This window comes from Pleurodeles waltl, chromosome 9 (assembly GCF_031143425.1).
Source record: "Pleurodeles waltl isolate 20211129_DDA chromosome 9, aPleWal1.hap1.20221129, whole genome shotgun sequence".
NCBI classification, from domain to species: Eukaryota; Metazoa; Chordata; class Amphibia; order Caudata; family Salamandridae; genus Pleurodeles; species Pleurodeles waltl.
The window spans coordinates 900,672,615-900,744,703 of NC_090448.1; positions in this window are offsets into that span (position 1 = coordinate 900,672,615).

Sequence of the window (72,089 nt, forward strand, 5' to 3'; positions counted from 1 at the left end):
GAAATACCAACAAATGGTAGCACGCAATGAATATCAAAGTCAAATCATCATTAATCGAATCGCGCGTCTTGCTGATTCGTAAAACACAATGTAAATGTCAAGAAATAACAGCTCACAATAAATAACAAGATCAAAGTACAATGAAAGAAATTGCGCTTCTTTTGCCGATTCTTAAGCCACCATGTAAATGTCAAGAAATGGTAGCGCGCAATGAACAACAAAGTTACATCCTCATGAAACGAGTTGCGCGTCTTGCCAATTCATAAAACATCATGTAAATGTCAAGAAACAGTAGCGCGCAATGGACATCAATGTTTAAACACCATAAAACGAATCACGCGTCTTGCTGATTCTTAAGCCCCCATGCCAATGTCAAGAAATGGTAGCACGCAATGAAAAACAAAGTCAAACCTTTATGAAACAAATTGCGCGTCTTGCCTATTTGTAAACTACTATATAAATGTCAAGAAATGGTAGCGCGCAAGTAATCTGTTACTCATTTAAGAATTAAACCAAGAATATGAAAATTCTCAATAACGGTGTCGGGACAGTCCAACCACCGTCTTACCGCCTGGAACAATGATCACCAATGAAGGATGAAGGGCAGAAGACTGGAAGATCCAAATAGGCCGTCGGGACAGGAGCTTAGGAAGAAGCTGCTGCTCTGCACTGGGACCTCTGAATAGTGAGCACTGGGAGTTGGGCTGGCTCTCTTTTATAGAGTCTTGGCCCAGCCCAGAACCACGCCCAGGCATGTTGCAGGGAAAGTCTCTGGAAGGCCGTGGAAAGTGGCCACACCCTAACACACTCTGAAAACATGCAGCAATACATTGCAAAGGAACAGTATTTGTAAGCATATTAAAAATAAGTTTTCAGGATTGAACTCTGCAATGCAAAAGGTTAAACCACAACATATCAGCACAATGCATAAATTACGTTGTTTTGAGAGTGCTAGGTTTTTGCATTTTTGTCGCCAATAGAGCACGTACTGCTCTGGTGTTGACAGAAGCCGGCTTTGGTCACGGGGGCTGTGGGCCTCCCCCACAGCATCCAACATAAAGCTTGGTGGGTGCCACAGGTGGACACCCGCTTATAAACAATGGAGACCATTAGGCCAAAATAGGTTCTGGGAGGGGGGGCAACCCATGGCCCCCTCCACTTTTAAAAATACAGACAGCTCCAAGGGATGGGGTCCCCGGGGCCAAAATAGGCTAGAGGAGGGTGGACTTAAGTAAGGTATGGCCATGGGAGATGGGGTCCTTAGGGCCTATGAAGGATCAGGGAGGGGGCCATGCAGCCCCTCTGCTTTTAATAAAATAATGCCTTGGGGATGAGGTCCCCAGGGCATAATAAAGGTTGTGGAGGAAGGCCAGGTAGCCCCTCCCTTTTATATTGTAATGTGGCCCTGGGGGCATGGGGTCCCAAGGCTCTGGTGGGCCGCATGGCCCTCTCCTCTTTTAAAAAACAGATGCTCCTGGGATATAGGGTCTACAGGGCCAAAAGACGCATGTCCCCATTCCCTTCGATTTTGGCCCCAGGGATGGAGTTCCTGGGGCCCAAAGAAAGCTCGGAAAGGAAGGTTTACTCACCCTCCTTCTTATATTTTGCCCAGGAGAATGGGGTCGTTGAAGCCAAAGAATACTTGAGGAGGCGTTATGTATACTCCTCTCGTATTTAATTGCTTAATTGTTTTTATTGGAACTGGCCCAAGGGGATGCACCCACTGGGGCCAAATAATGCTCGGGGGGGGCTGCATGCCCCTCTTCTTTATATATTTATTTTTTGGTTTAGGGAAATGGGGTCCCAGGGTCCCAAAAGCCAACCCTAAGCCGCTCACACCAAAGGCTGTTGCGTGGGTGGGATTGGCAGGCTGCTAGGGTTGGACACAGGACCTGGTGGTAGGTCAAGCCCAGTGGCCAACCACCCGCTGTGCATAGCCAAAGGCTGTGTGTAGCATGGGGTTGGCAGCCTGCTGGACCTTTGGCCATAAGGCCTGGTGGCAGACCAAGCCTTGTGATTGATTCCCAAATGCACATGCCAAAGGCCATGCACAGCGTGGGGTTGGCTGCCTTATGGGGTTTGCCACTGGCCCTGGCTCTACATATGGTAATAAAAGTTTACTTTACGTTAAAAAAAGTGGAACTTCACTGAAAGAAACAAAGATTTAAGTAATGTTATAGTTAGGTGTGATAAAAAGATCTTTGTTTAAAAAAACTGAAAAATTAAAGGTTAAAGTGATGTTATAGTTAAGTGAATATGTCAATTACAACATTAACATTTTGAACTCAAAAAACACATAAATTGACTTAGAACTTGTGCCTTCATCTGGCACTGCTTATGACCCCACATTGTGCATCACTTATGACATGTTCTATGACATAACTTAAAGCATCTTAAATGACATCATTGTGGACATCACTGATGACATCTGTTAGACTTGGCATCTTTTGGTGTGTTTCCCCTGTCTTTTTGCCTTCTGACCTCCTGTTTTTATGGTATGCTGGACTCTGTTTTTGCTGATTTATTGTCTCTGCGCACTTTACCACTGCTAATCAGTGGTAAAGTGCTAGTGCTCCATATGTAAATTGTATTGATGATTTGTTTATCAATGATTGGCATATTTGATTTACTGGTAAGTCCCTAGTAAAGTGCACCAGAAGTGCCCAGGGCCTGTAAATCAAATGCTTCTAGTGGGCCTGCAGCACTGGTTGTGCCACCCACATGGGTAGCCCTGTGAACATGTCTCAGGCCTGCCACGGCAATGTCTGTGTGTGCAGTCTTGCACTGCCAATTCGACCTGGCAAGTGTACCCACTCACCAGGCCCAAACCTTCCCTTTTTGTACATGTAAGGCACCCATAAGGTAGGCCCTAGGTAGCCCCGAGGGCAGCATGCAGTGTATGTTAAAGGTGGGGCATGTCCTGATGTGTTTTACATGTTCTATCAGTGAAATACTGCTGAATTCAGTGTTCACTGTTGCAAAGCCTATCTGTCTCATAGAATAACCTGGGGGCTGCCTTTAATATCCGGAAAGTGCAGTTTCCTTTTGAGAGCAGATAGAAATCTGGGGTTTGGGGTCTCTGGACTCACAATTTAAAAATACATCTTTTACTGAAGTTGTTTTTTAGATTGTTAGTTTGAAAATGCCACTTTTAGAAAATTGGCATTTTCTGCCTTAAACCATTCTGTGCCTCTGCCTGCTTGTGTATTCCCTTTCTGGATCAGACTGACAGTTGGGCTGTTGTGAATTCCCTCTAGACAGTGACACAAAGGGAGCTGGGGTCTAGCCTGCATATCCTGATGAGCCATCTGGTCTAGAGTGGAGGTAGGAGTGGTCACTTACACCTGAAAGGGCTGTGCCTGCCCTCACACAATTCAGTCTTCCACCCCCTGGTGTGTGTCTGGGGCCAGGCCCGGGCAAGGCAGGATCCTGTGAACAACATAGACTTTCCTTTGAAGTATGCCTACTTCAAAGGCAGGAAGGGGTATAAGTAGTGTACCCAAAACCCAAGACTTTCAGAACACTTCTGGATCAAGAGGAACCTCTGTCAAGGAAAAGAGCTGAAGAGCTGGAGAAGGAGGACTGCCCCTTTGCTGTGTGTGCTTTGCTGAGTTGGCCTGCAGTTGCTGCTTCTGCCTTAAAGAAGGCAAAGACTGGACTTTGCTTTGTATTCTACTTGTGAGGTTTCTACAAGGGCTTGGAGTAGAGATTGTTTCCTGTTGGAAGTCTCAGGGATATCAAAGACTTCAGCTTCATCTGCCTACAGGACTGAGAACTGTGTGTTTTGTGCTGCAACAGAAGAAAAACCATTGCAATGCCATCAATGATGCATCTGACTGCACTGTGACCTTACGACGCCACACAGAGTCGGGCCCCACGTTGCACCGCAACCCTGGTCTCACCACCGTCTCCACCTGACGCCTTCACCGAGCCGCTGCTTACACTGTGACCTGTGGGTCCCACACTCCTCATGTCCTTGATCATGGGGCCTCTAGTTGACTGTAGGTTTGCACCCTGTCCAAGTAGGGACCCTCACTCTTGTCAGGATAAGGGGGATATCCAGCTCATTTAACCCCTGCTCACCCCCTTGGTAGCTTGGCACAAGCAGTCAGGCATATCTCAGAAGTAATGTGTAAAGCATTTGCTCATAACACACAGTAATACAGTGGAAATACTTCAAAAGGACACCACACCATTTTTAGAAAAATAGGCAAATATTATCTATGTAAAACAAGACCAAAAAGAGAAAAATCCAACATACAGTAATAAAGATATGAAATTTGCAGGAATTACTCAAAACTACAGTTCCTTGAATTCCATAGCTCCGCCTGGGACTATCACGAGTCATGAGCTACAAATCCGACTGCCAACTAGAGACCCCATTTCTAACAATATCATAGAAGATTATTTTGTACACATTGCTCTATGAACAGGTATGGCATTCGAGCTATGAAAGTAAGTTCAAAATGGCTCAGAATAATATGAAGCATCATTACCATACATATAACCCCCATAGGTGAAGCAACCTTGTGTAATGTGCAACATTGACCCTATACTATACATGTCACAAGTAGCCAAGTTCATGTTGACTATTAACCACAGATAAAAGGGAAACCTGTAATGCACAAAGTTTTCAATGTGTATACAACTGTTCAAGGAAAACCAAGTTCCTCCAGATACTCAAGCCCTGTTACATTATTAATGCCCTACTGTGGACAGTCTTTATCTGCGTGAAACCTCTCACAGTCCCTCAACCTACTCTGAGAAATGAAGTGGATATGAGTATAAAAGTGGGTGCTGTACATAGTGTTTACTCTAAAAGAATCAGAATAAGTTTATTCAATGTTTTCATAAAAAAGTATAAAAGCATACAGATTAAAAAAAATATAAGAACACCAGTTAAAATCAGCAAATACATATTCTCTAAAACAATGTGGTCTACCAACCAATATATTAGAAATATAGGCCCTCATTACAACATTGGCGGTAAAAGCCGCTTACTGCCATGCAGAGGACCGCCAAGACACCACTGCGGCCGCGGAAATCCGCCACAGCTCCTATGACCCACAGCACGGAATCCGCCAAAATACAAACACCCACACAAGTCCGCCACACCAAAGGTCAGTGATAAACTGGCGAAAACAAATCCTCCACCGTCACGGCAACAGAAATTCGCCCACACGATCACGACACACGAATCCACACGGCGGTCTTTCAACCGCAGTATTTCATTGGCGGTACACACCGCTGCGCTCAAAATACACATTGGACAATTCCAAATACACACACCTGATACACATACACACACCACTCCCACACACCCAATACAATATAAAACACACACCCACATCACCCACAAACCCCTACGACCACAATTGCGACAGAAGGCCAGATAGAGACACTACAAACTACTACCAAGCATCCACAGGCACACAATACCATCACCCACAGAATTTCCACGCACCTCACACAACACACCACTACATATCAGCACACTTATCACCACACACACCACCCCACACATCACCCACACCACCCCATGGCACGGCAAAGACACCCCAGGTTCTCTGAGGAGGAGCTCAGGGTCATGGTGGAGGAAATCGTCCGGGTAGAGCCAGAGCTATTCGGATCACAGTTGCAGCCCACCTCCATAGCTAGGAAGATGGAGCTATGGCGAAGAATAGTGGACAGGGTCAACACAGTGGGACAGCCCCCAAGAAATAGGGATGACATCAGGAAGAGGTGGAACGACCTACGGGGAAGGTGCGATCCGTGGTCTAAAGACACCACCTTGTGGTTCAGTGGACTGGCGGCAGACCCCCACCTCCTCCCCCACAACTAACAACATGGGAGGAGCAGGTCTTGGCGATTCTGCATCCTGAGGGCCTCGCAGGAGTAGATGGAGGAATGGACTCTGGTAAGTCAAATCTTTACTATTACATCCCCCACCCTACCTGCATGCCATCACATACCCCACCCTCACCCCCATCACTCCAACTCCTCACAAATGTCCCAACATCACAAACCACACATCCCAACACCACGCCCTGCATGCAACAACAAAGCATGGACACCCATCACCAAAGCATGGCCACTGCACATACCTATACACCCCCCTAAACCATCATCACACAAGGTCCCACACAGGAATGCAGGCACTGGGGTACACGGTCACCCACCCATTGCACACCATGGCACACACAGATGTAATAAACATCCTTTTATACCCCTGCAGGACCCCTACCCAACGTCACCGGACAGGAGGGTCCACACATGTCCACACCACCAACAGAAGAGGCCCACAGTGATGACAGCACCTCTGTCCAACTGGATCTAGATGACCAGCCCGGCCCATTGGGGACCTCTGGACAGTCAGTTCCCCTCACACAGTCACAGGCCACTACAGAGCTTCCTCCCTCTAGAAACACCAGCACAGCACCCACCCAGCGGGCCCATACCTCTGTCCCCAGGACACGTCAAGCAGCAGTATGTCCACCACTACAGGGAACCCAGGCTAACCCACCACCCCAACAACAACAGGGACCTGGGGGCAGTGGTAGTGAGCACACGGTCCAGGGGACGGAGGCCCAGGAACACAGGGGAACTGGGAGGGCTGCTGTGCGACAGGGGGAGGGCTGGCCAAGGGAGCCCACTCTCCACGAGGCCCTCTCCTCCATCATGGGAGCCTACCACCACTCCCAGGAGACGATGGCAACGGTACTGGCCAAGTTTCAGGAGACCCAGCGCCTGCAGGAGGAACAGTATTTGGGCTTCAGGGAGGAACTCAGAACCATCAATTCCACCCTGGGCACCATCATAGGGGTGCTGAAGGAAGTACTCAACACCAGGAGGGACACTGTGGCACAACAAGGGGCCCCTGACACTAGCCTGGACGATGAACTGCCCACCACCTCCGCCGGCACTAGTGGACAGGACGGCCCGCCACAGGACCACCACACCAGCACCCCACCCCCTGCAGAGGGAGAACCACCCCGCAAACGGTCCCTGAGATCCAGGACAAAGACAGGGAACGATGCCAAGACCCCCACCAAGAAATGAGACCACCTTGAATGTCATCTTTCTGTCCCACTTTGTCACCCTGTCCATCCTCAAACTGCCCCAGCTCCACTTCCTATGCCCATTTGGGCAATGCACCTGTGAGACTAATAGACTGGACTCTGCCATGGACATTCCTCCACCATCACCCCTCACCATTTTACAACACCCTCCAATATTTAGCACTTAAATAAACACCCTTGAAGCACAAAACAATCTGGAGTCAGTCTGTGATTTCGAAATTGTGTATTAGCAATTACAGTGGCAAAATGCTCTTTCAATTGTAATGTCAACATACCTATGTCACACAGCTCTAGTCCATGAGGAAACAAAGCAGATGTCACACAGTGGGACCCACATCTGTGAAATCGTAAGGGAAAGAGACAACTCAGTGACCATACACTGGGTGAAAACAACAGACAGTTGAGAGGTAGTAGTATTAAAGTACATGTAGTAGGCAGGTCTGTACTCTTACCTGTGTCTCACTGGAAATATTGCAGGATCACCGAGTTCCTGTTGTCCATGTCCTCTTCTTCTGCTTCCTCATCTTCACTGTCCACAGGCTCCACAGCTGCAACAACACAGCCATCTGGACCATCCTCCTGCAGAAAAGGCACCTGTCCTTGCAAAGCTAAGTTGTGAAGCATACAGCAGGCCACGATGATCTGGCACACCTTCTTTGGTGAGTAGAATAGGGATCCCCCTGTCATATGGAGGCACCTGAACCTGGCCTTCAGGAGGCCGAAGGTCCTCTCTATAATCCACCAAGTTCGCCCATGGGCCTCATTGGAGCGTTCCTCTGCCCTTGTCCTGGGATTCCTCACTGGGGTCAGTAGCCATGACAGGTTGGGGTAACCAGAGTCACCTGAAAATGGCGAGGGACAACTGTTAAAAACACACTAACCTGTAGGGATATCCCCAGACCCAGACAACCATTCCCACTGTCTTGCTTCCAGGTGCTCACCTAATAGCCACACTCGGTGCCTCTGGAGTTGACCCATCACATAAGGGATACTTCAATTCCGCAGGATGTAGGCGTCATGCACTGAGCCAGGGAACTTGGCATTCACATGGGAGATGTACTGGTCTGCCAACACACCATCTGCACATTCATGGAATGATAAATCTTCCAGTTTCTGTACACCTGTTCACTCCTGCGGGGGGGACCAAAGCCACATGTGTCCCATCAATTGCACCTATGATGTTGGGGATATGTCCCAGGGCATAGAAATCACCTTTCACTGTTGGCAAATCCTCCACCTGAGGGAAAACGATGTAGCTCCGCATGTGTTTCAGCAGGGCAGACAACACTCTGGACAACACGCTGGAAAACATAGGCTGGGACATCCCTGATGCTATGGCCACTGTTGTTTGAAATGACCCACTTGCAAGGAAATGGAGTACTGACAACACCTGCACTTGAGGGGGGATTCTTGTGGGATGGCGGATAGCTGACATCAGGTCTGGCTCCAGCTGGGTACACAGTTCATGGATTGTGGCACGGTCAAGCCTGTAGGTGATGATCACATGTCTTTCCTCCATTGTCGACAGGTCCACCAGCGATCTGTACACCAGAGGATGTCGCCATCTCCTCACATGTCCCAGCGGACGGTGCCTATGAAGGACAACAGCGAGCACATAGTCAACCAACTCAGAGGAACGTACCCACAGCTTACACAGGACACGAATCTTAAACCGAAAAGTGACACGTGTGTGTTGAGTCTAGGCCTAGGTATGTGTGACGCGGTTAAAAATTAAGCCATGTGGGCTCCTGAAATGGTGGCTACCTGACCTCTAAAGTGGGACAATGGGATGTGAGGTAACTGCGCTGGCGTTGTACACCGTGGCAGTAGGCGGTCAAAGACCGCGGCGCAATGCTGCATTGGTTAACATCGTACCCCATGGGTCCCAGGAGCCAATGACGATGTACGCCGGCGGTGACTGGGGAAAGGGACCCTGCCTTCACATCGGAGGAGTTGAAGAAACTCGTGGATGGGGTCCTCCCCCAGTACACGCTACTCTACGGTCCTCCAGACAAACAGGTAAGTACACTGGGAGCATGCTGTATGGGCCATGCCTGTGTGGAGTGCGGTGGATGAAAGATGGGGGGGGGAGATTGAGGCGTGCATGAAACAACGATGAATGCATGTGCCACATGGCAAGGGTAGGGATGGGGGCCAATGACTGTGACGGTGCAGTTGGTCATAAAATTTCTCTTCCCCCTGTACAATTCATGTGGGTCAGTGCCCACCAGAAAAAAGATATTTGGTGTGCCATCGCCAAGGACGTCCGGTCCCTGGGGGTCTATCACAGACGGAGCACCCACTGCCGGAAAAGATGGGAGGACATTCGCCGCTGGAGCAAGAAGACGGCAGAGGCTCAGCTGGGGATGGCCTCCCAACGTGGGAGGGGTGCCCGTCGCACCATGACCCCCCTGATGTTCAGGATCCTGGCAGTGGCGTACCCGGAGTTGGAGGGGCGCTTGAGGGCATCACAGCAGCCACAAGGGGGTGAGTACACTCTCATCCTGCAGATTTTGCGCGCAGTGGAGGTGTCTGGGTGGTGGAGGTGGGCTGTTGGTTTCCCTAGGCCAGGGCAAGTTTAGTAGGCAAGGTCCCTCTGTAAGGCAGGCCATGTGGCACCCCACCCCACCTCTGTAGAGTGCCAAGTACAACTAGTGATGCCCCTGTGTCAACCATATGTGCAGATGTCGTCCATAGCCTTCTAGGCCATGTCCCAGGGATTGAACAGTGAAGCCCAAGAGTGCAGCGTAGTGCAGGGGGCTTCTGTGTCTGTTGTGTCCGCCAACGGTAGCGGTAATGCATGCACTCAACATGTCTTTCTTCTGTCGTCCCCCCCCCCCTTTTGTGGTCTCCCTGTTCTTGTGTGCATTAGCATCATCAGGCGGAGGAGCAGTGGCACCGGAGCAGGAGGGAGCTGCATCCCACATGGCCCTGGAGGTCGACACTACGGACTCGGAGTTCACCAATGGGACGGAGGCCGAGGGGAGCTCCACAGCGGGGACAGGAGCTGACACCAGTGACACGGACTCGTCTTCTGATGGGAGCTCCCTTGTAGTGGCGGCAACATCTGCACCCTCTGCATCTACAGGTACAGCCGCCACCCCCCATACCAGCACCGCCCTCCCAGCAGCCCCTCAGCCTTTGCCCCGTGCCCGCTCAACCAGGAGGGTGGGCATCACCTCCGCCCCAGGCCCTGCCCCAGTCACCCCTGCTGCCCTCAGTGAGGAGGCCATTGACCTCCTCAGGTCCCTCACTGTTGGGCAGTCTACCATTTTTAATGCCAGGGTGTAGAAAGGCAGTTGCAACAAACAAATGCATTCCTGGAGGGCATTCATTCTGGTCAGGCGACCCTTCAGCGAGCTTTTCAGACTCTGGCCTCAGCACTGATGGCAGCCATTGTCCCCGTCTCTAGCCTCCCCCCTCCAACTTCCTCCACCCAGACCCAATCCCCTGTACCCCAGCCTATCCCAAGCACACCTTCTGACCAGCATGCACACACATCAACACACAAGGGAAGCTCAGGCAAACATAAGCAACACACATCCCACAGGCACTCACGCAAGCATCACACACATGCAGACACACCAACATCCACTGCCTCCACTGTGTCCCCCTCCTCCTTGTCTCCCTTCTCCCTCCCAGTCTCGTCTACACTCACACCTGCATGCACTACATCTACAGCCACTACTTCCATCACCAGCACACACACCACCACACCCCGCTCACGTGCAGTCACCACCCCCACTACCATTCACACGTCCCCTGTGTCCTCTCCCAGTGTGTCTGTGACACGACCTCCGAAGATACACAAACGCAGGCACACACCCACCCAACAGCCATCCACCTCACGACAGCCTCCAGCCCATGCACCTTCACCCAAAGTCACCAAATGAACACCTCCTACAACCACAACCTCTTCCTCCACTCCCAAACCCCCTCCAGCTACCCGTCCCAGTGTCTCCCAAAAACTTTTCCTGTACAACCTTGATCTCTTTCCCACACCTCCCCCACCCCGTCTGTCTCCTAGGGCCCGACTCTCCAGGTCCCAAACTAGCACGTCAGCCACAACATCTCCGGGACCAGTGGTGCCTGTAGTCACCGGAATCTGGAGTGCACCGGTCACCAGGGCAGCCAGTGTGGCACGGAGCCACAGCACGGACAGTCCCCCACCTGTCAAGCATCAGTTCCCGGCAAGAGAGGGGGAAGCCTCCAGCCACCAAAGCCGCTCCCAGGGGTCCCGGTGGGAGTGTGGAGTCAGCTGCGACACCTTCCAAGGTGGGGAAGGGCCACAAGAAACCCGGCAAGTCTGGGAAGAGCAGCACATCATCCCCGCTGCCCAGGAGGCCACCGCCATCATCCCCGCTGCCCAGGAGGCCACCGCCAGCACCTGCCCTGCTGCCCAGGAGGCCACCGCCATCATCCCCGCTGCCCAGGAGGCCACCCCCATCATCCCCGCTGCCCAGGAGACCACCGCCATCATCCCGCTGCCCAGGAGGCCACCGCCATCATCCCCGCTGCCCAGGAGGCCACCCCCATCATCCCCGCTGCCCAGGAGGCCACTGCCAGCACCTGCCCTGCTGCCCAGGAGGCCACAGCCATCATCCCCGCTGCCCAGGAGGCCACCGCCAGCACCTGCCCTGCTGCCCAAGAGGCCACCGCCATCATCCCCGCTGCCCAGTAGGCCACTGCCAGCACAAGCCCCGCTGGGCTAGAGAGGACCGCCAGCACAAGCCCCGCTGGCCTAGAGAGGAAAGCCAGCACAAGCCCCGCTGGCCTAGAGAGGACCGCCAGCACAAGCCCCGCTGGCCTAGAGAGGACCGCCAGCACAAGCCCCGCTGAGCTAGAGAGGACCACCAGCAGCTCAATCTTATTTTCTTATTTCAGGAAATAAGAAAATAAGATTGGAAATGAAACGTACTGTTTGATAAAAGGATACAGAGAATGCTGCTTAAACATGATGGAATAAAATGCTATGCAGCACTGGAGTTGGGCTTCATAATCTCTGTTCTTTTGTTCTTGGATTTATGGGTTGCTCCGTACCCATATGATGAGGCGGCCCTGCAGAGTTGGGGGCTCCCTTTTTCGGAGGTTATTTTTGGAATATATATATATGTATATATATATATATATATATATATATATATAGAGAGAGAGAGAGAGAGAGAGAGAGAGAGAGAGAGAGAAAGAGAGAGAACTCTTAAAGGCAATATATTCTGTAGAAATGTTTTCATTTTTTTTTGACAAAACGGGTGAAAAAATGGCACAACACCTTCCACTGGGAACAATGTTGTTTGAGCTGTCATCAATGATGTCATCTATGGTGTTACATAACATGTCATGAGTGATATAATTTGTGAGGTGATAGGCAGTGCTTTACAAGGCTGCAAGTTATAGTTAGTTCACCACAATGTAACTGGTGAATTTCAGTGTTTTTTGTTTTTTAAACATTGTTTTTATTTTTTTGTGTTGTTTTAACACTGACCATAACATCAGGTTAACATGCAGCTTTTTTTATTTGCTTTTCTAGGGATTTATAATGTAAGCCAAGACCTTATCCTGCATAACTATAATGTCACTTTAACCTTTTTTTATTTTCAGTGAAATGCTGGGATTTTTTGATTATGTTAAGCCAACTTCCTTGCTGAGCACAGTTTTCACCTTTACCTCCATTATTTTTTATGGAAGAGTGTTATAGTACCAGTGCTTGCTCATATGTGGCACTGGACTTACTCTAGCTCTGAATGGAGTACCTTTACTACTGTTTTGTGTTCTTTTTGGCTGTAGTAACTTTAGATGTGCAGTTTGTGAATAGCAATGGGCATACTCTTTGGTGAGTGGGGGCATGCCCCTCCCTAAATCCTCCTTACTCACCCAAACACCCTCCTATTTAGAAGTAATCCCCCTTTTTTCACTCACTGCCCCAGTCACTCCTATATTTACTACTATGTAGTAAACTTACATGTGTGAGGCTCTTCCATAGAAAAGACAGGAGAGGTAGAAGTGGAGATTTACACTTGCAGGTTTCTGAATTGCATTTAGTAATAACTAGTAATACTCTAGTGCTATTTTAGATATTACAAAATGCAGTTTATGAATCAGGACGTCTGTGTTTATTATTGGGAGTCTATTTAATTGTCAATTTAACATAACAGAGTAAAGGGCCTGTCTTGTTATTTTATACAGACACCAAACACTAGAGTGCAGCTCACAGAGAACTCTGTGTTGCCAGATTTTAAATCTGCTTTGCAAAAGTTATCGAACAACAGGGCACTGTAGATATAGAAATTGTTCCAATGTACAGGAAAATGTGCGTCTCTAAAAAAGACTTACTGGAACAAACCTTTCTTTAAAAAAATCCACGTAACACAAATCAGCTGTTGTTGTTGAAAGAAGGTGACATGTATTGTAAGGAGTGAAATGCACAGATTGAAAGAGAGAAAAGCGCTTGGCAAACATATGTTTCCTGAAAGAAAGTTAGGCCTAAGTGCAAATTTGGTAAACATTGTCACCTTCCTAATTGGACATTTTTTCTTAAAGTATTAGTCAGAGGGACAAACCGGTGCAGTGCGTAGATAAGTGTCAGTCCCTCCTCCCCTTAGCAAAACCGTCATAATGTCCAGAGCCAGCCTTACGTATGGCCCATGGCACCTAGATTTAGAAGGGCACACTGAACTTACCTAGCAAACTGCTATCAATCATTTTGTTCTATATTCCAGGCCTCCAGCTCCTGCCTATTCTTTCTATTCTCTTTATAAATCTTTTTAGCCTCCCTCCATTTCCCCTCTCCCTTCCTTCTTGCCACTTCCCAATCTCCAACAGTGAGAATGGATACGGGCATGACAAACCAAGATGATGGTCACTCTTGGCTAGAGCTCTGTGCCACAGTCCAAACCCTATACTGGGGCTCAACATCAACAGGCACCCTGCTGCACACGTCCCCTTAAGGACGGGGCACCCTACAGCTGCCTTGCTGGCTGAGCCACTGGGCCCCTCATGGTCTAGTGGGAGCTGAAGCAGCCTGCACCCAGGACTCCGGGCCCGGTGTGTTTTACTTGCTATCAACTGGGCCTGCTCGGGAGATCAGAGAGCCCAGAGCGGGCTAGCAGGTTAGCGTGCAGCAGCCATCACTACTAAAAGAGTATCCCTCCAGGTCTCATAACACCCACCAAAGTTAGAAAGGTGCCTGCCTCACCTAGACATCACCCCTACAGGAGTGAGAAAGGACAAGTTCCTTTTTCATATATAACCCTCACACACTCTATTAGTGTCATGCTTCATCATCAGGCTCACCCTCACCACTATGGTCTCGGCCATATTCCACAGAGCTCTTAAAAGAAACCAGACTATGGGGCATAAACTAAAACATACAAATATCTCATCCACTCCAAGATATCCCTTTATTTGAGGAGTGGATGGGAACAATTAAAACGGAACTATGGAAGGGTGGTAATGGATTTGCTGGTCTTATGACCCTTACTCAACCAACATGTTTCAGCCCTACTCTCACAGGCCAAAAAAGGTCCAGGGCTTTCGTCAGGGTGAGTTAATCTGTGAAACACTCCCCCAGTGAAGTTGCTACTTGTGCGATTATGTGTGTGCAAGCAATATCCCTTGCAGCAAGCACTGGCAATGTAAGGCTTGCCACTTTTTTTGTCCGACCTGTAATAGAAATAATTGAACTTTCTGACCATATGTTATATTGTGGTTTTGGCCTTATTGTTGGGCACCATGTGGCTGCTCATAGTGTGACATGCACCAATCTCATGCCCAAGTCTTCTGTCAAGTAATTTATGCATTCAGTGCCTGTGTCATGTTTTAATCATGCAACTCGTAGTAGGCATTCAAAGATCTTGCAATGTCTGCCATATTGGTGCATCCTGTGTCACACCTCACCACAATCAGGAGTAGACTTCATTCATAATTGCATATTATGCTGTTAATGATTGTGCCCAGGGATATAAAACTGTTGAACATTATTATCCAAACGAGATATCAGGATCTTACTAACATACATTCATACACAGAAATGGCCTTCTTCTATAATTTTAATAAACAAGTAGAGAAGGCTTCCCAAATTATTAGGACAGTCTGACCGCACGGGGAGCAAGGGGTATGGGGGTTGGCCCTGTAGTCAAACCCTGTAACGTTTGAATAGAAAAACACAGGTATCCATTGGTATCCTGTAATGTTTTAATAGGAAAACTCTTGTCAAATTAACATTCTCTCTTTTGCGATGTACACAATCCAGTTGCTAAAAGTGTGGTTACTTACTTCATCCAGGATCCCTACCCTGTACTACACTTAGTTGGCTTTGCTCTCCCTGGACCGTGGCAATATCTTCGTACAGAGAGCGAGTTTAAATCCCCTGTTACTGGCAGGTGCTCATTATGAGCCTCTGATTCTCCTCGGTTTTGTCAGCTACATCGGTTTTGTCAGCCAAATTGACCCCGGTCAGACGCCGTACTCATTGCTATGTGGTTTTGTAGCTGGTTGTAGCTGACCTAATCCCCACCAGTGAAAATGACCCGGAGTGGCACCTTAGTCAGTGATACACATGTAATACAGCTCAATTATTTTGACTGGCTACTCCTTTTCCTTGAGTTTCTTTGAGAGCCAGACTGACTCCTCCTTGAAATCACAAAGGTATGAGTAGTTCTTTCTGATTCTTAGTAATGGAACTACTGGTAGGTTCTCTCTGAGGGCTCGGGATGGGCACTACTGAAGTGAAGCAGGCTGTTTTGGTCTGTTGGTTTAGTATACAAGGAGATTACAAGCTTTCCATCTTTTGCTGTGATGTTAACATCGAGGAAAGAAATACTGCTCCTATTTGTAGTCACAGTAAAGCACAGGAAAGGATTCTTTTTGTTCAGCCATACCCTGAAGAGTTCTGTGGTATTCTCGTCCCCTTGTCAGATGACCAGAATATTGTCAATATATCGTCGCCATAGCCGTATGTGGTCTTGGAAAGGGCTATTGGTCCAGAATTTCTCTTCCTCTGACCAGCTCGTATAGAGGCATGTAGAGACAGGCTATGCCTGGCACAAAGGGACTCCCTTATAGAGGTACAATGGCATTGTATGTAAATCTTATCCTCAAAAGTTAAAGAAAATTCTGTTAGGGCCAATTTTGTTTGTTCCATCATCCATCTGACAGGGGCAGCCCAAAGCCATTCTTGGCTCTGTAACAGGTTGGTGTTCACCAGCAGGCTCTCTTCCTGTGGAATTATGGTATATAATGCCTTTCATGTCGAGACATACAAGGGTTTCTGTACAAGGGTGGTATTCCATTTCTTTCAGAAGGTTCAACAGATGTTTAGTGACTTTTATGTATGAACTGATGCGTGTAACAAGAGGGCACAGGAACCAATCTGTATATTGTGATAGTGGTACAAGTATTGATCCAATTCCTGATATGATTGGTCTTCCCGGAGGGAGCAATTTCCCCTTGTGGATCTTCAGGATTGTGTAGAATTAAGGCATCTTTGGTTCCACAATAGTTAGGAAATCCTGTTCTTTCTGGGTGATCAATTTCTTGCCTACAGTGCCCTCCACTAGTTTATTTATAGTGTCTTGTAATTGGGAGGTGGTATCAGTTTGTAATAGCACAAGGTGTCTCTCGTCTGGTAGGAGGCTCAGGCAAGCCTCTCTGTACTCTGCTATTCCTTGTATGGCGAGTGGCACCCCCTTTGTCTGCCGGTTTAGTAATCAGGTGATTTTTCTTGCTCAGAATTTCCAGAGAGATACTGTTCATTTTAGACAGGTTATGATAGGTCTTTCTTAAGGAACTTAGGGCCACATGTACGTACGTTCTGCGACTCACAAATCGGTCGCAGCACTATTTGCGACCTTGCAAAATGCGAAATGGCATGTACAAATGCCATTTCGGAGTCCCAAATAGCGATGCGACCATTTACTTAATCGCAAACATTTGTGACTCAAGTTTGCGAGTCGCAATTAGGAAATCGCAATTTGTGAGTGTACAGAAATGTACAAGGCAGTCGCAAATTGCGAATAGTCGCAAATAGGCAGTTTTGCACACCAAGGATTAGCACTGATTCCAAACAGGTGGTAACCAGAACCAAGGTATAAAAGCAGACCCAGAAGGCAGCTGGGTTTTTCAAAACGGCTGCAAGCTACGTGATTGCATGGAGGAGGTGAGTCCAGGCTGCCCAGCAGAGAAGGAGGAGGCCGAGACAGGAGAGGATATACCGGACCAGGCAGACCATATTTCAACAGACTGAGGAGGAAATATATGACAAATATAGACTGAGCTGCGCAGTCTTCTTAGAGATTATAGAACTGCTGAAACCTCAGCTAGAACGCCAAACCCTGCGCAGCTGCTCCATCCCCACACATGTGCAAATGCTGTGCTCACTGCACCTCCTGGCCTCGGGTAGCTACCAGGGGGTGATTGCAGTTGCTGGTGGGGTGTCCCAAAGTGCCCTGTCATGATTCTTTAGAAGGTTCCTAGATGCCATACTCACACACATGTCCAGATACATATACCTTCCCAGGAATGCAGAGGAAATACACAGCACCAAATTGAACTTCTACAAAATTGCTAACTTTCCCCATGTAATAGGGTCTGTGGACGGGACACATATACCCACATGTCCTCCTGCAAATCTGGAATATGTGTTCCGCAATAGGAAATGTACTCACTCACTCAGCATCCAGGTGTTATGTGATGCCCATAATGTCATAACTGATATAGTGGCAAAGTTTCCAGGGAGCACACATGATGCGTACATATTCAGGCAGGGTGGGATACACCAACGCCTGGAACGTGGGGAGTTTGGTGAAGGATATTTATTAGGTACTGTGTAGTACATACCAATGTCAGAAATACATTTCAATGCATACCCAGGTGAAGCCATGCTCAGATATGCTGTTTTGTTACACAGGTGACAGTGCATATGCTCTGAGGCCATGGATACTCACCCCATACCTAACACCTGTCAATCAGAATGACAGACGCTACAACAATGGACATCGGCGAACCAGAACCGTCATTGAGAGGGCCTTTGGCATGTTGAAGTCACGTTAGATGCCTGCACAAAAGTGGAGGTGCACTCCAGTATGCCCCAGAGACTGCATGCAAGATTGTGGCGACATGTGCCATCCTACACAACATAGCAACCAGACGTGGGCTACATCTCACCCTAGATGACACAGATTCGGAGGATGAGGAGCAGGAGCCATCACAACAACAGCCTGGGGATTGTAGCATCGCAATGGAGGGCAGACGGAGAAGGATCACATAGCAACTCGTTACTTTGTCAGGTAAGTGCCAACTGTAACAGCACTCACAAATGTAAGACACACATAGCCAGGTTGTGCAAAACAAAAATATCCTTTAATGTCAGGAGTGGCGTATAGCTAGCAGTAAAGAAGTATAATGTAACAAAGTCTGACACATTAAACTCATGTGCCTAAGCTAAACCTAGGGAGACAACATCACACCCTCCTACGGCTATGACCACCATGGCCTGGGCCTGGTTGGTCCACTGACATCTGGCGGGTACTGCTACTACGCAGGATGCGGGCATCCGAGGCAGAAACGCTGCTTACGCTTGATATGTCCTCACTGTCCTGAGGGGTGTCACCAATACCTCTTGCTGCCTGGGAGGTATGAATGAGGTCAACTGCAGCAGTAACGCGCCCTAGTCCCCTTGCCACATCTCCAGCAAAATGGCCTAGTTCTACCTGGAGCGTGACAGTGCGCCTTGACAGGCAGGTAGTTGTTGTGGCTAGCCGGCCAATGGACTGACTGAGACGGTCCAAACGTGCAGCTGTGTTGCACTCTCTGCACCTTGCATGGGCCCGATCTGCAACCATTTCCCTACACAGGTCATTGAAGGCAGTGGTGAGGTTGACCATGTTGGTGTTCTTGGTGAATAATTGGTTCTCAACATTTCCAAATCCCTGTGTGAGGGTCTGTTGCATTTGGTGCAGGTTCCGGTTCATCATCCGCATTTGTTTGTTTTGCAGGCGGTGACTGCTCAGTAGGGATGCCTCCAGTCCAAGGAATTGTTCTGTCGTGACACCCTCTTCACCTGTATCATGTGTCAGATGACGCCTTCTACGCCCAGACCCAGCTGCTGGCAGTAGCCGACTCTCACCCATCTGGGGCCCCGGTGTCAGGTTTACTGCCTCATTGTCCACATCTGTCTCCTCTGTGGTCTCACATGCATGGTGAACAATCAGTGTGGTACTGCACTCCCCTGCCTCATCTGCTGTCATGGTGGCATCGTCATCTCCCTCCACACTAGGGTCATCGGTGGTTACTTGAGGGAGACCTGTGGGATACAGGGGATACACTGTCAGTGCCTCTCAGATGTGTGGCTTCTCAAACTAAATATTCCTCAAAATTTGGACAACTGTACTACATTACCCATAATGCACTGAACTTGAGGTTGGCACATTGGCACGGAACAATTTGGATGATGCATGCTTTTGTGGACTGTGGTTGTGTGCATGGTGCCTTGAATAGTGTAAATAAGTGAGATTTGCTACTTACTTTTGGAGGTTCCAGCTGCTAAACTGTCCAGGTCCGCAATTCCTACAAATGCCTCTGGCTCCAGAGTGGTCTCCACCATGCTCTTTATTGCTGTAGGTGGTGGTACTGTGGATGATCCCCCACATGTTCCATGCGCCTCCTTCAACCTCTCTGCTACCCTTTCCTTGGTTCTGGACCAGAGGTCATACCATCTTCTGCACACCTCCTCGATGGAGCAATGACGGATCCTATGGCATTTATCTTGCTTTGTATGTCCAGCCAAATCTTCTTTTTTTGTGAGTCAGGGGCACTCATTGCTGCCTTCCCCAACAGGACCTCATGGTGTAGGCAGCACTCCTCAGTGAGGACCTCCAACTCTTTGTCTGAGAATTTGAGCTTTCACTTCCTCCATGCAGTGATTGCCTCCTTAGTTTGGCTTGCCATGGCTGCAGTTGCTCCTCTCAGCTGGGTGTGCCTCTGCTGTATGCACTGGCTAGACTCCTCCCACTTCCATGGGTGGTACTTCCTTGTACTGAGGTCATCATCCAGCACCAGGAAGTGTGATTTCTCTTTTTTTCTGCACCCGTTCGCTAATTGTGACTCGGTTACCACAATCTGAGATTCTGTTACACACCCATGTGCAATTTAGGAAATGGCAATTTGCGATTTCGCAAATTGTGATGTTACTCGGCACTGAATCGCAAAATTGATATGTGATTTTTTGTTACATCCCATTTTGCGATTCGCATTGAGTCGCTATTTCTTACTCACAATTTTTTAGCTTCGTACATTTGGCCTCTAGTTCTCCAATCTCCTGCCACTTCAAATGCCCATACTTCTGGGGGAATGACTGAAGGAGGTTGATTGAATCTTGATTTCCTACTCATGTGTGTTTCTCTGTCATCCATTCATGGTAGGATTTTCTTGAAAAAATGTCTTGATTCTTATTCTTCTAAAGAACTCGGCCAATTCACACCATGTTTTGAATTTGTCCATGTGTGTTGCCGGGACAAACCCAAAACCCTTGTTAAAAGTGATATTTCTTCTGGTGATAGATTTTCTTTGGTGAGGTTCACTACTATATCTATAGCTCACTCGGGCCTGGTTGTTCGTTCCGTGTCTAGCTCCTGGTGTTCACGTCTTCTATTATCTTGCTGTCCCATTGGATTCTTCTTCCTCCACATCTTCCTCTCCTGACCCCTTTCCCTAAAAAATGCTGGTTCTGCTGAAAAACAGCATTTGTTGAGGCTGTGGCCCGTATTGTCCTGTCCATGAAACCATTTGTGGTGGTGGGTAGGAGGGGTTGAAAAAGCCTCATCTTCTCTTTTGTCTCTATTTCCCCCTACAGTTTTTATTGGAGTTATCACTGGACCATTCTTCTAAGTCCGAAAATGAGGATCCTGATTCACTCCTAGCTGATGAATCTGTTTCTGAATCTGATTGTTTTTTGTAATCATCCCTGGTATAGGGGTAGACCTTCTCATTAGAGAATACTTTCAAATCCTTCAAGATTTTATGTTCCCCTATCTCCTTCTTCGCTTCTTCCAGTTTTTTTTTTTTAAAGTGTGATCTTAATTTGGGTGTTCAAGGCATCTTCACTGGCTGTGATCGTAATCAGCATGGCTTCTGATAGGTGCTTTTCCATATTAATAATCACAATGAGCAAGTCTCTTGAACACTGCCACGCAATAAGGGACCACTTATTTCTAAATAATGGATCTTCCAAAACAATTCTTGGTTCACTTGTTACTAGTAAGCCTGTGGAGGTTTGGATACCTCGCAAATACTCCATCATTATTGCTCCATGAAGGAGACCTTTAATCTGGTCTCTTTTGATTTCTTTCAATTAATCCCAAAAAAAGGAGCTCAAAATGTAATTTCATGCCTAGGTCTATCTGCAAACCTGTATTCCAATTATGAGACATTGTTTCTTAAACTGAGAGACAGTCCAGTCCAGATTATTTATTGTTTCAAACATTACCATACCCACTCTTGTCACAAATCATGTTCACTGGACTGTTTTGGGAGCACCAGCTTCGTGCATCGGCACATTGATTAACTGTAACAGTAATTAAATAGCTGTTCATACTGTTGTAGTTTCTTTGCCGAGTAACCACAGGCATACAAGCTTCCTTTGAGGAAACCACAGTCCATTTGACAAATATTCTGTACAAAGGTTCTCAGGAACACTTGGTTGCCTCATACTATGTTTCAGATTCAGCATATTTGCATCACTCTGAAATTCTCTAAAAATATTGATTTAGAACGAAATAGCACCCAAACTACTAGATAGTTTATTTCCTTTATGTAAAACCCTTGGTTATTTTTTGCATCTGTATATTGTGTGGATTGTTTTTTTGTCTGTTGACACATTCTTTATATTTTGAACCTGATGGGTAACATTACACAATATATAAGGCCTGTCTTATAGAGATTAAAAATACCAGGTCTGGCACATGGAATGCCAAGGAGTATTGTGAATCCATCCTGCAACTCAGAGAACCTGGAGACAGGAAGAGATGGTCAATTGGTGCTGGAGGACATGGGAACTATAGAACACCTATCAAGTAAGCAATTAGTTGTTCAGGCAACAACATGGCATATACAAGGAATGCAGCTCAGCCAAGGATTACAGGTTAGCACAAACACAGTGGTAACTGTAGAAAGGGAATTAAACAGAGGAGGAAAGGGGAAACACAACAACGTTGCAATGAAAGAGAATACTGTAGATGAACTATTGCTCAAGTAACCATACAACTAAACAGTTGAAAAGCAGCAGGAAACCTCCACTTCTGCTTCTTAAATTACCTCGTATGAACACACCTTCCCTCTGAGCTAGGCTCTGATTCGTCCTGTGGTTACTCTGACCTGGAAGCCTTGCCTCATCCCTCTGTGCCCCAGCCACAACTGCCCTATCCACCACAGTTTCCACTCCCTTGATTTTTTTGAGTAAGCATATCATCATGTATCATGAAAAGCAAGGTCAGAGTTGCATCTCAGAATTAATTTAAAACGTTCAAGTGTGTCACTCTGAGGGTATTTAAAATTATCTTTGGTCATCAATGACTCCGTACAATTGATGTTCCAACATACTGATTGCCAGGTGTCTTCTGTCCTATGTTTTTTTCAGACCATAGTATTGCATGTTGGGGATTGTAGTGCATCTGTGCTAAATAACGTGCATTCTTTCCTCACTCTGCCTTTCATGTGCAATTGTTACGCAAGGATCGGTCTAACAGTAGGTCACAATGTAGACACATTGACACTTGACATCTGTGCTGTGGCCATATGGCTCAAATCATATCTGCAGAAACGGTTGTCATTGACAATCTCTATTTTAACTTTGTTAAGTTTATGTTGTGATATCCAGTCATAAAATAACAGGGACACACCGTTGCAGCATAACTTTGGAAAATTAAGGAGTAGGAGCAAACTGACCTTGTTAATAAATTACTATTGCCCATGATATCTTGGAATAGTTGACTATTTGCATGATGGTAACAAATGTACATGGATGAAGGTATGTAAGATACTGCAGTGCAAACAGCTCGGAAATGCACACATCACCCCAAGGCTCTAATGACGAAGTTGTTGAAATGTCTCTACAACTACAATACCCTGGTTGTTATACAGCGCCTGTCTAAGGCTAATGTAGTACATCCATGCATAGATGAATGTCATCCCTACCAGATGGAAAATGCGTGTCTTATGACAGTGGAGTTTTTTCTATGCCCCATAATTAGGTAAGGCATGAGTGTAATGCAGCTCTCCAGGACTTGTCACAGTCCTCTCTCTTCTCCCTGAACAGCCATGCTGTTCGTAGTGGATGCATTATTAGCTGCATCGGAGTGTTGTGGTGGTCAGCATTGATTGAATAAATGACATGTAGATTAACAAATGTCAGGCAGTTTATGGAATATGAGTACAGTCTCTCTCTCACTCTTTCTCATTCGGAAAGCTTAGTGTATAACCAATACGAGTCCGTCTCATTCGAAAAACTAACATATGCACGGTCAGTACAGCCCTTTCCTTGGCCAATAATTGTCTTTAGTTGTGTTAGTTCGATGTTTTGATTGACATAGGACAAAACTTAAAGCACCAAGTGCAGTAACTTGATACTAAAAAGTGGATTTCTGGTTAAGGACATGGTAACTTTAGCTAAGCAGTGAGATACAGAACAAGGCTGCGATTCACACATCAACACACAGGCATTTCCATATGTTCTCTGTGACCCTGCTACTTAGGCTACCAAAAACGAAGCTCATGGCATATAGGGCCATATGTACGAACACATTTTCCCATTGACACAGAATGGGAAAAACCCTTTGCTACATCTGGCCCATAGTTCGGCTGAGCTATTTTATAAGCGTTAGTGACAAGAAGCTGAGAGGATAGTCTTTCAGCCAAGAGGATAGGGTGCAGAGAGGGTAGTGTGACCAATAGTGGCAGGTGAAATGCTGGGGTAAGGATCAGAGAGAGCAGTGTGTGAACATTAGCTAAAATCTGAATTTGTTTTGCAATGATTATTACTGTTTTGAACACTCTTACCAAGAGAGCCATTCTTTCACAAGTAAAATATGGCCAATACACTCCATTTTTACCTGCAGCTCTTTCAGATTTCAACAGCGGCGGTTCCTCCGCTAAGGCGGAGAAGTATCGCCCCACTGCTTGTGGGGAAAATAAAATGATAATAACGGAACGTTACTAACATTTTATGTTTATCTTGAGCCTGGTTGGGGGGGAGGTACTGGAGAAGGGCTGGAGGTGTGGTATGTGCCCCATAAGTGCACATGTCTGTTTGGCCGGCAGTGTTGAGACGGCCAAACAGGCATGCGCACTTAACATTTCTCCACCCAGCTGTATTGCACAGCCGGGAGGAGAAAGTGCACAGGGTCCCACTCCTTTTGTGAGCGCCGAACGAGGCCACTCACACCAATCATGACGCTGCAGCCATCCTGGTGACAGCAGCTTCATGATTGGCTGCGGGGAGGGTGGAGTCTGTGTGCTTCCCAGAAGAGGCAAGGCTGCTCGGAATGAGGACAGAGACAAAGCTGTCTCCCGACGAACCAGGTAAGTGTTTTTTATTTGTTTTTATGTATTCCCCCCCAACCCTCTGCCCTGCCACCCACATTCAGTGGCAGCCGCTATTGGATTTCAATAAAAAGAATTGGAAAATGCTACCCAGGCCATACCAATAAGCTTTTTGAGCCCACAACCCAAGCCCAGAGAAGTTACTACACACTCCAAAAATTCACCCCAGAGCAGTTTATAATATCAGATAGCTAATTTCAACATCAACAACAACCGAAGTAAAGGGAGGGGGGAAGGGGAGAGGGAGGACATATATATATATATATATGTAACATGAAATGGTTGGTTACAGGTTTTATATTTGCCAGTTAGCTTACCCTCAGATATGCTGGTGTCCTCTGGATTGGCGGTGTCCGTGCCTTCGATCCAACAAACTATCTGAGGGCCATTCACTGCAGCACCCTGCTCTTCCATGGGTGTCAGCTCCTGCCTGTTGTTCTGAGCCACAACCTGTTGCCATAGCTGCCCTCTGGGTCTGAGGCAATTTATAATTTTGCCTATGATTATTTGCAGTCTTTCCCATTCCTCCACAATTCTGCATGTTGGTGCCTCCGCATTGACCTTATCAAGAGCACTTTCCACAAGGTAGTCTTCTTCACATGTGGAAGCCTACATTTTTTCAGTGTGAAAATGAAGTTTATTGAATACAATTGCAACATGTTTTACATAACTACCATAAAAATACAGGCATAAAAGTAAAAACAGGTTACTTTGTAAATAAATACATAATCATAACATGATTAAAAGTTGCATTCAAATAGTGTACAGCACAGTAAGAAGAGAAAAGAAAGAGTGGAAAGAAGGGTATGAGAAGTTGTTGAAAAGATAGAGAAGGAGAGTGAAAAGAAATAGGTATGTAAATATAAAGTCAATATAACATATTTGTAAGAATCTTAAAAGAGGTATAAAATGAAGAGTGAGGAATACATCAGCAGTAGCTTGGGTGCTTCTTCTAAAATAGGCTGATGAGTATTTGAGTTTTGAGCACAAAGTATCTAGAAAGATATTGACAAGTGACCAAATAATATCTCTTTTAATAACAAGACAAATTGAGGTATCATAGGCCCTACCCAACCGCTGATTGTAACAACCACTATACCACCTGGCTTGAAAAGAAAGTTGTGAGCTTTTTTCCAGTTTTTAGTAATCTGTTGAAAGGCAACTGCAATCAGCAAATCAAGTGAAATTGTTTTAGAGATATTGAGGGTCATTCTGACCCTGGCGGCCGGTGGCCGCCAGGGCCACCGACCACGGGAGCACCGCCAACAGGCTGGCGGTGCTCCAATGAGCATTCTGACCGCGGCGGTTCAGCCGCGGTCAGAAGCGGAAAGTCAGCGGTCTCCCGCTGACTTTCCGCTGCTCTTTGGAATCCTCCATGGCTGCGGAGCGCACTCCGCAGCCATGAGGATTCTGACCCCCCCTACCGCCATCCAGTTCATGGCGGGAAAGCCGCCATGAACAGGATGGCGGTAGGGGGGGTCGCGGGGCCCCTGGGGGCCCCTGCCGTGCCCATGCCAATGGCATGGGCACGGCAGGGGCCCCCGTAAGAGGGCCCCGAAAAGTATTTCAGTGTCTGCCTTGCAGACACTGAAATACGTGACGGGTGCCACTGCACCCGTCGCACCTTCCCACTCCGCCGGCTCGATTACGAGCCGGCATCCTCGTGGGAAGGTCGTTTTCCCCTGGGCTGGCGGGCGGTTTTACTGGAACCGCCCGCCAGCCCAGGGGAAAACTCGTAATACCCGCCGCGGTCTTTTGACCGCGGCGCGGTAATTTGGAGGGCGGGATCCTGGCGGGCGGCCTCCGCCGCCCGCCAGGGTCATAATGAGGCCCATTGTTTTGCCAAACATCTGAATAGCTTAAGAATGAAAAAGGAATGTTTGTATGAAAAATCGCATTAATTTGTGACCATATTTTTAGTACAATTGTTGAGTGTATACATGAAAAGAGAATATGGTATAAATCTGCGGAAGTAGAGTTGCATGACCAACAATTAGGAATGGGTTCTGGGTTAAAGTTATGCAAATTAGTTGGTGTAATTAGGAGTCTATTGTTCATAAAGAAGAGAGTTTTGGCAGTATTAGCAGATCTCAATGTTTTGCGCATTTGCAACCAAACTTTATCCCAAAGTGTAATAGGCCATGAAGTTTGGAAACCGTGTTCCCATTGTAGCTCAATCTCTGATTTATCTCTGTGTTCTGGACATTTGGTAAGCATTTTGTAAATGGATGAAGCATAAAGGTTGAGTAGATAGTAGTGGATGTAGGTGAATATTTTAGGGCAGGCATATGTTATGTTAGTGATTGCAAGGCACATTTAATGGTTTGAATTAAAGTACTGTATTTATTACAATATGATACAGGGAGGTTGTAAAGTGAACTGCTTGTGGTAATGTAATAGTCAATTGAGCAGAGTTGATTAACCCAAAGTAGACCTTTATCCCTCCAAGAATTCTAAAACATAGGTCTATGGTTGATTTTTAGAAATGTGTTATGCCAAATAGATGAGTGAAGAAATTGATCTTTATCTGAGACATGGGAGATGAGTATTGGTTGTAATAGCTTATAAGAAGTGATATGAATAGAGGATGATATAAAGTGTTTTTTTTAGAAAAGGGGAGGAATTCTTTGAAAGAGAAAGGGGATAAGAATGATAATTCAATGTCTTTGAAAAGGGGAGAGAACTCTGTAGGTGAGTCTGATAAATCTTTGGAATTTTGTTTAAGTAGAAATGTGGAGTGATGCGTTTGAAAATCAGGGAAATTAGCGCGTCCTTGTGATTTATTTGTTAAAGTTTGAGAAGAGACATACAGGTTTTGCTCTAATCCTATAAAAAAGGAGAAAAGTATAGAGTACATTTTTTTCAAGTAAGCAGGAATGGTTAGAGGAATGGCAGAGACGGTATGAAAAATGATGGGTGCAAACATCATTTTAATAGTTTCAGACCTACCCCACCATGATAGAAATAGAGGGTGCCATTGAGCAGCTGAACTATATCAGTTGGTAATAACTGAATTTAAGTTTAAAGCTATACTGTGATTAAAGGAGGGAGAAAACCAAAGTCCTAGATATTTAATTTTATGACATATCCAGGTAAAGTGGGATTGGGAAAAAATCTTGTTTAAAACATATAATAATATTAAGGGGGAAGAATATCTAATTTATCATGATTTAATCTATAACCACATAAAGTGGAAAAGGAATGAACTTCCGCAAGGAAAGCTGAAAGAGAGGATTCTGGTTTTGACGATAACAGGGAAATTATCAGCATAGACACATAATTTAGTGTGACTATTTTTATTTAAAAAACCAAGTACATTGGAATTTTGTTTAATTTGTGCATGGAAAGGTTCCAATGCAAGAATAAAAAGAAGTGGGAAGAAAGGACATCCCTGTCTTACACCGCTTTGTAAAAAAAGAAGAGATTAGACCATTTGCAAAAATGGAAGCTGGAAGCTTACATTTCACAATGAGATTCTTCTCATGTTTTGTTACTTCTGGAATCACAATATCCACCTTCTCCTGAGTGAACTTCAGCTTCCTCTTTCTGGTACTCTCCTGAATAGTCTCAATCACTCAACTGGATTCCCCCTACTGGTTAATAGCATCTGTCTTATGCCCTCATCTTTCTTCCCTTGGCTTGTCATAATTGCAGAGTATTTTGGCTGATTTGAGCTTCTTTGCATCACTTTCAAAATAGTAGTATGGCGCATTGACATTTTGCTCGACAGAGAGTGCATTGCATTCCTTTGATGCTACTCCTGCATCGTTGAGAAGCTTTCTAGTAAATGTGGTACAAATCATGAAAAAGGGACTTGGCAACACAGCACTAAGAATTTTTCATGCAAAGCAGCTCAACATACCTTTTGGTAAATCTGGGCAGTAGGGTGATCCGTGGAGTCCATAAGAGTACTAACCCACTCCAGAGGCCTTCGAGCAGCATAAACAAGACAGCAATGGTGGAAGTAATTAATGTATTAATAGAGTCTGAAAGGTCAGAGAAACAGTGCATACTCATATCACAGTTGCACCTGCACGAACCGAGAATCCAAAATTAAAAATAAAAACAGATACAGCTGTACTATGCACTTTATTGGCTGGAAAACTTTCTAGATATACTGAGGGAGGAACAGATTTCAACAATGACACATGCACACCAAGTATATCCTTGTGTATGTAGGAAAATACTTTCCCTGGATTGACACAAGTGTTTACTGGAAAAAAAACAATGAAATGTTTCTTCAATGAAGTGGAATATCTTTGTGGACAATCTGATATGGTGGTTCTAATTTACCTCTGTAGTACATGTACAAGCTGCACCAGATTCTGTCGCAGAGCAAGAATGGCTGGACACGGTGTTCATGACACTCCTGCACACACAGGACCTGAGATGGAGATAGCTCCAAACATTTGAACATTTCTGGAGTGCCTACCATGCATACACTGAAAAGATGACAATAATGATTTGATACCATTCTTGGAACTGAACTCTGACATCCAAGGCAAGTCCACCCAAATAGGCTTTGCTATTAGATATATTGCAGTGCAACAACAAAAAGGAAGGTAGAAGTGGGAAAGAAAGTAAAAGCACAAAGGTGTACTAGCCTTTTATTTCAATGTGCAAAATAGCTTTCACTGTGAAATATCTCTTATGTGTTATCTTCAGTTGTTATTTTATGAAATTGACAGTGGTGAAGAGTTACTTAGGGCCTCATTACGAGTTTGACGGTTGGACCACCAGATCGCCATGTAGGTGGTCCTAAAAAGACAGCCATGTTCATGGTGTTTCAGACTGCCCTATTACGAGTTACACAGGCAGGACTGCTGACCACCAACCAAAAAAGGCGGACCGCTAGCACCGGGAGGCCTGGAAATAGGCAGTATTTTCTTCAGTGCCAACAGCACATCGAGCATCCACTGACCTTCCCACAAGCACACAATCACCGTAGCAGACCCCCATGGTGGTCAGCCAATGGCGGTCCGAACCACGGCGGTCTGCGGTCCCCAAAGTAATACACAACAGCACATTGGATGAATTTGAAAACAACACAGCTGACACACATTGCTACACTGGTCACACCTGCAAAGGACACCATTAAAAATGACAAACCCCTTTTTTCACCATCCCATTGAACACTCTGCACGCACTTTTGTCCATTCACACCCTATTGCACTTCCCCTGTTTAATAAGTCACTGTTGTCCTGCCATGTCACGTTAAAAAAATCCCCATTTTTCAGAAGATGAGTTACAAGTCATGATGGATGAAATCAAAAGAGCAGAGCCACAATTGTTTGAAGCACAAGTCCAGCACACTCTTCTCAGTAGGAAAATGTAAGTGTGTCAACAGAGTGAATGCTATAGGCAATACCCTGCGCACAAAGGAGGACATAAGGAAAAGGTGGAACAACCTCAGGGGCAAGGTCCGTTCCCTGGTCTATAGGCACCAGCAGCAGGCCAAGAAGATTGGCTGTGGCCCTCCCAGTATCCCATTACATCTCTTTACCTGGGAGGAGAAGGTCTTGGTCATCCTGCATCCTGATGGCTTGATGGGAATACCTGAAGGAGTGGAGTCTGGTAAGTCACAATACAAGAACTGTCACCAAAATGCTATGTCATATATGCTCACAGCTCACCTTTTGCCACTTTTACTGCCACTCCACTCACCAGTCCAGTGTTCACCTGTCCAAAGACCTCTATTTGGCCACTCACAATTGAAGTGTACTCACCTGGGGAGATTACATTTGTATAGTGTGTGTAGTACAGGGACTAACATGACTCCAGCTCCCAGCAGTCACTGTTTCCATAACTCCAAACACCAGACCAGTGGTCACTTGTCCAAATACCCATTTGTTACCTATTTGTTACCTATCAATTTAAGGGTACACATCTTGGGAGATAACCTTTGTCAAGTGTGTATAGTCCAGGTACTGACATGACTACAACTCCCAGCAGGCACTAGTCCGGCAACTACAAACACTAGTGCATCTTTTAGTTAACTCCCAATTGAAGTATACTCCCCTGGTGGTAGAACATTGGTCATGTGTGTGTAGTAGAGAGAGTGACCGGACTGCAACTCACAGGAGGCACTGTTTCAGCTACTCCAAACACCAGGACAGTGTTTAGTTGTCCAAAGGCCTCTGTTTGGCAACTCTCGATTTAAGTTTACTCAGCTGGGAGGATACCATTTGTCAAATGTGGGAAGTAGAGGGAGGGGCGTGACTACTAAGGCCAGGAAGGCCCAGTGTCTGCAAAACCAAACACCGGCCCAGTGTTCTCTTGTCCAAATACCATTGTTTGGTACCTCTCAATTGAAGTGTACTCACCTGGGATTTGTATAGTGTGTGTACTAGAGATAGTGACATGACTGCACCTCCCAGCAGGCCCTTTATTTGTAACTCCAAACACCAGCACAGTGGTCAATTGCCAATATACCCCTATTTGTCAACTCACAAATAAAGAATAGTTACCTGGGGGGATTCCATTTGTATGGTGTATGTAGTACAGGGAGGTACATGACTACAACTCACAGGAGACACTTTTTCTGTCACTCCAACCACCAGTTCAGTATTTACTTCTCAAAATACCCTTGTTTGGAACCTCACAAATGAAGTGTACCCAACTGGGGGGGGGGTGATATTTGTATAGTGTGTTTACTACATAGATTTACATGACTGCAACTCTCATGAGGCTCTGTTACTGTCACTCCAACCACCAGTCCAATGTTCACTTCTCAAAATACCCTTCTTTGGAAACTCACAGATGAAGTGTCCTCACCTGGGGAGAATATTATTTGTATAGTGTGTTTACTCCAGGGAGTCACATAACTGCAACTCACAGGAGGCACTATTTATATATCCCCAAACACCAGTCCACTGTTCCCTTGTCCAAAGACCCTTGTTTGTCAACTCCCAAATGAAGTTTACTCACCTGAGGGGATAACATTGTAAATACATGTGAACTAGATGGAATAACCTCACTGCAACTCACAGGAGGCACTGTTTCTCTGACTCCAAACATCAGAACAATAGAACAGTGCTCATTTGTTGAAAGACCCCTGTTTGGCAACTCTCAAAGTGAGGTAACTTAGCTGGGAGAATACCATCCATATAATGTGTGTAATAGAGGGAGTGACATGACTGCCTAGGCCAGGAAGCTCTGTCACCAGTCCAGTATCCTCGTCTCCAAAGACTCCTGTTTTGGAGCTCACATATGAGGTGTACTCACTAGGGGTGAGAACATCTGTATAGTGTGTGTAGGACAGGGACTGACATGACTGCAACTCCCAGAAGGCACTGTTCTGTTACTACAAACACCAGCACAGTGGTCACATGCCCCAGTACATCTGTTTGTCAACTCTCAAATGAAGTGTGCTCGCCTGGGGGGGTGACATTTATCAAGTGTTTGAAGAGGAGTGAGTGAAATGACTGCTAAGACCAGGAGGCTCTGTCTCTCTAACTCCAAACACAAACCCAGTGTCCCCATGCCGAAATACCCATGCCTGTTAACTCTTAATGGAAGTTTACTCATCTGGGAGGATATCATTTGAATTGTGGTGGGAAGTAGAGGAAGTGTCCAGAATGCAAAGCAAAATCGACCCTGTTTCTCTAACTTTAACCACAAAACCAGTGTTCACTTGCTCAAATTCTTCTATTTGTGAACACTCAAATTAAGTTTACTCACCTGGGAGGATAATATTTGTTAAGTGTCTGTAGTATGGACATTGGCATGACTGCAACTTCCAGGAGGCACTGTTTCTATAACTCTAATCACCAGAATAGTGGTCACTTGTCCAAAGACCCTTGCTTGCTAACTCTCAATTGAAGTTTACACATCAGGTAGTGAGCAAGATACAGATCATCCTCAACTCTGAGATATGTCTGGCCACCTAGATCCATCTTGATCTGCTAACCCAAGATGAAACTACTGAGAACAGGAAGGACAGCTCACCCGGTGTGCAAAACGATGATTCCAAACGCCTCAAGATGCATAACCAGAATGGTATTGGCAGCAGACACATTCACACTGCACTGATCACATGATGACTCCAGTCACATATACAACGAACTCCTGGGTCTGCCTGCATCATAATCAACTATGCCTCAAAATTGCCAATGACATATCTTGGTTAGCCACTGTTTGCCTGCACTGGTGGCAAGATGGTATTCTGAGGCCATCCTCCCATGTGCTAATGATCTGCACATTTCAGCAGCTGCTTGACTGAAACAGAATTGGCATGCTTCATAAATGTAATGTCAATAAAACCAATGCCATGGGTACTTGCCACAATAGAATTAACTGCAAATTAGATTTGTACAAGGTCTATGCTTAATGTACCACTAAACTATTGGAGGTATATGTCACAATACAACCAGTAACATTGTATCTTTCACATCAACAGGTTGAGCTGCCACTGGGCACACAGACCCACAGAAGAGATTGCCACTAACCCCTGGATATGGCTCTCGGTGAAGAAAACACTACTGGATGTCTGAACGTGGAGGACAGTTCTGACCTATCTGGGCAACCTGTTTAGACAGCAACAGTGAGTCTCACTGTGCCCATATAAACACTACCCAGACGGGTTGGCTCAACATCACAGGCGACCATTTGCCTACTGAGCACAGTGTCTACCATCTTGTGGCCTCCCAGTCCTGGATCCTGAGTTGCAGCACAACACTTCAGACAATGATGTTCCAGGACCCAGTGGGAGTGGCCACTCGGTGGCAAGGTCACAGAGCCATGGGGGTAGGGTTCGTGGGAGGGGTGCTGTGGGTCAGCTGGGTGAGGCCACAGGGGCTGCTCCTGGCCAGGACACTATCAGCCACATCTTGGTGGTCTATCAGGAGTCCCAAGGCATGATGGGCTAGGTCTTGACCAAACTTCAGGAAATCAAGCAGCTACAGAGAGACATGCATTGGGACATGGAAGAACAGATGGAGGCCCACAATACTAACATGGCCTCCCTAACAAGGGTGATAAAGGACATGTACACAGTCCTGAGCAGGGCTTTTCAAAACCAATCTTCCCCTTTCTTTGGCTCATCAACACCAGGCACATCTACATCGGTGCCAGCCACTGGAAGGGAGGATCTGCCAGTGGAAGAACCCGCCACAAACACCGCTACCTCTGTAGCAGTAGATCTCCCCTCCCCACACAAGCGGGGATGTCCAACAAATAGTCCAGGAGATGCAGATGGAAGGACACCCACCACTTTCTAAAGTTACTTCTTTGTGTGCCACATTTTCACTCTGTTGCCTGATCCTCGGCCACCTACTAGCTCCAATGGGAGAAGTACTCTGGACTTTGGACTCCCAGTGGTGTGGCATCTACCCCAATAATTTAATTCACCATGACTGACACCTTCACTTTACTTTTTTGTTCTTTTCTGTCCAGATGTTTTTGTAATGCGCATTGTAATAAATTCACCCATCACAAACTCATTGTCTGCTTGCTTAATGTCAACATTTTGCTATGTAGAGATGTAAGACCATGTGAACCATATGATGAAGACTAACCTACTTGTGCAAGGAGGGGTATGTTACAGGTACACAGTGTCCTGCTCAGGATTACAACCATAAACACATAAGTGCAAGTCTCTGGTCATACCAAACATTTTATTCCAGTGTACAGCACATAGGCTGTCCATATGTCTGGACTTTTTGAAACAAGAATGTGTGACTCATACTGCATCAATGAACATATTCTAAGGAACAACCCCCAGACCACGCAAGGAAGAGATGTGCCAGATATTGCCCTGTAGAATAGGCAAACTTTAAAGTGGATGTTGTCACCAGCTTGAGCCTTATGATTTACCACACCATACTAATCCAACATCACATAATTCAAGATACAGACACAAGGCAGTGCAACAGTCCATGATCACAGGGACATCATAATCCAATTCCCATGCATCTGGTGGTATGACACAAACATATGTCACTGTGACCTGCAATGATTAAACACATTTACATCTACATACAGGTCATACAAGAAGAGTGTTTAGCCAATGTGAAGGGAAAATGACTTGGTCGCAATCTATGACTACATATTTCATGCTCATATGATGACACACATTATGCAATCAGCCCACCACAGCACACAAAACAAGTCCAATGTGCACTTCTGACATTGCACCCACACACTGCGCAAGCTGTCTCAACACAGGTCTTATTCACCCCAAATCTGTTATCTGCATTACCTGGAACTACCCATGTTCACTTTGTACGTCAGACCTACATCAGATACCTGTCAATGTCACAACTCTGAAATGCCCACGAGGATGGCATATTGAAGGTACCTGTACAAAGACAAAACAAGGCGTATAGGTGTGAAAACCTACCCATTACACAAATCACATAGCAAACATCTGGAAATTAAATTGCACTGCAAGGAAACTGGCACAAACATAGCAACATCATCAAGTTGAGGATATGTCAAAAGCTAACTCTTCAAGCAGCCGTTGAATGAGAATCAACTCCCTAGTTGTTTCTAAAACAATCAACGCCACACATTCTCACAACTACAGTTCATTGTACAGTCACAGTCATGACATCACATGGCAAACTCACAGTCATGAAAAGTAGCTGTTGATGAGACCTTCCCACTGTCATCCTCAGTTGGCGTTTCAGGATTCTCACCCGATCACAATGCAGGCTCCCCCTCCTCTGAGATTTATGAGATATTCGTCTGCAGGATGATGTTGTGGAGCATGCAGCATGCCAAAGTGATCTGACACACTTTTCCGAGTGAGTAGAGGAGGGTTTCACCAGTCTTGTCCAAACACTTAAATCTGGCCTTCAGGAGCCCAATAGCAGAATCCACGACCCTCCGTGTTCTTCCATGGGCCTCATTGAAGCAGATTTCTCCTGGCATAGTTGGATTTCTTAGTGGCATCAACAACCAAGGACAGTTTGGATATGGGGAGTCTCCTGTTAAGGAATTGGACATATTTGCAACAATAAGTAATTCAGTTCATGATTGTAGCACCTGGCATTGCACACACACAATCAGGACAGATGTGACTTATCACTAGCCAGGCTCACTCTGGGTACAGTTGTGACATGAGCTAGGTTATGGTGCTGTTCTCCATTATGAAGGAATCGTGGGCTGAACCTGGATAACGGACAATCACATGTGAAATGTAGAGATCCACCATACAACTTGCATGTTGATGGAATGGAAGTTCTTTATGTAATGATAAACTTGTTCATTGGCCTGCGGTGGGACCAGGCCAACATGTGTGCCATCAATGACTCCTACCACATGTGATATACATGCAAAAACATAAAAGTCAGCCTTTCCATGGGCTAAATCCTCACGTTGGGAAAACCGGATATAGCTGTCAAGGCGTTTCAACATTGCTGAGAGGACATCCTTCAACACCACACTGAGCATGTGTTGGGACATACCAGCAGATAGGGCCTCTGTATGTTGGCAGGACCCTGTGGCTAAGAAGTGCAACACTGACATGACTTGTACAATGGGTGGTGTGCTGGCTGGATAACTAATAGTTGGCATCAGATCTGGTTCCAACTGATGACATAAGTCCACTGTTGTTTGTCTATCCAGGCGGTAAAACTTTGTTATGTGACGCTGCTTCATGGTCTGAACATCTGGCAGTGGTTGGTAGACAGGAGGTTGTTGCATCCTTCCTCTCCCTGGGTATCTATGTATGACATGACATGATTTCTAACATTAGTCTGTGTGTCCACAGCAATATACATGATGAATGTCAATGATATCATGTGACAAAGCATTTCTGACTGGATAGACATGGCACCCGGTACACATAACAGCTAGCAACTACACAAGGGTCACATGTGACCCCCACGGTTTTTAACACATATGGCCACAACATGGATTTGGACCAAAATCAAAGATACATAACACAATAGCCCCTCGAAATGTGACTGTAGATCCCAACTGCAAAAATGACCATCGGCGGTGGTGGACTGTGCCCCACTGGTAAATGCCATCTGTGCCCTGCAACATACTACAAAGGTGGTTGAGTAGTAGGACCTACATGACAAGTAGGATAAGGATGTCTGTGAGGTACAAAAACCTTTTTTGTAGATGTGATACAGTTAATGAAGCTCAATAGACCATTTCAGGCTACAAAAATAGCAGATGCCTCACCTACTCCACTGTGCATTAGGAACCACCCGTGACTACCGACGGAAGTCATCATGGCGGTAGGCGGTTGCAACTACAGCAGACACAGCCATAGGCTATTGTTGTAGTCAGTGGTGCTCATGACCCAGTGGCTACGTCCACCAGCAGTGACGACCGCATATGTGGTGGACGTGACCACCATGGTCTCCAGATTCACTCATTTGTCTCCTTACACTGCTGCAGCAAAGCCTCCACAACCTGAGCTGTTGTGTGCCACCTCTGGGAGCAATCATGCCATGTCTAGCAGGTGATAGGGCCCCTGCCTTCTCTACAGGGGAGCTGGAGAGGCTTGTTGATGAGGTCCTACCCCTGTATGAACAGCTCTATGGCTCACCCGAAGAGCAGGTAAGTACCTCAATGTGTACACTTTTCTCTGTACTTCTCCATTATTTTCCTCCTCACAGACTAGAATGTGCCCCTGTGTGCCAGTTAGACTTCTTTTGTGACTGTTGTTGCAGCCTGTGTGGCAACAATGGGATGGAAAATGTGCAGGTGTTGGTGGCCAGTGCCATATGTTAGGTTGAGTCACATGTGTTGTGTGAGGATTTTTGAGGTCCTAGATCATCCTTGTGTTGGATGCACTTGACTTTTTAAGGAGACATTACTGCCATCTATTTTCTCATGATGGTTGTAAATGTCAGACAACATGTATGTGCATGACAGTATGAGATGTGTATGCATGTTTATCAGTCATTTGAGAATCATGTGAGCAATGTGTATAGTACCACAGATCTTTCAGACCACATCTGACCTTGCTAAACTGTTGTGTGGAAGGTATATCATGACTCACTCTGTCCTTCAGGTTGCCAGAGACATCACATGCCAAATTGCTGTTGGCCACATGATGTACTGTCATGCATGGAAGTGATGGGAATGGGTGTCATGAAGGTTCGGTCTGCTTAACATGCAGAAACCAGTGCATGTCAAATGTATCTCCAATATGGGACACAGTCTCGGCTATGGGAGAGTCACTGTGGCTATACAACTGTGGCACTGTGCCCACTCCCGGTATCCCAGCAGATCCTGACATGTGGCCAATATAATGCTTTAGTGCAAAACCTGTCCTAAATGCATCATTTCTTTGACTAGGTTAGGAATGGGTACAGAGGTAAATTATTCATCTAGTCCATGTGTGCATTTTGCATGATTGTCAAAGTATGTCTTAAACTCATGACTGGTCCCTTACTTCCACAGTTCTGTTGTCACCTTCACACAGGCTTTATTTTTCATGTACAGGCTCATTGCACTAATGATAATCCTACAGTTCAGACAGGGTGTTGATTCCTGGGAGGCCATGATATGTGACTCAGTAGCTTGGTCACATAGCCGAAAATGCAAAATGCATGCCTTTGTATCTTGGATGCTATCTCTGTAGGATAGACACATATGTCCAAAGGAGTGGTCTGTGGTACAGGTACATAACACAGAACCCACCCCCTGAAGTGGCATGTCTGCATTTGTTATTCCACATGTCAACACATGAACAAGTAAGACACTTTCTGTATCCATCATGCCAGTCCCTTGATTGTTACTCATGTGTAATGGTGAAGTTTGTAATATGGCAGCTGCCTGTAGGGAGTGTATGCACTGAGTCATTCTCACAGAGTAAGACTGTGTTGGTCTATGCATGCCTAGGGAATTTACCCTTCAGAAGCTATATAGGTGTGTAGTGTTCCATTGCGGCTCACATCACTGTTCATGTTGCTCGAGCATGTGCTACGTGATGTCAGTAAGCTTGCTTAGTCATTCTGGGCCATGAGCAGGGTAATGGGTTAATTTGCAGGTTCAAATACATATGTCTGTAGTCATGTCCCTGTACATTTGGTTTGTGTGTTTCACACTTGGGGAGTGTTAACAAATAGAACATTTCTAGTTTTGTGTTTCTGACATGTATGTGACTCAACCATTTGTGACAAAGTTTGTGATTGTAATCTCTTGATTGCAGGTCAACGCCCATCAGAAAAAGGACCTATGGAGAGCCATTGCCAAGAAGGTGTGGAACTGGGGGTCCACAGCCAGTGGAGTGCTCACCGTCAGAGGAGGTGAGAGGACCTGAGATGCTGGGTCCAGAAGATCGTTGAGGTCCAGCTGGGGATGTCCTCCCAACATGGGCAGGTACCGATCGGACCATGACCCCCCTAATGGCCTGCATTGTGGCGGTGGCCTACCCAGACCTTGATAGGTGTTTTAGGATAGCACAGCAGCAACAAGGGGGTAAGTACAGGGCATATTCCTGCCTGTCACATTGCCAAGTGAATGTTTCAGGTTCTGACAGCTCCCCAGATGATTAGGGATGAGCCATGTGTAACACAGTAGATGAGTGACTGTTTGTGTAGATATATCATGTGTTGTATACTGATGTGCCTTGCCTATTGGCCCAGGGACCTAGGACACAACTGTGCTCCACAAACAATTTGCTTTCCAGGGCCAACATATGCCTGTGTACATTGATCAACCAAGTACTGTTTGCTGTTGTGGTGGGTGTAAACTGTGTGCAACAGACCACTGCTCCTCAGTGTTACAGGCCAATGGTAAGGAAGTGATGGATCACTGTCCTCAGCCATATGTCTGGTGGAATTAGTATTTTGGCATCTGCCACCCAGAGGCTAGTTGTCTTCAGCATATGATGGGTACTGGTGTCGCTACTGTCTGTAATGTGAAGATGGCCATCATACATGTGACAGAGCATACATTGTTCTTTGGGTGCAGCTACAGATCAACACTTTCCCTTTGTAATTGGGGAATGTCCATTGACATTATTTATGTGCCATCACTGTTTCCAACATTCCTTGTGCCTACATGTCAACATTTGTAAGCTGCTGTTTCAAGCATGGTCTACCCGTGTTGATGGGATCATTTCTTTATTCCCTCACATATATGTGCATGCCAACCTGTGTGTGGAATAAGACATTTACAATGGGGGTACATTTGATGTTGCACCACAGGCAGCAGTGTGTCACCACTGAATATTGGCTGACACATACCCTCATCCATCATGGCATATCATTTGGCATGTACAACTATAGTAGCAATGAGGGACATGACATGTAGGTCTAGAGTTTTTAACCACAATGTGCATTTTCATGCCATTGATGTAGAATCACGTATCAAAGTGCTTTGTTCATTTGAAATGGGTAAGGTTTGTAACCTGACTTTGGCATGCATCATGGAGTGACTTGCAGTTATGTTGAAATCACTTGTGTTTGGTTATAAGCATTCTACTACTGACATCCGCGTTTGCATGACCAAAATGGAGACAATAATGTAGCTTCCAATTGGGCAGCAGGTTGAGGGCCTTCAACAAGTACCTGCAAATCTCTGGCCCTCTCTAAAATCCAAGGGACTAATGGCAGCTACTGATGCACTGGGATTTTGTAATTTTAAGGGGCTCCAGACATTATTGGTGATTTCCCTGGGGTTTGCTGATTCATTGTTGTTGGAAAATGGGTTATTAGTAAGGGCAGGTAGGTACCTACACCTAGCAACAAGCCACTAACCTCCACCTAGGTACAGTTAGGTCTCAGTAAATTAATCCCAGCTCAACCCTTGGTAGCTTGGCAACGAGCGTCAAGGCTTAACTTAGGAGACAGTGTGTAAAGCATTCAAATATCACAAAACAGTAATCAAATAAAACACAGGAAACAGTTCAAAAATCCAAAACCAATTTATAAAAATAGTTTATGTTTTTATCTTTAAAATGACACAAAAACGAATAAAATTGGTTCAGGGGAACCGGAGATATGAATTTTTAAAGTATTATTATTTTTCTAGCGCTTAGAAACAAAAAGCGCCAATCGGGTCATCTGGTTGCACCTCGACCGGGGCAAAGTCAAAGTTTCAGGCCGACCGCGATGGAGCCCTGCTCGGCTACAAGTCGCGGGAGGCCTCGGTTAAAAAGTTACCTTCTGACTTAGTCTTTATTTTGAAGTTTTTCTTCACCGGGACGAACCTGCCAGTTGAATCCGACCTCCTGGAGCCCTTGTCTGGATACGCGATGTGGGTTTCCTCGGTGGTGATTTTTACCTTCGGACTTAGTCGTTTTTTCGAGATGAAAATCCTTCGACCGGGGTAAACCTGGATCTTGATCCGACGTCCGTGGAGCCCTTCTCGGATACGATGGCTGGGAGGTCCCTGTCAACTTTTTACCTTCGGACTTAGTCTCTTTTTCGGATGTTTTTCTTTACCGGGATGAACCACGAAGTCAGGCCGGGTCGCGGTTGAGGCAAGCCGGCTAGAATTTCCGCGGCGGGTCGGTCCCTCTCTGGAGCTTTTTTACAAAATTTTTCTAATCTTCTCCAAACTTCTGGGGCTTCACCCAGATTTTCTTTTAAGGTTCTTTTGGGGTCCACAGCTCACCCCAAAGGTCCAGAAGTTCTGTGATGGTCCTTGGGGGGTGCGGACTTCAACTCCCAGAATGCACCTGGCGCAAACTCCTTTTTGGCCACTGGGCAGTGGTCAACTGGTCTCTTTTTTCAGGAGTTGGTGCAGGGGACTCTGGATAGCAATTTATCACCTGTAGCAAACAGGGAGTCCCTCCTTGAACCAGTTGAAGCCAGGCAAAGTCCTTCTTGTGGTGAAGCCCAAGTGTGCAGCTGGTGCAGTCCTTCTGAGTGCAGGGTCCAGGTGCAGGCCAGGGGTCCAGCAGGGCAGTCCTTCTTCTCCTTAAGTTCTTTCTTCTTGAAATTTGGTGGGGATCTGAGGTGTGGGTGCAGGTCTGCCAGTTTTATCCTTGCTCCTGGGTGAAAAGCAGGGGGGCCCTGGTTCTCCAATCAGGTACAGGGTCGTCCCCCTGTGATGACCACTTCCTGGGAAGTGTGGCAAAAATCCATCCCAGAAGGCAACAGTCTCTAAAAATCCAACATGGCTGAATCTGATTTTTGGAGGATACATCTGGCTGAGCCCACCCACTGGTGTGGCTAAAAATCATAAACACACCCCTCTCCTGCCCTCTCCTAATCTAATCAAGGGGGCACCTAATTGTCTGGGGTTGCAGGATGTGGGGGTGTTGCTGGGTGCTCCAAATGTCCTTCTCTGCCTTTGAAGACCAGTTTGGCAGCCCTCCCCCTTCCTGCCTCACCATCTGCTGAGGGGAGATTCTCTCCCCCAAGCACATTCCTTTGTGTGAAGCCAGGCCACTTCACACCTCATCAAGGCAGCCTGGCAGAAGCTGCTGCAGGCTGGCCAATCAGAGCACAGCAGCAAAAACAATGCAGAGCTGAAATTTGCAACTTTTTAGGTAAAGTCTAAACTTTTTACCTGAACAAGTTGTATTAAATCCAACAACTGGAAGTTGTGGGATTTATTACAACAATTAATTTGATACCAAATTCTTGGTATGCAACATTTAAGGAGACTTTAAAATTTAAAATAAAGTCTGCCCATTTTAGCCTATGAAGGCCATTTACTTCAATGAGGGAAAAACGAATTTGGCTGTTTTTACCTCACCAGGGCTTATAAATCTATTTTTTTAAAGTCCCTGCTTATAGTTACATGGCACCCAGCCCTAGGGGCACATAGGGCACACCTTAGGGGTGACTTATATGTAAAAATAAGGTATTTTAAGACTTTGGAAGTACTTTTAATTCCAAAGTCGAATTTGCATATAACTTTAATTTAAAAGCAGCCAGCAAGGCAGGCTTGCTTTTAAAATGACACTGGGCACCACAGCAGTGCACCTAGGTGTGCACCACCTATGCTGTGGTCCCTAAACCTACATGCCCTACCATATACTAGGGACTTATAGGTAGGTTAACTTAGTCAATTATAATTAGCCTAATTTGCATATCCATTTTACACAGAGCACTGGCCCTGGGACTGGTAAGCAGTACCCAGGGCACAGCCAAGAGTCAGTAACCACCAGTACCTATCCAAAAAGTGTGGGGGTGATCAGGCAAAAAAAAGGAGGACTTTCCTACAATTGTGTTGTGGCGTTTAAAGACATATCTACCTGATATATTGCACATGATGTCTACAGTGTCCATGTCCATGCCAAATGTGTGTCCTATCTGAGCAACATTAGTACTAACTCCAAGACTCCATTGGGACAAATATCACTTGGTTAAGTGGCATTGTGGAACTGCTTCCAATGTGACATGAATATTTCCATTAACAGTTCAGATGGCATGCATGCATATGGTATGGTACATGTATGGGACAGTTAGGTGTAGTTAGTTGCTGGGGCCTACTTGACATCCTGGTAATGTTTGCTAATCACAGCTGTTGTTCAAGTATGATCATGGACATGTGATGACACTATTTCACTTTGCATTTGCAGCATCAGCCCATGGAAGCAAAGGAGACAGGGCACAGCCAAGTGGGGAAGCGTCTGGCCATGGGACCTCAGGTCAAAACACCACTGACACAGAGGGACCCATTTGCCCTGTGGGTGAAGGGAATGCCACTGGGGAGACCGGATCTACATCCTCGTCATCATCTGATTCTTTCTCCAGTGGCCACTCCCTAGTGGTGGTGGACCCATCGGAAGTACCCCTGTACCAACTTTGCAACCCCCAGTTCTATCACCACTCTCCCTGTTGGGACCCACCCAGCTGGCCGTGCCTGCTCACTCAAGAGGGTGGGTGTCTCCTTTGCCACAGGCCCCTCCTCCCCAGCTCCTGTTACCCCTGCTGCCCTCAGTGAGGAGGTTATTGACCTCCCGAGGAATATCTCTGTGGGTCAGACAGCCATTGTGAATGCAATCCAGTGGTTGGCAACCCAACTGCAGCAGACCTTTCTGTAAGGCCTTCATAGTGCAATGTCTGGCCTACAGAGATCTCTTCAGGCTCTGGCCTCCACACTGACGGCAGCCTGTCAACCCCCACTTTACGTACCCCCTCCAACTCCCTCTTCCCAATCCAAATCTCCCATTTCCCTACCTACCCCAAGCACACAGACCAATCCGCACACACCCACCTCAACACACAAGAGCAGCACACATAGACACAAACACCACAAAACACACCGGCATCCAAGCACTAAAAAACACCCACAGACACAACAGCAGTCTCCACGTCCCCAGGCACCCCTATACCACACATGACATCAAGCATACCGACAGGTACCACCACAACAGTCAGTGACACATCCACCATACCCGCAGACACTACCCCAACAGACACAGATATCCACAACATCCACCATACCTGCAGACACCACCCCAACAGACACTCACATCCACTGCTACTAGCATACCCACAAACACCAACAAACACACCCACATCCATGACTCCCACATCACCCAGCACCTCCACCTCCCAGCCCCACCAAGACAAGCAAACGCCCACAAACACACACACAACCAACACCACCCAAACACAAGCATACCTCACACATGCACACACCCAAGATATACACACCGACACAGCAGAGACAGTAGTCAACCAGTCCCTCAACTTCCAAAACCCCACACCCTTCTGATGAACATCCCCATGTTCATAAGTCTGCTTTTGTGAGTTTGCCCTTCCCCCTGTTCCATCCACCCCACCCCATCCCAAACCCAAGAGGCCCCACCCACCTCCCACTCCATCTCTTCCACCTCCAAATCCTCACCTGCCACACCTGCCTCCCTGCAAGCACTCATAACCCTCCCGCCAAGAAAAAGCCCACCCCTCCCAAAACCACCCATCCAAAATCCAACCCACCTCCCAATTGTGATCCTTAAGGTGCCTGCCTGCACAATTGATGCCCCTTCCTGTGGTAGTTCCCTGGCAGTACAAGTAGTCAAGTGAGACCACAGTGATGTGTCTGGACAATACCATGTGGACTGGCCAATGGTCTTTGACTACTGAAATTTGGTTTTAAATAAACCCAAACAGTTGGGTATACATTTGTCCTGAAATTCCTTTTCTATCTTTTTGTTGTTCCTAAGAAACTTGTGTTGTCTCCCTACAGTTGCTTGTGTTTCAGCCGGCTTGCAGATCCATTTGCTGTTGTTTGCAGTATCTGACTTTCTGGGCCATGCTGGTGCCCTCCAAGGGTATATGTTGACTGTATGGATATGTGGGTGTACATGCAATTGTGGTGCCATTGCATAGTGTTCCATTTGGTATGGTAAGTATTCCATCTTGTGTTGTCCAATGTGAGCATGTATGGTGTTAGATTTTTCTCGCTGATATGGATTATAGATTCATCTGACGTGTGGCAGCTTGATTTTTGTTTGTGCAGATATGGAGGGTGTTCAATTGTACTACCCTTGTTTGCATTTGACTGTGCATGTGTCCATTTAGCTGAGTGAACCTTGCAGCTACTTCATGTAGATGTATGTCCCATACAGTTAGAGTTGTATGTGTTTTCTTGAATTGCATTTCCACAGAGTGCAGATAGGCATGTCATTTGGCTCTAGTATTGTTTGTCCCTGAGATACATGTAGGGCCAGTTTCTGTGAAAATGTTGTTTAAGGGGCATGTGCAAAGTGATATGTGTCCCAGTGCAGACTCCTGGGTGAGTCTGGCCTGATGCCCCCATCCCTATTTTGCAGGTATTATTTGCATAGTGAGCTTTGTATATTTGTGTTTATGTGCAGTGTTACGGTGCAGTGTGAGTGAGCTGCCTAAAGGGGGCATTTTGTGACTGTGAATGTGTTCATCTTTCTGCATGATTCCAACCCAGGACCCAATGACGTGTACTTGGTGCCCATAGTAGGAGCCCCATATAATGTTGCTGTCAGTGCGACCATCTAATGTTGGGCGTAATGATACAGGTAAGTGTGTGTACTTACCGTCGGCTGCGTGCTTGGCGGCGTGGATTTTTTGCACCTTCGATGATCAGCAGAAATTGAATAGTTGGTTGACTGGGGTGTGAGCCCTGGTCAAGCAACAGCCACAATCCCTTGCAGGGTGAACAACAAAAAGTCATTAATTTAACCTGTGCTTATCCCTGGGTAGCTTGGCACAAAAAGCAGTCACGCTTAATTTAGAGGCAATGTGTGAAGTATTTATGCAGCATACAAAGAGGAATAAAGTGAAAATACAACACAAGAAAAATCCCAAACCATATTGGAAAAATAGAGAAACTTCTACTAACGTGTTTGTCACTGAAACCATCAAAATCCACTTAGTAGAACTGGAGTTATGATTTTTTTAAATGTAAAGTTCAAAATAGCAAGTCCTCAGTTTTGGAAAATGAACATCTGTGCACCTTAACACCACAATCAAGGGTCCAGGAGTGGATGAGACCTCTTGGGGGTTCAAGACTCAATCAGGCTGGGTCAAGGTGTGGGATCAAGGTGGTGGGAGCCTGTTATGTCTCTGTGGCTTTGAACAGGAGGACCGCTAAACTAGCCCTTGGAGACACTTCTGAAGTCCTGGGTGCAGATAAAGATTCAGGGCTCTACAGCAGGGCTGTCCTCTGAAGGTTCAAGGTAGGCTCCAGGCAGCAACGTAGTCCTTCCAGGTACAGCAGCAGTCTGGTAGAATGCACAGCAGGTCGCATCAGCAGGCAGTCCTCTGAGAGTCCTTCCGCAGGTGCAGCAGTTAACTGAAGCGTGAGTCTGAGAGTGATATTTGCTATTTTTATACCCTGGCGTCCTGCTCCTAGAACTTGGGAGATGTTTCCATAAGGGTTCTTTGAAGTTCAAGGAGTTTCCTGCCTCCCCAACCCTGGATCCTTGCTGGCTGCTCTGACAATACATGGTTGTTAAGCCTATTGTGTGGTGGCACAACCCAGCCTATTCAGTTGCAAGCGGGGCTCTGCTTAGCTCCAATCCCCCCATTGAGTACATTAATGGCCAATTCAGGCTCTGCTAATCCCACTGCTGTGTGATTGTCTGGGGTCAATTCACAAAGTCTCATCTGTCAGTTACACACAGTCATGGGACCTAAGGCAGGCTGCAAGCACAGAGGGCTAAGGGAAGAAAATGCCAGATTTCTAGAATTGGCATTTTAAAAATGTGCAATGATAAATCCAATTGTACCATTAAAGAGGGTTTATCATTACAAGTTCGTAGATACCAAACATGATATATCTACCACCTCTGGTTTAGGAATTACAACATACTAAATATAATAAGGAATCCCCAATGCTATCCTATGGGAGGGGTAGGTCTCATAGTAGTAAAAAACGAATTTGGGAGTTTTTCACTTCTAGGACATGTAAAACTAAAAAGTACATGACCTACCTTCTAATTACACAGCACCCTGCCTTATGGGCTACTTAGAGCCCACCATACGGGTGACATGTGTAATAAAAGGGGAGTTTAAGGCTTAACAAGGGGTTTTAAATGGCAGGTCGACTTGACAGTGGGACACTGCCTTCAGACTGCAATGGCAGGCCTGGGACAAGTTTTAAAGGGCTACTTAAGTGGGTGGCACACTACGTGCTGCATGCTCATGAGTGGCATTTAATTTACAGGCCCTGGGTATATCGTATACCACGTTTCAAGGGACTTGCATGTAAATTAAATATGCCAATCAGGTATATGACAATCAAACCATGTATAGTGGAGTGAGCACAAGCACTTTAGCACTGGTTAGCAGTGGTAAAGTGCACGGAGTCTTAAGGCCAACAGAGCAAAAATCCTGACAAGATGAAGGAAAGCGGGGAAAAAAGTTTGGAGGATAACAACCCTAAGGCTGACAGATCTAACATTGCTTGATGCTGTGCCCAAACAAGTTATAGGGTGTATTTTTCAATTTCGGGAAATCATGTTTTCAGAAATACGGCTTTTGTAGACTAGCAGATAATTTGACACAGTGATGTGCAGATGTGTTATCTTCTGGGGGTTCAGAGAGAGGGTCAGAGTCCCTGTCTGATATCAGAGGCCAACAACAAGGATTGAATGCATATCTTTTTACAAAAAATGTCAAACACTTATAAATTTACAATTTGTACAGTTTTCTAAAACTGCTATCCCAGTTTAACAGGAGTACAACTATTTTATTTTGTCAAATATATTTTGGGCACATTTTTATACAGTGCTTAATTTGTATAAGAATGAGTGCTGGTACCTAAAGCGTTGCAGGTGCTATTAAATGTCAATGCGCTGGCTGCGTAGTCTTGAATCCACCTAATGTCCCTTTGATCCACCATCGGACACTCCCTGCCCCTTTGTCTCACTCTTGCAGGTTCATGCTTTCTCCCTTTGTGATTTTTTTGTCATTCTCTTCTTCCTTCTCTCCCCTTTGTGTGTTTTCCCTCTCTTGCTCTTAGTAAATGAATGACGAGTGACGGTCCCCAAAACTGAGTGCCGTTGGGCCCCACCGACCATCACCGGCACACATTTAGCACAGTTAACAGAGCAGTCAGTACACTGTCAGCAAGAGGCCCAATTGCTGATCAAGTGGAGCATTGGCAACATTTGTGAAAACGAAGTAAAAGGTGTATTTATTGGACACACGTGTCCTCAGTTCATATGACTCCAGAAAAGTGCTAAAACTTATCTCCTCGTAAAGAAAGCATCCTTTTATCTCTGAGAACCTATGTAAATAACGCAGGAGAGCTCTAACAGCATAAGGACTAGTATAGAGTCCTTCGTGACGTTTATATCAGTGCTACATTTTTTGACAACTGGCTTTTTCCATGCGAAAACTGATATGACAGCAGGCATTTTGCAGCCCACTGCCACATCTGGGCCGAGTACTAGAGACTAATAGAAGCCATATGGCTCATTACATTAAGTTCCCAAATAATAGTGTTGAGTCTCATTTCCAAAAGAGGTGGACTCCAATGTTTATACCCATGTTAGCACTCTACCTTCAAAAGCATTCTGCATATCGAGATCTCTGTTCTTCAACAGGAAAGAAAGTGACTTCTTAGCTAGTACCACGTTTGGTGGTGTTATATTATTTAATATTTCAAAGCAATTGTAAACAATGTTAAATTATATTTGGATAACTTACACATATTTATGGCTAGGGTCTGTATAAATTGTGTAGTTTCTGTTGTCAGTGTGACATGACATAACTTAGAAATAGCTCCGAAAAAAATGTGGGTTTCAATTTCAGGATTAATAGAACATATGGCAAGCATCCTATCCAAATGTATATTTTTAGTAGATCTTGTTGGAATACTTGCTTCAGACGCATTCGCTGTTTGAATCGTGAAGGTGTAACACACGTGGGTGGTTGTTTCGTCCTTGCTAATGCCATTTGAATCACATTGCCTAATAAATGACTCACAGGCTGATATAATTTAGACAATGCGGGATATAAATAGGACCCAAACAGGTCATGTGATTACTCTAGGAAACGGTCATGGAATTCATCAAAACGTCTGGTTTGCATCCTCCAGGCCTTTGAGTTTGCAAGGATTGTGTACAGATGTATAAAGATGAATAGATGAGTTTCCATTTTTCAACCTGTCTGAGTCTGACTGAGCATTCGTCCCCTAGATGGCACTGTGTCCAGCGAGCATGACCTCAACTTCAACCTGAACTATTGGTGAGTCGCCTAACTCACCTGTCTTCGTTATATTTGAATGATTTTTAAAGATTTCAAAACGCTGCAGTCTTTTCTGCAGGTGACACTGCTTACCTACTGAAAGCATTGTTGAGCACCCCAATTCTGTACTTTCAAAACGAAGCAGAACGTACAATTATACCATAGCCGTATCCCAATTACATTATTACCTTATACAATATGTATTCCACGCGCTTTTGAGCAGCGGTCCATGGGTGCAATAGCTGAGTGCAAACTGGTTACCTTGAGGTGAGGAAGGGAAAGGAAGGGAAGACAGATAGATCTCATTGGAATGCCACGTTCTAAGATGATGTCAAAAACTAGGAGTGTATGAAGAGTCTCAAGTGAATACATTTCAATAGGTGTCCACTAATTAATGACACTGACTCCCTCAGCAGGGTCCTATGAATAATGCATATAATTATAAACCGGACTCTGCTTTTATAGGAAACCAATGAAGGTCCTAAAGCAGTGAACTAGCATGAGCCAAGCGAGGGGGCCCAGTAATTAAACAGAACTTGTTGTCATGATTGACCTGTAGTTTGCGTAAAAAATATAGGCCCATATTTATACTTTTTGACGCAAAGCTGAGCAAATGCAGTTTTGCATCAAAAAGCTTAGTGCTGGCTAGCGACATTTTTAAGCGCTGTCTGGGCGTCAAATTTATACTACGATGCAAGACGGTGCTGAAAGCTGGTTAGAGTCAAATGTTTTTATGTTAACCATTGAGCCTTGTCGTACGGCAAAATGATGTTAACGCTGTAAAAATGACTCCAACCTGTTTTACGGCACGTAAATTTGTCGCAAAACGGATATGCACCACTTTTAACCGCATTAGCTTCAACTTCAGACGCTAATGCTGAAAACAGTGCAATGGAGAGGCAAAACGGACCCAGAAAGCCAGGAGAGACCCCAGGGTGACCCCATTCAACCAGGAACGAGTCAGGAGGACACACACACAAGTCCCAGGGGAGGAAGAAGAAAAAAAGAAAGTGTTGTTTTAGTGCGGAGGAGCATGAAATACATGTGAGAGAGGTGACGGAGCACTAACATCAACTCTTCGTTACCTCCAAATTGCCAATAGGCAGGAGAGAGGCAATATGGCAGCAGATAGTTGACAAGATTAACAGTGTGGCAGAGGTGAGGAGAACTGTAACCGAGTGGAAGAAATGCTGGCATGATTGCAAGCGAAGGACAAAGGAGAAAATGGCAAGGAACAGGAAGGCAGCACTGCAAACTGGAGGTGGTAGTCCAGCACCACAAGAGAACCTGGACGAGATGGAGAAGATGGTTGCAGCGGTCATCCCAGAGGAACTGGTCACTGGAATCGCAGGACAGCGCAGACTACCAGGAAACACCACAAATGCAGGGTAAGTTGCATGGGGGAAATTAATGTTACATTGTCAAGTGTAAGAAGGGGGAGGCACACAGGACACACTCAATGCATGTCAAAGGAGCTCAGAGGGACACATTGCACATGAAGCAAGTTGCATCATTCAGACGTAAGCTACACATGTACCTATGCCTTGGTAGTGCCATGCACCACAACACATACACAACCTGGACATATATCAATCACCAGGGATAAATATCTACATGTACATATGCAGCACATACAATGGAAGGCATGTCTAATGACTGTGTCTCTGGTTGTGTCATCACAACATCCCTTGCATATAGTCAAATAAACCCTACCAACATGACCAAGACATCAGAGAATAGCAAGTCAGTCAATACCATTCCTGGGGTTACGTCATGGTGGCGTCCCTTGCAGTAACACCTTGCAACAGCCTTGCCTCATTGCCCAAACATATGCGTGCTGCATCTTACAGCACACAATTCATTGCAACTTTCCCAACAGTACCCAGACATGTACCACCACCCCGCACATAAACAACACATAAGGCAGCCACCATTCCTTCATGCAGTAAGGATGCCCCCCTGGGTGCAGGGAAAATAATCTGGGCAGGTGTTGGGGGATTAGCAGGGTGGTCCTGTATCACTGCAAACATGCCACTACCCAGTGCAAATAAATTGGTGTAGTGTCGAGCCACACATTTTGATGCTGATCAGAACTGTGCCACTACAGAAAATACGTACTACAGATTGCAAACTGTAGGTCACAACAAATACAGGCTGAGCCCACGACTACTCTGACACAACCATGTGAGACACATAGGAATGGGGAAATAACCACACACATACAACACATCGTGTATGACTGTGAACATAATTGTGTACAATTTCACATTGACGGGTGGAGGATGGTGCATGGGCACATCTGGTGTTGGTAAGACTGCCAGTGCAATGTACCCTTTGCGGTTGGCAGTACGAGTCACACATTGGAAATATGCCTGCTTATGGTAGCTCTTTGAGGCACTTAGCACAACATTGTTGATGGATCAAATAGAGTCAGTGCCAGTCTTGGGGTGCATTGGGTGTGATAGGTCACGCTGCTGTTAGCCCTGCAAATCAGGCAGTGGAAAGGGCAAAGGGGTGGGGCATGGGTCCCCCTACACTGCCCATGCCAGGTGCATGGGCTGTGCGGAGGCACTCAGGGGCACACCACACCATGTCACCACCAACCTTTGCATGGGGGTTTTACCGTCATGCAAAGGCTGGTGGAAAAGCAGGAACATACCAAGACGGTAGCGCTGATCGTAATACTTGTCTGGTATCACAAGACAGGTGTCATTGCCAGTCTGTAAGCTGCCAGCAACCTGCCAGTGTCAGGCCATTGGCTCAAGAGCATTCCCCATGGACAACATGTGCCACTATCACCTGCGCTGTTGGGGGTGGTCATATAGACAATGGCCGTCAGGTGGTCATAGGCTGCCGGACTTGTAATGAGGGTCCATTTGTGCACCAGTACGACTACCTACAAAATCACCATCAAACTGGCTTCCGGCCCTGGCCTAAATTCAACTCCAGTTAACTGGCTATGCCCATAAACTAATTTACCATCAGGCACTGTCATATAGAAAATGATGTACACAGCAACAAATGATACCCATGCTGGCCATCCCTGGGTCCACCCCTGTGCCTGTGTCAATTTAACTGCACTGCCACTATGCTGCATCTCTTTCATCACAGTGCAAGGATGGCTGCATTGAGGGGGAGATCATAGTTGTGTAGGAAGGAGCACGTTTCAGCACAGACAGAAGGTGAAATGGAAGTCTGCAAGGTTCATGTGTGCTGCGTAATGTAGCACACATACATTTACATGAGTAGCTATCAAAGGAAACAACAGCATAGTGTCTTGGCAATGCCATCCCTGGGGTGGCGTAAGGTTTAGTACCGCCCGGGTGTATGTGAAACATGTAAGACTGGGGCAGGGGAATATTGCAATGTGTTTTGCTGTGGCTTGACCACTGCAACATCCATTGCAAGGGCCTACCATGCAAATGGATGCATAGGGAGGGTCGACAATAGCAAATGGTGTCAAGCCGGCAAAAGGATTTACATCACATCTAGTAGATATGACGCAGCCAATAGCGCCACCTGAGCTTCCCCTCATGTGACACTCAGGTGGGGCAAAGGGCTGATAGACTGCAACCATGATGTTCAGAAACAATGTTTGCGAAGTAAGATGACAATGAGCCTCCAATAGTAAGTCAGTGACGTGACATGTCAACTGCCATACCACAGAAAGATTGATTTTGCACCATATCATTGCAGAGGATGATGGCCTCCTGCTTATCTTTCTGTCCTGGAGTACTCCGATGACCTGGATGACCAGCTGACAACCATAAGCCAAGAGACCCTCCAAGAAGTCTTGGTATCCCTCCAGACACCATCTTCAGTCGCAAGGAGGACAAATAATGTAGCAGCTATCCCAGATGCCCCAGCCAATATCCCAATAGTACGATCTGCCAGCAGCAACACAGCTGAGGACTCCGAGGACCCAGGGACCAGCTTTGAGAGGACAGTGGTAGGAGTTCAGCAGGAGCTGGTCAAGTAGGTGCGGGTGGGGATGGAGACTGTGGAAGCCAGCCTAGAGGATATGCGCAAGTGCCTTGTTAGGGCCAACTGCAGCCAAACGAGGCACACACTCCCCACTGCATGGAGTCCTGCAGTGTCTGAGGGACATAGCTGCTGCCATGAGGGAAAGGCCACAACAACTGCCCTCCCAAACTGGCAGCAGCGTGATTGAAAACAAGCTGGACCCAGGCACCAGGAAGTGGCCTCTATTAGGGTAGACATGGTTGCCTACCACCGGGATGTTGCTGCTATCGTAAAAAATCAGCAGCTCCTCCTTGCTGCAGTGATGCCATATGTTGTTTTACAAATGGCAGCTGCCAGGAATTGGGATTCCACACCTCCAACCACTGAAGTGTGTGTGGCCCCCACTACCTCTCCACCACCACCATCAAGGGCAAAGGAGACACCACACACATCGGAGGATGAAGATGTGGAACAGATCATCTTCACTTGTAAGAGTTCCTAGTAGCACCAGCCCATGCAACCTGGGCAATGTTCTCCTTTGTCGTGTGCTTGAGAGCATGCCAGTGTTAGCACAGTTGGATATGTGCACCCTTCACCCACGCACTGTTGACCTGTCTGCTACGGACTGTCTTTGTCTCTCACTTACCAATTGGCAATTGTTCTTCCTCCGCACTTACTGACACTTCAACCTAGCATGTTCCATTACATGCCCCCTCAACCTTTGACTTCTGTTGTGTCACGATTGTATGGATTTCACAAGTGGGGTCACTGAGCTGGACATTGTAAATATCGCACCACGACACTTGCAAATAAACACCTCCTACACAAACAGCATGTCTTTGTGTATTGTGATCCATCTACTACGCTTCGTAATTGTGATGTGTGTAACCATGTCATTAGTCACAGAAGGTCAGTACAAGAGTGCAGGACTGTGGGGTCACATACCTACATACAAGGTCCCAACATGACAAATGTTAATGCTGGTCTCATTCCCTACAAGCAATTCACTGAGTATGTCACAAATGAAGAACACATGTATGCTTCACTCACCACATATATCAAGAATGGCTGTAAAACAGTTCAAGGGCAATATCGTCAGCTGGGAGTACAAATAGAACACATTGGTGTGATACAGAGGTACCTAACCTCATTAGTGACTGCCATCGGTCAGTTTTGCAGGATAGAGTTCCAATTTAGACTGTTGTCAGATGTGCCACAGTTCCCAACATTTTTACACATGACCCCAAAAGTGACAGCTGAAGTACCACACCTACCTGTCCAGTACAAAGTAAACATAGGCCCTCATTATGACATTGGTGGTAAATGCAACTTACCGCCACACTGACTGCCGCAAACATACCACCGCCGCTGCGGATTTCCGTTCACCATAATATGACACACACACACTAATCCATCACTATTCAGCCACACACACAAATCCGCCACACCAAAGGTCAGTGATAAACTGGCGGTATCAAAACCCACACCGTTACGCCAACAAAAATACGCCCACCACATTATGACCCACAAATCACCACGGCGGACATTCAATGGTGGTAAACCATTGGCGGTACATACCGCTGCGCTCAAAATACACACCCATACAAAACAACATTACATTGGTCAATTTAAATAACACACACCTGACACCCATACACACACCACCCCCACACCACTATAAAACACACACCCACATTACCCACAACCCTTTACAAACAACAGTTAATTGCAGGAGATTGAAACCACGACTACAGACAAAACCAGAGCGGCACACTACCTACACCTATACACCACCCGCGCACCCCACATAACACAGCCCAACACATCACCCTTCACACCCTCACCTACACACCTCACACAACAACCATGGCACCACAAAGACACCCCAGATTCTCAGAGGAGGAGCTAAGGGTCATGGTGGAGGAAATCATCAGGGTAGAGCCACAGCTATTTGGAGCACAGGTGCAGCAGATATCGATAGCTAGGAAGATGGAGCTATGCTGGAGAATCGTGGACAGGGTCAGCACCGTGGGACAGCACCCAAGAACCAGGGTTGACATCAGGAAGCGGTGGAACGACCTGTGGGGGAAGGTACATTCCATTGCAGCAAGACACCAACACGCTGTACACAGGACTGGCAGTGGACCCCCACCTCCCCCCCCACAACAAACAACTTGGGAGGAGCAAGTCTTGGCAATCATGCATCCTGAGGGCCTCGCCGGAGTAGGAGGAGGACTGGACTCTGGTAAGTCAACTCTCTACTACTACTATCCCCCTACCTGCATGCCATCATATACCCCCACCCTCACACTCACACCCATTACTCCACCACTTCTCACAACCCCACCATAACATCTCACTCATCCCAATGCCAAGCCCTGCAAGCTCTAACAATGCATGGACACCACTCATAGCCCTGCATGAACACTCATCACTAAAGCATGCATACCATAGAGAACAAATCATTCCACCATACACCAACGTACACAAGTGAAAGCTGGCAGGGCAAATACAAACAAAGAGGGCAAGCCACGATGCACAATATGTCAGACACAGAATCTAGAACACAGCATGTACATCCCCACAGGTATCCCAGCCAATGTCAGCGGAGAAGAGGTGCCAGCAATATCCAGTCCCTCCACAGAAGAGGCCCACAGTGAAGACAGCAACTCTGGTTGCCTGGATCTGGATGACCAGCCTGGCCCATCAGGGACCAATGGACAGTCAGTTACCCAAGCCAATGTCAAAGACAACACAGAGTCTCCCCCATCTGGAAACACTACCACATCACCCACCCAGCGTACCCACACATCTGTCCCCAGGACAAGTCAATCAGCAGTGTGTCCACCGCTACAGGGACCCCAGGGCACACCTCAAACCCATGACAATCAGGGACCTGGTGTCAGTGGCAGTGGGCACACCATTCAGGGGACAGAGGCACAGGACGATAGGGAAACTGGGAGTGGTGCTGTGCGCCAGGGGGAGGACAGTCCCAGAGAACCATGAGGCATGAGGCCATGAGGCACTTGCAGAGATCCTGGGAGCATATCAACATTCCCAGGACACGATGGGCCAGATCCTGGAAAATGTGCAGGAGAACAGGCAGCTGCAGGAGGGACAGTACCAGAGAATCAGGTAGGACTTGCAGGCCATCAACACCCCCCTGGTCTCCATAGCAGGGATGCTGGCAGACATGGCCAACATTATGAGGGAGGCAGTTTCACAAAAGCGGGCCCCTGCCACTAGCCAGACATCTGAACTGCCTTCAACCTCCACTGCCGCTATTGGACAGGAGGCCCCCCCCACAGGACTCACAGGCCACCAGCACCCCTCCCCCTGCAGAAGGAAAACCACCCCACAAACGTTCCCTGCGATCCAGGCAGAAGCCAGAGACTATTGCCAAGACCCCGCCAGGAAATGAGACACTCCTGATTGTCACCCTTGTGTCCCACTCTGTCACCCTGTCCACCTTGAACTGCCATTGCTCCGCTTCCTATGTCCCCTTGGACAATGCACCTGTGCTACAAAAAGATTGGAACAATACCCTGGAATTTCCTCCATCATCACCCCATCCCATTGCATTTGCCCCTCAATATTTTAGCACTTAAATAAACACCCTTGAAACAAATAGAAGTATGGAGTATGTCACATTATTTAAGTATGTATATGTTTAACCATGCACAAACATTGCAATTCAACTGTACAGTAAATGAGCACATATGAAAGACCTGTAGTTGACTGCAGTGATCACTTCAGGAGCTATTGTGAGGCACCAACATCTGTAAAATGAATTGCCAAAGGGTACAGTAAGTGGGCATAGAAGTTGGAAATAACAGCATGCGAGTGCCAAAAAATTCAAAATAATGACAATGAAATGTGAAGTAACACTGTCTTACCTGGGGAAATACGTAGCTGAACATGTGTTTAATCAGGGCAGACAACACTCTGGTAAGCACAATTGAGAACATTGGCTGTGACATTCTTGCTGCCAAGCCCACTGTCACTTGGAAAGAACCAGTTGCCAGGAAATGGAGAACTGATAGAACTTGCACAAGAGGGGGGAGCCCAGTGGGGTGACGGATAGCAGGTATCAGGTCAGGCTCCTGTTGGGCACACAGCTCTGTGATTGTGGCCCTGTCAAGTCTATAGGTGAGGATGATGTGCCTGTCCTCCATTGTTGCCAAGTCCACCAGGGGTCTGTATACGGGGGTATGTCTCCATCTCCTATTCATCTGCAACTGTAGCAATCTAAGGGACAAAAGAGTGAGGAGCCAGTCACAAACTGAACAATGGGGCTACAACAGTACGATGCATGCTGTCAAATTGTAATGGGTCAGTGAGAATTGTCCTGTATGTCCAAAATTAAACAGTGACGCAGTAATTATCCAGGTCCTGCCCCTCCCCCCTGAAATGGCGTCCGCCTGTCCTGTGTGGAGGGACAGGTGGAAGTGAGGTAATTCCACTGACGTTGTGCGCCATTGAGGGAGGAGTTCGGGAAGCAGCGTGCAACTCCTCATTGGTTATAATTGGGCCCTAAGGGTTACAGTGGCCAATGGTGATGTACCCCGGCATTGACGGTATGCATCGCCGCTGATGTGACCACCATTTTCTATCTGATTCCTCACTTGCCACCTGACCTTCAACAGGAGAGGACCTACACTGCATCTGCTGCTGTGACCTGTGTCTGGAACCTACCATGGCCTATGTGACTAGGGAAAGGGCCCCTGCCTTCACTTCGGCGGAGTTAAAGAGACTGGTCATGGGGTCCTACCCCAGTACGGACTGCTGTATGGCCTCCAGACCAACAGGTGAGTACACTGTGAGCACGACGCATGTGGCATGAATGCATGGAGTGAGGTGTGAAGGCATCGTGTAAGGGGGGTGGGTGGATGTCCCCTGGGCAGCGTGCAGATTGTGTGCTGGGCCATGTGTCTGTAAATTGTGATGTGAAGGGGTATGGTGGGCCATAAGTGTAACAGGCAGGACTGTCTGACTAATACTATTTCCCTGTGTGTATTCCCTCTGCAGGGCCCATCAAAAGAAGGGCATATGGTGTGCCATCGCCAAGGAAGTGCAGACCCTGGGGGACTACGGCAGGCGAAGCACCCTCTGTCGGAAACGGTGGGAGGACCTGAGACACTGGGCATGGAAGACGGCAGAGGCCCAGCTGGGGATGGTCTACCAATGAGGAAGGGATGCCCATCGAACCCTGTCCCTCCCTGAGGGCCCGCATTCTGGCAGTGGCCTATCCTGAGCTGGATGGGTGCTTGAGGGCATCACAGCATCCACAAGGGGGTGGGTACAATGCCCATCATTATAACTTACGCATGGTAGGGTGGTATCCGGGTGGGGGATGTGTGTCAGTGGGTGCCCCTAGGCCAGACCTGACATTCCAGCATAGGTCCCCTAGTAGCAAGGGTCCAGAAGAGATAATCCTTCTACCTAGCTCGTAGGCATCCACTACCGTTCAAGGCTGCGTGGGTCCCAGGTTTGCAGGATTTGGCGGTGTGCGCACCTTCCCTGCCTTGTTGGCTGGTAATATCACTGTTAGTGCAATGTATAGTGGATAGGCCTGTCCCCTGTGTGTGAGTGTGCTGTGTAAACCAACAGTGGTGTTGGTGCAGCCATTGGACCAAGTGTATTCTTTGTCTCTTCCCCCCCTTTTTGTTTTGTCACCCTGTCCTTATGTGCATTGGCATCATCTGGGGGAGGAGCAGAGGCACTGGCGACGGAGGGAGCTGCATCCCACAGGACCAAGGAGGCAGAGCCCACTGACACTGAGGGCACTAGTGGGATGGAGGGCGAGGGGAGTACCACAGTGGGGACTAGAGGGGACCGTTCAGACTCTGATACCTCCTCCAATGAAAGCTCCCTGGTGGTGGCGGACACCTCTGTGACCACCCCAACTACGGGTGTCACTGCCACTCCCAGTACCAGCACTGCCCTCCCAGCAGCCCCTCATCGAGTTGCCCGTGCCCGCTCACCCAGGAGGGTGGGCATCTCCTTCGCCCCAGGCACCTCAGGCCCTGCCCCAGTTAGCCTTGCTGCCCTGAGTGAGGAGGCTATTGACCTTCTGAGAGCCATCTTTGTAGGGCAGTCAACCATTGTGAATGCCATCCAGGGACTGGCAGCCCAGATGCAACAGACTAATGTATTCCTGGATGGCATTCACACTGTCTTGGCGGCCCAACAGAGATCCTCCTCTCTGATGGCAGCCATTGTCCCTGTTTCCACCCTCCCTCCTCCAACTTCTCTTCCCAATCGCATTACACTCAATCCCAACCTATCCCAAGCACACAGGTAGACGAGCATGCACACAAGACAACACACAAGAGTGACACAGGCAAACACAAGCACCACACATCATCCCACAGGCACTCACACAAACACCATCCAGATGCAGACATACCAACATCCACAATTTCCACTGTGTCCCCCTCGTCCTCCTCCTCCATCTCCCTCCCAGTTCCACCTACACTCACACCTGGATGCACTACATCCTCATCCACTACCAGCATCACCACCACACCTAGCAGAACACACACCTAACTGGCAGACACCTCCACCACAGCCATGCACACATCCCCTATGTCCTTTCCCACTGTGTCGGCCCCCCCTTCTAAAGTACACAAATGCAAGCACTCAGACACCCAACAGCCATCCACCTCACAACAGCCTCTAGCCCATGCACCTGCACCCAAAATCAGCAGACCTAAACCTCCTACATCCATTCCGTCTTCCTCCACTCCCATTCCTTCTCCCTCTTCCTGCCCCAATGTCTCTGAAAAACTTTTCCTATCCACCATTGACCTCTCCCCCCCTGCCCTGCACGTCTGGCCAGGCTATCACAAACCCAGCCAAGCACCTCAGCCACCCAATCCACGGGCCCAGTAGTCACCACACCCACTCGTGGTGGGAAAGGATCCAGGGCACATGTCCCGTCGGTGAAGGAGCCTGCTCCAGGCAGCCTCAAGGGTAAGGAGCCTGCCCCAGCTGCTGCCAGGAAAAGCAAGGAGCCTGCCTCAGCTGCTGCCAGGAAAAGCAAGGAGCCTGCCCCAGCTGCTGCCAGGAAAACCAAGGAACCTGCCCCAGCTGCTGCCAGGAAGACCAAGGAGCCTGTCCCAGCTGTTGCCAGCAAGACCAAGGAGCCTGCCCCAGCTGCTGCCAGCAAGACCAAGGAGCCTGCCCCAGCTGCTGCCAGCAAGGCCAAGGAACCAGCACCAGCAGGCAGGAAGGGCAAGGGGCCTGGGGCAGGAACTCTGACGGAGCCCCCAACACCAACCATGGTTGTGCAGCCATCCGAGGCTGCAGGGGATGGGCTGGAGCTTTCCCAGACCAGCAGCAGCAGCACCCCCACCACCAGTGAGCAGCCATACGAGGCTGCAGGGGATGGGCTGGAGCTTCCCCCCACCAGCAGCAGCACCACCACCAGTGGGCAGCCATCCAAGGCTGCAGGGGATGGGCTGAAGCCTCCCCACACCAGCGGCTGCACCAGCACCACTTCCACCGCTGAGCAGCCGTCACCGCTGGCAGGCGGTATGTAGACCTGCCTCCATGGGCTGCTGTGTGGCCTGCCCCCTGCAAATCCTGTGGGTATGACACCCACCTGGGAGATTGTGACCTTGCACTCCCCAGATCAAGAGCACAGGGCACAATGCCCCCTCCAGAACCAATTGGTAAGACACCCACCAACCCCAGCCTACCAAGGATCAAGAGCACAGGGCACATTGCCCCCTCCAGAACCAGTGGGTAAGACACCCACTAACCCCAGCCTCCCCAGGATCAAGAGCACAGGGCACGATTCCCCCTCCAGAACCAGTGGGCAAGTCACCCACTTGGGAGACTGTGGCCTTGCACTCCCCAGGATCAGGCACAGGGCATGTTGCCCGCTCCAGAGCACGTGGGCAAGTCACTCACTTGAGAGACTGTGGCCTTTCACTCCCCAGGATCAAGCACAGGGCATGTTCCCCCCTCAAGAACCATTGGTGTTGTTCCATCTCCCGGCTGAGGTGCCCCCCACCCTTCGTCCCCCTGAGGTGCCTGCCTATTTGCCAACTGATGCCCCTGCAGTGTTCTCTCCGTGTTGATGCAGGTGACAAGTGGGGCCTTTGACTTTGCCCTGTGGCCATGTGGACTGGGCAGTGTCCCCTGAACTGTACATTGTAAATATCTGTAAAATTGGCTAAGTTATTTTTATACTGTGTTGATATTATACACTCACTTTAGTAAATTCCTGTTCTCCTTGCATTATTCAGCTGATTTAGGGGGGTTAACTTGTTTTTTTGTGCATCTGGTTGTGTGCATGGTGTTGGGGGGTGTGTGTGTTGTGCGTGTGTGTGTCACTATCGTTTACCTCCCTCCCTCCCTTGTGTGCTAGGCGGCTGTACACACCGTCGCCGTCTTCGTCGTTGTTCGTGTTTGTGGTGGAGCAGCACGTAGAAGAGCATGGTAAGACATGCACCTCGGGCTCCATGGCGGTGTGGTTGGTCCCAGTGTCTCCATTGGTGAGTCCTTTCACTTCTGTGCTCTGTTTCCACCAGGCTTTTGATGTGGTTGGTACCGCCCCGGAAAAGGTGGTGGATTGCAGGGTCTTAATATGGTGGGCGGAACATTGACTTCCGCCTGGCTGTAGGTGGCTACCGCTGTGGTGCCTGTTGATTCCGCCCTGGCGGTGGGTGTGGTAAAGTGGCTGTCTATCTGAGATCTTTCCACCATGGTCATAATTTGGCGGTAATTGCCGCCAGCCTGTTGGCTGTATTACTGCCACTTTAGCACCAACCGCCAGGGTTGTAATGAGTGCCATAGTCACCTTGAGTGGTGGGTACACTGGATGGCAGATGCATGGACAAGTAGATGTGTTGTTGCTGTCGATGTGACAGCTGAGTTGTCAATAGGTGATGCACATGTCAAGAGAGGTATTCGGAGGCAGGAAGGAATCCCTAGGCCAACACACAATTTGCACTGTGCACTCAAGAAAAGACCCTGAGACACAAGCATATAACACAAAATGTATAGGAGTACGCAAAAATGTTTATTAAAATGTTAACTAAACTAAAAACATTATTAAAACCTACCCTATCCTTAACTAACCTATTCTAACTATACTTATCCAACAACTAAAGCTAACTACCCTATGCTAAACTTAACTAACATATTTAACACCACACTCTAAACACTGGCCCCCCACTCCCTTAAGTTACAAGATATGCAGGGCAACATATACTAATACTACACATATACTAACTAAATCTAAATGAAGGCATTTTTTTTATATATTTTTGTATTTAAAAAAAAAAAAAAATGTATTAGAGGAAACACATAGATACCGCACCATAACTGCCAGCCAACTACCCACCCACCAATTAACACATAATAAGTAAAAATAACACCCCCCAAATCCACTTCTCCTATGTAATCTACATACCAACACTAACCTAACACTAACCCGCTAATACTCACAGTAAAACATAATTGAAATTCTGAAGGGAGGGGACAGAAGTTGGAGGTGGTAGTTCACAGATGACTCAAAGTTTGGCCTTCTTTCATTTTTTTAATGTATTTTAACCTCTTGTTGTTAGCGGCCACCTCTTCCTCCAAGCTGTACAAACGTTTTAGTACGAGGGATACGTCCCTCTGCAGATCCTGCAACAATTGTGCGTCCATGGCAGCAGGTGGTGTGGGCTGTTGCACTGATGTTGATGCAGTTGCAGCCGATGTTGTGGATGTGGTGCCACCTGTGCCCCCTTTCACTTCTGAGGAGCTAAGTGTCTGCTGTGCCGTCTTAGCCAATGTAGGGACCCCTTGTGGGATTGGCTGCCATACCCCTGTTGCCCTCTCCGCACGGTAGCGGCAAGCCATTCGTCTGAACCCAAACTCCTATGCCAGGATATAGCAGTACATCACTGCCCTCTTCTGAAACGCACGCAGCTCATCATTGGTCATGTTGGCACCTGTTAAATGGAGACAGGCAACCATCAGTGTCAGCATTGTGTGGAGTCTGTGCAGATTAGTAGCTTACACTGCTAAATCTAAATACACATGCACTCCAACTCACATTCCAGAAAAGACAATGGCCCTGATAAATGTAACAACAATGCTGGCTTAACATCATATTTTTGACACTAAAGTGACACAAACTAAGAAAATGAACCAAACATTTGGAAGTGTGCATCGCTTTTGCGTAAAAAAGAATAATGCAAAGGCAGCACTAACTTGACATAGATCAGTCCCAAACCTACACATCATCTGTGTCTATTTCCAACCATACATCACCAGTAACTTGGACATGTCATTGGGAGGATGGGATGCTGTAGGTAACCATAAGGGGTCAGAGCTGATAGGAACACTTGCATCAATATGACTGTCACCTACACTGTGAGCATCACATCTACCTTCAAATTTGGTACTCCTCTTCCGCTGAGCCTAAGGGGGGATGGCCATACAATCCATCATCTCAACTGTCCTGGTCATCCACCAAGGCCTGCCCACTCATACATGGAGTCAAGGTGTGTATCATATGTTTGGAGGGCTGACAACTAAGAAGCTGGTATCCATGGGTCTATCACATCTACATTCAGGTGTCTAGGTGTAGACAGCCATCAATACCAGATCTGCCACTACTATTACTTTCACACCCATTTCTATGCCAGCACACATTTGGCCTTGACTTGCATGCAAGCCAATTACATTCCACATAAGTGTAACATACATGGAGCACAAAAGACAGAGCGCCATCCTGGAGGACAATTGCCAGCCCAGTCCTCCAGCTTCAGGACAATACAGGGATGCACCAAATTGGGTTCAAAATGGTGCATCCCTGTGTTGTGAGAATAATGGAGTGTACCACTGCCAATATTCTCACAGTGTTGTACTCTGTCATTCTTAGTCACATATGGCCCTGCATATGGCTTGTCACCACCTTGTGTACACAATGCTGGCCATTGTGCACCAGGAGCTTCACAACATATGACCCTCTGGTAGTGCATGGGGATCCTTTAAATGGGCCATAATGTCACGATCCAGCTTACTTTGATATCTGATCATTGGACAGCTTATCACATCTGGCATTGTATTCAACACACATGACTCACTCGCACCAAACCCTGGATTACTTCACAGGACACACATTATCACACTTACTGGATACATCTGGGTCCTCAAATCGCGCCACTTTGCCAATCATGTAGGGGGCAGGTCCACCTGGAAGATATGAATGATAAACCATGCTTAGTATGAAATCATAGTCACTGCGAGTGGACAACAAATTTCAGTGTGAACTAGTTGAGAGGAGTGAGCTACTTATCCTAGTGGAAATCAGTGCAACAGACACATCACTATGATCACACAATGACACAGACACTCAGGTGAGTTAGAGCCACACATCAGAACCCCCTTTGCTAACATAATGGCTGGGGGTCAGGGGTCATGTGCGTGAAATCTTGACAAAGTTGTGCTATGCATGCATTGAGCCAGTTTGTTGACACAGTCCAGGGAAAATATGGTAGGCTGGAGGTGCAATGGCATTTCATATGACACTATGCCGGGGCACAGGTGACACTATGGGCTCTGAAATGTGTGCCTTCATGATGGTTGTGCAGGACTCATCAGACATGTGGCCTGCATTGGTATCATTGTTGGACATGTGAACTCCAGGCCTAGCCTGGCGCCGATACACTTAATTCTGGTTGCATACAACCTGTCCAGAAGCATTGCATGCAGCACTCCAACTCATCTGCTACTGTCATTCAAGAGCAGTGAATAGTCAATAGTATGCCAATGGGAGACTCACCTACAGGTCCGCCAATCTCAATCACAAGGTGATCGAGCAGATCCTGCTCCCTGGTCACCACATCTGCCCAGCAATGCTTTAGCTGGTGCTCATTCCTGCCCGTCCTGTATGTTCGCTTCAGTTGGTGGAGCACCTTGCCCCACCTCAGCCGCCTGGCCTCGGTCCGGTATCTGAGGATGACCCGGCCACCCATCTCAAGCATCATTGGTAGGTAGTGGGATACCAACCACACAAATCCACCAAGGTCATCCTCTGACATTCTAGTCATCCTCCCCCTTCCAGACATGTTGAATTATGATAAGAGTTGACCCAAAATACAAAGAAATAAAAAATAAACTGAAATGTAACCCCACTAACTTATCCCAACGATACCAAATGAGTAACAACCCCGGACAGTCACCCCACAGTACAAATACAAATCTAGACAAAAACTACACAAAACCACAACTACTGGGACAAAGTGCACACAAAATACAACGGGACACGACAGAAGGGGCACCACAGACTTCTAGACACAACCAAGACTCAACCACCAGCTCCAAAACACACCACACAGTCACTAAGGCACAGACTGTAAAGAGAAAGTGAAACTACACCAATTGTACCGAGCTTGTAGGCAGGATTTCCTATTACTTCACTTCCTGTCCCCGTGCATCACGTTATGCGTGTATTAAGTTGACTGTTGGAAAATGGGTTATTGGTAAGGGCAGGTAAGTACCTACACTTAGCAATAGGCCACTAACCTCCACGTAGGTCCAGTTAGGTCTCAGTAAATTAAACCCAGCTCAACCCTTGGTAGCTCAGCAACGAGTGACAAGGCTTAACTTAGGAGACAGAGGGTAAAACATTCAAATATCACAAAACAATAATTAAATAAAACACAGGAAACAGTTTAAAAATCCTGAATCAATTTATAAAAATAGATTATATTTTTATCTTTTAAATGACACAAAAATGAATAAAATCGGATAAGGGGAACCGGAGATATGAATTTTTAAAGAATTATTGCTTTCTAGCGCATAGAAAAAAAAAGCAAAAAGCGCCAATCTGGTCATCTGGTTGTACCTCGACTGGGGCAAAGTCAAAGTTTAAGGCCGACCGCGATGGAGCCTGGTTCGCCTGCAGTCCGCGGGAGGCATCGGTCAAAAGTTTACCTTCGGACATAGTTGTTTTTCTGAAGATTTTCTTCAGCAAGATGACCCTGCCAGTCCAATCCGACCTCCTGGAACTCTTCCTCCGATACGCGTTGCAGTAGCCTTCGGTGGAGATTTTTACCTTCGGACTTAGGGGGTCATTACAACCTTGGTGGACGGTGTTAAAGCTGCAGTAATACCGCAAACAGGCTGGCGGACAAAAAAAGGGAATTATGACCCTGGCGGAAACCGCCAACAAAGACAGCCACTTTAACACACCGCCCGCCACGGCGGTACAGACAAGCAGCGCGGCGGTCACCGCCAACAGACAGGCGGAAGACTATGTACCGCCCATAGTATCACAACCCGCCAATACGCCACCTTTTCCGGGGCGGATTCACCGTGGATAAAAACACGGCGGAAACAGCTTTTGCAATGGGAAAACGCTCACCTGAACACATCCCACGAGGAACGAGGACTCCATGGACCCGGAACTCCAAATACTCCCTGCCTTTGTGTTTTTGCTCCTCTACGACCATCATCTACGTAGGCGCCGAAGACAACGGTGAGTACTGCACCTACGACATGGGGGAGGGGGAGGCAAAAGTTAGGGGACACCCACCAAACACCCCCACCCCCACCCCCAACCTCGCATAATACAACATACACACCACTGCATTCACAAAAATCACAGTAACAACCCACAATCCCCCCGGAAGAATGATAAGACAAAGCGAAATTCGGTCAAACATTGTAATGTGGCAATATACATGTCATACAAAAATATACAGATATATATGAAAATCTGTCCTAATTATATACATTACGAGAAGTAGTGCAGATATGTACATAACAATGTCCGTGCACCAACAGTCCAAAAATGCATGGTCGAGGCCCACAAAGGATACCTGACCACAATCGGAGAGAACACTGCCGGGGCATCAGATAGAAATACTACAGGCACCTCAGGGGGAAGGGAAGGGGGGGAACCTCAGCCGGATGACTGCAAAGCCAGATCCACGACGGGGCTCCATGCCCATTGATGTATCCTGCGGAGTGCAAAGCCACAGTCTCTCAAGTGTCTACAGTGGGTGGCTTGCCCACTGTGCCATCCTGGGGAGTGCAAAGCCACAGTCTTTCAAGTCTCTACAGTGGGTGGGGTGCCCACCGTGCCATCCTGGGGAGTGCAAAGCCACAGTCTCTCAAGTAGATGCAGGTCTCCACTGGTACTGGGGGGGACTGGTGCCCAGAGTGCTTCATCCTGTGCAGGACAGACAGAGTGGATGCAGGTCTCCACTGGTTCCGGAGGGGGACTGGTGCCCAGACTGGATGAGTCTCCCCGTGAAAGTTCCTGTCCTGTCACTGTCCCAGCTGCACATGGGATAAGGATGCCTGATGTGGCCGTCTATTCATTCCTACCCGGTGCTTGCCCTGTTCAGCGGTGTTTTGCATTGGCGGTCTTTGCCCTGTTCAGCGGTGATTTGTCATGGCGGTCTTTGCCCTGTTCAGCGGTGCTTTGCCATGGCGGTCTTTGCCCTGTTCAGCGGTGCTTTGCCATGGCGGTTCAGGACTGTTCAGCGGTGCTTTGCCATGACGGTCTTTGCCCTGTTCAGCGGTGCTTTGCCATGGCGGTTCAGGACTGTTCAGCAGTGCTTTGCCATGGCGGTCTTTGCCCTGTTCAGCGGTGCTTTACCATGGCGGTTCAGGACTGTTCAGCAGTGCTTTGCCATGGTGGTCTTTGCCCTGTTCAGCGGTGCTTTGCTATGGCGGTTCAGTACTGTTCAGCGGTGCTTTGCCATGGCGGTTCAGGACTGTTCAGCGGTGCTTTGCCATGGCGGTCTTTGCCCTGTTCAGCGGTGCTTTGCCATGGCGGTTCAGTACTGTTCAGCGGTGCTTTGATATGGCGGTTCTGGTACGGACATTGGTGTGTGGCATGACGTTCCCTACACTGGGCATTGGTGTGTGGCATGACGTTCCATCATAGCCCACCTGGGCTGTGGCAGCCGGGGAACTCCTGGGCACTGACTCCGGCGGTGGTCTCCTGACCAGTGATGATACTTGTGCCCTCCTGGGCACTGACTCCGGCGGTGGCGGTGGTCTCCTGACTAGTGACGATACTTGTGCCCTCCTGGGCACTGACTCTGGCGGTGGTCTCCTGACCAGTGACGATACATGGGCCCTCCTGGGCTGTGACTCCGGCGGTGGTCTCCTGACCAGTGACGATACTTGGGCCCTCCTGGGCTGTGACTCCGGCGGTGGTCTCATGACCAGTGACGATACTTGGGCCCTCCTGGGCAATGACTATGGCGGTGGTCTCCTGACCAGTGACGATACTTGGGCCCTCCTGGGCAATGACTCTGGCGGTGGTCTCTTGACCAGTGACGATACTTGGGCCCTCCTGGGCTGTGACTCCGGCAGTGGTCTTCTGACCAGTGGCGATACTTGGGCCCTCCTGGGCAATGAATCTGGCGGTGGTCTCTGGACCAGTGACGATACTTGGGCCCTCCTGGGCAATGACTCTGGCGGTGGTCTCTGGACCAGTGACGATACTTGGGCCCTCCTGGGCTGTGACTCCGGCGGTGGTCTCTGGACCAGTGACGATACTTGGGCCCTCCTGGGCAATGACTCTGGCGGTGGTCTCCTGACCAGTGACGACGGTGCTGGCGGTTGTGTCTCGACCGCCGGAAATGATGGCGCACTTCTCCGCCGTGACACTCACAACAGGCTAGGCAGACTTCCTCTGGCCCTTCCCCACCTTTGGTGGAGTCACAGCTGACTCTCCAATCCCCTTGGAACCCATGTGAGTTGTTTTCCCACCAGGAGTCTTCACACGGTCCCGTCGTCCACTCTCCAATTTTAGAGCCTTTACAGGGGGTGGGCTGCCAGTGCCTTGGCTCTGGGTCACACTGCCTGCCCTGGTGGCCGGTGCACTCCACAAACCTTGAACAGGCACCACTGGTATTGGAGGCTTTTTGGCTGAGGCGCTACGACGGGACTGATGAATTGGAGGGGGGGTGGGGGCAAAAAGGTCAACTTTACAGAGGGACAGATTCTGACGAACACTGGGATGGGTTGTTGGAGGGGGCCTGGGAGTGGAGGAAGAGAAGGTGGTTGTCGGAGGTGTCACTTTAGGTGTTTTGGGTGCAGGTGCAGGTACTGGAGGCTGTCGTGAGGTGGATGGATGTTGGGTGAGTGATTGCCGGCGTTTGTGTACTTTGGGAGGGGGCGTCACAGACACACTGGGAGAGGACACAGGGGACGTGTAAATGGGAGTGGAGGTGGTGAGTGCAGGTGAGCGGCTTGTGGTGCTGGGTCTCCTTGTGCGATTCATTGTGCCTGTAGATGTGGTGCATGCAGGTGTGTGTGTAGACGAGACTGGGAGGGAGGAGGGAGAAGAGGAGGAGGGGGGAGGCTAGACACAGGGACAATGGCTGCCATCAGTGCTGAGGCCAGAGATTGCAGGGTTCGCTGACGGACAGCCTGACCAGAATGAATGCCCTCCAGGAATGCATTACCGTGTTGCAACTCTCGTTCTACACCCTGGATGGCATTCACAATGGTAGACTGCCCAACAGTGAGTGACCTGAGGAGGTCAATGGCCTCCTCACTGAGGGCAGCAGGGGTGACTGGGGCAGGGCCTGAGGTGCCTGGGGCGAAGGTGATGCCCACCCTCCTGGGTGAGCGGGCACGGGGCGAACACTGAGGGGCTGCTGGGAGGGCAGTGCTGGTAGGGGAGGTGGCGGCTGTACCTGTAGAAGTGGGGTGCACAGATGGTGCCACCACCACAAGGGAGCCCCCATCGGCGAACAAGTCTGTGTCGCTGCTTGGTGATCTGGTGGCCGACGTGAAGCTCCCCTCGCCCTCCATCCCACTGGTGCATTCAGAGTCTGTGGTGTGGCCCTCCATGGCCATGTGGGATGCAGCTCCCTCGTGCTCCGGTGCCACTGTACCTCCGCCTGATGATGCTGATGTACAAAAGGACAGGGAGAGCAGAAAAAGGGGGGGAGACAGAAGAAAGAGAGTTTTAGTGCATGGCATACCGCTACCGTTGGCGGACAAGACAGACACAGCAGCCCCCTGCATTACGCCGTGCCCCTGCCCTCTGCACATGCAATTTCTGGGATATGGCCTACATGGCAATGGTGGACATCTGGGCACATGGATGCCACAGGGGCAACTATACCTCGACTTGGCACTCTGCTGAGGTGGGGTAGAGTGCCACATGGCCTACATTACGGAGTGGCCTTGCCTACTGAACTCGCCCTGGCCTAGGGACACCCACAGCCCACCTCCCCCACCCAGACACCTCCACTGCATGCAAAGTCTGCAGAATGAGAGTGTACTCACCCCCTTGTGTCTGCTGTGATGCCCTCAAGCGCCCATTCATCTCCGGGTAGGCCACCGCCAGGATCCGGAACATCAGGGGGGTCATGGTGCGATGGGCACCCCTCCCACGTTGGGAGGCTATCCCCAGCTGAGCCTCCGCCGTCTTCTTGCTGCAGCGGCGAATGTCCTCCCATCTCTTACGACAGTGGGTGCCCCGTCTCTGGTGGGCCGCCAGGGTCCGGACCTCCTTGGCGATGGCACGCCAAATGTCCCTCTTCTGGTGGGCGCTGACCTACATGACATGCACAAGGAAAAAGGAACAGTCATTACCAACTGCACCGTGTTGTGAGTGGCCCCCTCCCTACTCTGGCCATGTGGCCCATTCATTCCCATACATTAATGTTCTATGAACTCTGCCCCCTTCCCTCTTCCAACCAGCCCTCTCCACCCAGACATAGCCCATACAACGTGCTCCCTGTGTACTAACCTGTTGGTCTGGAGGACCGTAGAGTAGCGTGTACTGGGGGAGGACCCCGTCTACCAGTTTCTCCAACTCCTGTGCATTGAAGGCAGGGGCCCTTTCCCCAGACGCAGCAGCCATCGTCGCTTCCAGACCGAGGTCACAGCAGCACTTGCAGTGTAGGTCCTCTCCTGTCGAAGGTCAGGTATCTAGTGATTGAACAGATAGAAAATGGCGGTGACGTCCGCGGCGGTGACGTCCGCGGGGGTGCGCATCATCACCGCCGGCGCACCTGTTCATTGGCTCCTGGGACCCATAGGGTCCAATGTTAACCAATGCAGCATTGCGCCGCGGTCTACGACCGTCTACCGCGACGGTGTGCAACGCCAGCGCAGTTACCCCACAATCCCATTGTCCTAGTTTAGAGGTCAGGCAGCCGCCATTTCAGGGGCCCACATGGCTTAATTTACCTCTGCGTCACACATAGTTAGAACTACACTCAACACAAATACAGGAAGGGTTTTGTGAGTGGTGTAGTCTTGTGTGTAACTGTGGGTACATACCTGGAGGAATAATGACTGATTCTTCGCTGTTGTCCTTCGTAGGCACCGTCAGCTGGGACAGTTGAGAAGATGTCGGAATCCTCCGGTGTACCGACCGCTGGTTGACCTGTTGACAATGGAAGAGCGACATGTCATCGTCTCCTACCGGTTTGACCATGCCACAATCCAGGAACTATGTACCCAGTTGGAGCCAGACCTGATGTCACCAATCCGCCATCCGACTGGAATCCCCCCTGACGTGCAGGTGCTGTCAGTGCTCCATTTCCTTGCAAGTGGGTCTTTTCAGACAACAGTGGCCATGGCATCAGGGATGTCCCAGCCTATGTTTTCCAACGTGTTGTCCAGAGTGCTGTCTGCCCTGCTGAAACACGTAAGGAGATACATCATTTTCCCTGAGGTAGCAGATTTGCCTACAGTGAAAGGTGACTTCTATGCCCTTGAACATATCCCCAACGTCATAGGTGCCATTGATGGGACCCATGTAGCTCTGGTCCCCCCACACAGGAGTGAACAGGTCTACAGGAACAGGAAGAGTTATCATTCAATGAATGTCCAGATGGTATGTTTGGCAGACCAGTACATCTTGCAGGTAAATGCTATGTTGCCTGGCTCAGTGCATGACGCCTACATCCTGCGGAATAGC